This window comes from Papaver somniferum, chromosome 1, assembly GCF_003573695.1.
Source record: "Papaver somniferum cultivar HN1 chromosome 1, ASM357369v1, whole genome shotgun sequence".
Taxonomy (NCBI): domain Eukaryota; kingdom Viridiplantae; phylum Streptophyta; class Magnoliopsida; order Ranunculales; family Papaveraceae; genus Papaver; species Papaver somniferum.
Window position 1 is genome coordinate 92,992,802 of NC_039358.1, and position 72,089 is coordinate 93,064,890.

Consider the following 72,089-nt stretch of genomic DNA (forward strand, 5'->3'; position numbering starts at 1 on the left):
ATCTTACAAAAGAAGAACCAGAAGCCGCAAAATAATAATGAAAATATATAACTATCATATCCCCCAAGGAACCCACACTCTCATTTAAGCAATACAGGGTGAAATTGAAGCTTATTTCAATGAAAAGTAAATAAATACCTGGTCTTGCTTTCTCTCTCAGCTTTCTGGAGCTCCTCAACTTGTTTTAAACCCTAAAACATGAAAATCAATTAAGCACCATGACTGACCAATATGAACTGAAAGGGATAGAAAGAGAGAGAGAGGAGTAACTACCTGTTGGACTGAGACTTCCTCAGGAGCATCAAAGTCGTCGGAATCCCTTTCTGCCATTGCAGATTCAGAGAGGTTTAGGTAGGGTTTCGGGAGTTCTTCCTTCGGTAGAAACAGGGACTACTCGAAAGAATTTCGAAAAGGTAGGTCTTCCAAGATTTGTAAGAAAACGCCGGCTTACGTCTCAGAAAGTCTCATGGGCTTACAAGTTTCGAAATTAAGTAAGCCTAGGCTTTAAGCCCAGTGTATGCATTCTATCTTCTGTTGGATATTTTCAACAAACCCTTAATTTGTAGGCGCTACAGAAGAGTTTGGTGATCGAACATAAATTTTCTGTTTAGGGTTTCTAATGACAGTTAGAAAACCGAACAGAAACTTCGTTTTCCCAACAGACACCATTGTTAGAAGAGATGTCTATTCGCTCTGAAAAGATGCCTGTTGGAGATGAAGAGTCATCTTCAACAGATGTTAAACTCTCTATAAATAGCGTCCTTTTTTTCCATTCAAAATACATAAAAAAAAAATCTCTCTGTTTTCTCTCTAACAAACATCACCAGAATCAAAACTTGTGTGTTCTTAGTTGGGTCAAGGTTGTACAAGCTTTGAATCCAACATTATTGTTGGGCTTCAAGTATCTTGACGCCAATATTCATTGACCTATTTGTACTCGCCAATCTAATTGGGAAGGGTCGAATAATTGTCGAAAAGAATCTATTATTAGAACCTTGAACCCAGAGACAACATTCTTTTCTTCACCCTATTTTTAGTGTCAATTTTCTAACAATTTTCGACAATTATTTTCGACATGGAGGGTGAATCTTCAATGGATGTTGTACAATCTCTGCAAGTCATGAATCAGACTTTTAATAAGTTAGAAAATTTTGAAGGAGATGGTTTTACTCGTTGGCAAGAAACTCTGAAATTCAACCTGATGTTTCTGAAGTTATGGTACATTCTGGAAGATGGGTTGGAGGCCATTCCTGATCCTACTGACAAGGACGATGAGGAATTGAAGAAAAGGAGAAAGAAGCGTGAAGAAGATGATTTCATGTGCCGTGGTAATATTCTGAATGCTTTGGGGATGAATGTTTATAATGCTCATCGTACGTATGGAACTGCGAAGGAACTATGGACTGCACTGGAGAACAAATACAAAATTTCTGAGGCCAGTAACAAGAAGTTCCTGATTTGCAACTTTATGGATTGGAAAATGTTCGACAGTAAGTCTATCATTGCCCAGGTCAGTGATTATTGGTAATCATCTTAAAGATGCTGGTATTGACCTTGTAAGTTCATTCGTTGTTGGGGTTATCATTTCTTATCTTCCCCCTTCATGGAATAGTTACAAGAAGAAACTTAAGCATGTTGAAACTGACTATGAATTAGAAGGATTGCAGCGTCATCTTCGTATTGAAGAAGATGCTCGTAAGCGAGAGATTAAGGATAGTCAGCAAACTGAAAATCATTCTAAGATTAATACTGTGCAAGAATCGAAAACCTCGAATTCTTTGAAAGTTCAGAATGATTCTCAGTTTAAGAAGCAACATCCTAACAAGAATGAAAAGAAGAAAGGCCCTTGCTTCTTCTGTAAGAAACCCGACCATTTTGCTCGTGATTGTCGTCTAAAGAAGAAACAAATGAAAAATGAAGCAAATACGGTCGATGATAGCAAACTTGTCATTGTTGTGCAAGAGGCCAATACTGTTGCAGATCATGGAAGTTGATGGTGGTACGACACTGGTGCAACCATTCATATCTGTAAAGACCGAAACCTTTACAAGACATATGAATCTGTTAGTGGAGAAGAAGTCACTTCCGCAAATCGCCTCCCTAGTAAAGTACATGGCAAAGGCACTGTTGAACTCAAGTTTACTTCTGGAAAGATTGTTACTCTTACCAATGTATTACATGTCCCAGACATTTGTAAGAATATTGTTTCTAGAGTCCTTGTTAGCAAGGCCAGTTTCAAGGTTACGTATGAGTCTGATAAGTTTGTACTGTCCAAAAACGGAATGTTTGTTAGACAATGATACTCTTAGAACGGGATGATTAAGCTTAATTTAATAAATAATGGTTCTGCTTATATTGTTGACTCTATTGATTTATGGCATGCTAGATTAGGACATGTGAATTATGGTTCTCTTAGAAACATGAACAAAGAACGGGATGATTAAGGTTAATTTAATAAATAATGGTTCTGATTATATTCTTGACTCTATTGATTTATGGCATGCTAGATTAGGACATGTGAATTATGGTTCTCTTAGAAACATGAACAAATTAGGACTGATTTCTGATTGCAATTTTGATAATGTTTCTAAATGTGAAATATGTGTGCAAGCAAAGATAACTAGGATATCTTTTAAATCTGTAGTAAGAAATTCTTCCTTACTTGAATTAGTGCATAGTGATGTTGATGATTTGAAAAGTCATGTCACTCGTGGTGGAAACAAATATTATGTCACTTTTATTGAAGATAGCACTAGATATGCCTATACTTACTTGATGAAATCGAAGGATGAATTCTTTGACAAATTTAGAATTTACAAAGCAGAAGTAGAAACACAATTAGAACCGAAAATTAAAATATTACGTTCTGATCGTGGTGGTGAATATTATCCTTCTGAATTTACTGCATTTTGTCAAGAGCATGGTTTAATACATGAATTTACTGCACCATATACACCTCAACAAAATGGTATTGCTCAAAGAAAGAATAGGACTTTGATTGACATGGTTAATACTATGCTTATTAGTTCTGGTTTGCCTAATTCTTTATGGGGTGAAGCCATGTTGTCTGCATGCTATATTTTGAATAGAGTACCTTTGAAAAAAAAAAAGAATGTTTCCCCTTATGAACTGTGGTTTAAGATAAAACCTAATTTTAAAAGACTCAAAGCATGGGGTTGTCTAGCGTATGTTAGAAAGCCTGATCCTAAAAGACTAAAGCTAGGAAATAGGGCTTATAAATGTGTTTTTGTAGGATACTCTCTTAATAGTATTACCTACAGATGTTTAATCCTTAACACTTTTGAGATTATTGAATCTATAGGTGTGGAATTTTTTGAAAGCATGACAAGGACTAGTTCTCAGACACTACCTACTGAAAACACATTGTTACCAAGTCTAGAACCAATGGAGACTGATAACAATGATGAACCTTCCTCCTCTACATAAAAAAATGATATTTCAATTCCTACTGAAGATATTGAACCTAGAATAAGTAAGAGAGGAAGAATAGAGAAAAATCCTGACCCAGACTTCAAATATTACCTTGTAGAGGGTTATAAGAATGAAATTCTTAACATCACCATGTATAATATGCATGACGAAGGTGATCCTAAAACCTATGCTGAGGCAATGAGTTCCAGAGATGCTAATTTCTGGAAAGAGGCTATCAATGATGAAAAGCATTCACATTTGACAAATGGAACTTGGGTATACTGTGATCTACCTCCTGGTGCTAAGGCAATAGGATGTAAACGGATATTCAAGAGAAAGTTTAATGTAAATGGTACCATTGATAAGTTTAAGGCCAGATTGGTTGCTAAGGATTATAAACAAAGACATGTTATTGATTACTTTGATACATATGCTCTTGTTGCACGAATCATATCTATTCATTGCTTGATCGCACTTGCTTCTATTCATAAGCAAGTTGTGCATCAAATGGATGTCAAAACCGCTTTTCTAAATGGTGATTTAGAAGAAGAAATATATATGGAACAACCTGAAGGTTTCATATTACCATGCCAAGAGAAGAAAGTGTGTAAATTAGTGAAATCCCTCTATGGCTTGAAGCAAGCTCCCATGCAATGGCATGAGAAGTTTGACAAAGTGGCTTTGTCATATGGTTTTGTTGTGAATGATGCTGATAAATGTATCTATAGTAAACAAAATAAATCTGGATGCGTAATTCTCTGTTTGTATGTTGATGACATGCTTATTTTTTGGTCTGACTTGTCTATTATGGAAGATACTAAGAAGTTTCTTAGTTCTAATTTTGACATGAAAGATCTAGGGGAGGCTGATGTGATATTAGGAATTAAAATCCTAAGGAAGGGAGATGAGTTGGTCTTAACCCAATCTCATTACATTGAGAAATTTCCCAAGAAATATGGTCATTTTGATGACAAACCAACCCCTAGCCCTCTATATCCTAGTGTGAAATTAATGAAGAACACTGAAAGAGCTCATAAACAACTTGAGTATTCTAGTGTTGTTGGTAATCTTATGTATGTTATGCATTGCACAAGACCGGACATATCCCAAGCAGTGGGAGTGCTATGTCGTTTCTCAAGTAATCCGGGAATTGAACATTGGAAAGCAATTTCAAGAGTGTTAGCTTACTTGAAGGGAACCATAGATTATGGTTTACATTTCCAAAGTTATCCCGTTGTATTAGAAGGATACATTGATGCAAACTGGAACGATGTAGAATCCAAATCCAAGTCTACAAGTGGATGAATATTTACATTGGGATGTGCTGCTGTGTTTTGGAGTTCCAAGAAGCAGACCTGCATTTCTGATTCAACAATATTATCAGAATTGATTGCACTTACAGATGCATGTAAGGAGGCAGAGTGTCTTAGAAACTTACTAGTAGAAATCCCATTACTGAAGAAGCCAACTCCTTCAGTCATGATTAACTGTGATAATCAGGTTACGATCTATAAGGTCTCAAACAAAACTTATAATGGAAAGTCGAGACATGCTAGTCTTAGACATCAGATGTAAGAAAATTACTCAAAAGGGGAGTAGTTGCAGTGAACTATATTGAATCGAAGAAGAACTTGGCAGATCCTTTTACAAAGTGTCTACCAAAAGACGTTTTTTCAATAAAGTGTAAGGAGATGGGACTCAGGTCTGTGAAAGAAGTTCGATCACCAATAACGGAAACCCAACTTATGTTTTGAAAAGGATAAACTAAGTTCAATGTGGTACTAACAAGTTATTGAAGTGGTTATGGTACAATAAACTAAAACTTCCCATTGTCCTTCTAGTGTAGTGATTCTGCATGATCTTAGGGATGGATGAAAATCCTTAATAAGTCTAACTTTTATCACAAGGTATCTCGCATAAACACCTTCGAGACTTACCTATATAAGTATATGGAAATCGGGCCGTTTCATATGAGAATAAGACCGTTCTTAGAAAAAGACTCATGACCAAGGATAAAGCACATGGCCATTAATGTGCGGGCTACAGAACACACTATTCTATGAAATCAATATGTGTGGAGGTTCCAGTTTTATCACAAGGGGTACTTGGTTCAAGATTAAATTCACCATAGGACCTCGATAAAGCTTTGAATATCTTACACTAAGTGAAGGTTCAAATCCAAAAGGTACCTATTATTTATGTATTGGTTTCAACGATAATGCTTTCTCTCAACTTAGCTTGAACTACGTTGGCTTGATCCCACTCGGGTACATAGGCAATCACTTGAGTGATGCAACCACTCCAATTTCAAAACTTTTTATACTTTGTTTTATTTTTTGAAAATAAGGGGAGAATGTTGGATATTTTCTAGAAACCCTTAATTTGTAGGCGCTACAGAAGAGTTCGGTGATCGAACATAAATTTTCTGTTTAGGGTTTCTAATGACAGTTAGAAAACCGAACAGAAACTTCGTTTTCCCAACAGACACCATTGTCAGAAGAGATGTCTATTCGCTCTGAAAAGATGCCTGTTGGAGATGAAGAGTCATCTTCAACAGATGTTAAACTCTCTATAAATAGCGTCCTTGTTTTCCATTCAAAATACATTAAAAAAACTCTCTCTGTTTTCTCTCTAACAAGCATCATCAGAACCAAAATATGTGTGTTCTTGGTTGGGTCAAGGTTGTACAAGCTTTGGATCCAACATTGTTGTAGGGATTTAAGTATCCTGACGGCAATATTCATTGACCTATTTGTACTCGCCAATCTGATTGGAAAGGGTCGAATAATTGTCGAAAATAATCTATTATTAAAGCCTTGAATCCAGAGACAACATTCTTCTCTTCACCCTGTTTTTAGTGTCAATTTTCCAACATCTTCTTCACCACAAACGGAGTCTACAACACCACTGGCACCACACATCAGACATACGCTACTAACAGGGGTTAGTCAAATGAGATTTCCATATACTTTCGTAGATTTCTTATTTGACTGACTTCTAGAGATTCTCTGAAAATATATAGATTTCTAGTGATTTTATGAGAGCATATTAGAGAGTCTCTGTGACTTGGAAAGACAAAAAAAAATGAGATAAGTTTATGTGATTTGTATAGACAAAGAAATGTTCTAATACAAAATTCAAACCATTTACCAATTACTTTATTATGCACGTCATAATCTTAATAAAAGTATCATGAATACTTAGTAAAATGTGTGTTCATTGTCAAAATAAATTTCATTGTTGTCCTCTGCCTATGTTTTCATTCTCTTTATTCCACTCATACCATTTTTTATTTTATTTGCTATGTTATCTCACCTATGGTTTACTGCAATGGCCCGTTACTTGGTCATCAGCTCAAACAAAAAAAGAGAAAAAACAATTGGTCCTACTCTAAAAAACAAATATTTCCCAAATTTCCAAGTCTCCCAAAATATCACCTCTTGGGGTGAGATTTCTACCATGCCTATTTCCTAAAATAAGTCTCTCTAAATCTCTGAAAACAACAAATGGATGACTTTCAATTCTCATTCGAATAACAGAGGTGTTGAAGTGACTCTTATGAAATCCTAATCCAATAACATGGAGTTTCAGAGAATTTAAATGACTTGAAAAAAATCTTTAACCAATAACAAGAGACATTAAAAGACTCTCCAAACTTCTCTATGGACTAACAGTAGATTTCAAAACTCCCTGGAAGTCTTTTCGAATCTCATTTGACTAACCCCATGTAAAATTGATATATACCGGTGGTTATAAGGTTATAACCACTGGTTAGTGACTTCTGTTAGTCTTATAGGTGTTCCAAACATGGCTTGTTATCTTAAGCAGAAGTCCAGGTAGGCAAAGAAATCATGAAAATTCACTTATCATGATGTTGACCGGTTTCAAACTTAATGTGACACCTTCCAATTAGAAGTGTGTCATGAAAATTTATATCAGGGAAGGATCGACTAATAATGTTAAACTCACACGTGTCAATATTTTAGCAAAAATGCTTAACAAATCGCGAAACTCCCCCAAAAACAACACTTACATAATTTTTCGTTTTTTGCTGGGTCACATAACATTCAGCTGAAATCAGTTTTGACAGAGTTTTTTTGTTTTTTTTTTCTTTTTTGAGCTCGTCTAGGATTGTTTATATTTTAAAAGCTAAATTTTTATAGAACATTTTTTCTTTTAATTTTTCATAGAATAATATTTACATTTTGTCCTAATCAGATAAAAATTTGGTGCATTTTGGAACATATAATCTCACTATTTTTTAAATATTAATCTAACCATATCATTTTAAAGAAGTACATCAAATAACAAGAGACATGAACCAGTTATAATGAAAGTACAATAACCAAATGAATTGATAAGAAAAATCTCGAAACCGTGAAGATGGTAAACTGAAGGAACTAGTGGGCTTAAGAATTAAATCCAACCATTTTGAATGATTTTCTTGTTCAAGAAGATATGTTCTTATAAAATAAGAGTAATTTTTCTAAATAACTTGCCAATTTGAATAAAATAATCTATCATATTCTTCACAGAGTTATAACTTTTATTTTAGATAATTGATGAATGAGATAGATAGTTTATAGGGAAATCCACCATATTTATGGGAAAGCAACCTCCAAGAAAACGATACTGCATAGAATAATCACTTCCTAACCGTAGGTAACTAACCCAGTATATTTCTAGACAAATACATTAGTGTAGGCACGTAATATTACACCCCTTTTAAGAGTAACCTTGCCTTAAAGGTTGTACATACTCAGTTATTGACACAAACGTTAATCTTTGGGATTACCAATACGCCCAAGAAAGTTGTACGAGAATTATTTGCCACACCACTTCTTAGATAATAGGAATCGTATCTTAAAATTAAATAATTAACACGAACAACTTGTCTCTCTCCTAAAACATCTGTTTACGCAACCCAAAAACTAAAAATATAAATACTTAACTGTTGGAGCAACGCTCGGTTGAACTCAAAGACATTGGTATGTCAAGTCTGTTGTCGTATTTTAGATAACAATTAATATTATTTCTTGAATCGTAGTCTCTAAGAGTCATCTTGGGACTAGATTAGATTAGGTAGTAGAGTTTGAGGATTCACTCAAGTTTTCTTAAAAATTAAAGATTGAAGAACTGACGAAGACATCATTACAAAACTTCATCAATGAAGATTAGTAACAAAGACTGGTCATCCTAATTATCAACTCTTTTCATTTTATCTTTCTATCTATCGAAACATAGTAATCACTATTTGGACCAATACGTATGATGGTAAAATATACGTTTCTTGAGCTTAATACTTTAATAAGGGTGATTTTTGACCTTTGAAAGGTCTTCAGCTTATAGAGAATTAAAAGGCGATTCCAACTACTCAATTCCGTTACATAACAAAGAAGTTGCGATTGAAATACAAAAGCTGAAAAGCGTTGCTAAAAGTTGGTTCCGAGACCATGAGAGAAAATATAATGGTGTAGATACCTAAATTTGGGAAAAGGAGTCGAAATGAGATTTAGGGTTTTGAATGTGAACTACGAGAGGTTGGACAAGAATAATCTTCTCTTAAACCAAGAAAAACGACCATACAAGGGATGCTTTGGTCACAAAGAAGGATCAAGGCTGGGCATAAAGAGGCAAGCAGATACAAAAGAATGCTCGAAGAAATGTGTTTAGCTAAGTCGATGGACCTATTTAAAGCTATAACTCTCTGATCTCAAGTCAGTGAGATAAAGATTATATTCCATGAGGAGCGCGCTTTCCGTGATTAAAGGAATAACTAAAGATAAGACATGTTGAGCTTTACCCTTAAAAATAAAAGCTCATAACTCATTTTCATATATATATATATATATATATATATATATATTGATTTTTGATTTTAATATGGTAATATATTAAAATACTAATGTTATTATTTTCAGTGTTTGTGGTATGCTTACTTCTATACTGGTGAATCTTATCTTCGGAACCGAAATGATGTCTTTTCTGTCATACAAAAGCACCATTCAGATAATTGGCCGCTAGGTCAGATTGATGATGGTCAAAACACTGTCCTGGTTAAGAGGGTTCAACAAATGTTTAAAACAAGTCATAACATTATTGTCAAGTCGTATGAAACCTAGAGTACCAAAGCGTAGAAGCCCAGTGGATGCTACAGTTAAGCCTAAAAAGGATTGTATTGTGCAGTTCTACTTCTGAAAAAGGTGTTTGATACTTCGCCAAAAGACACCTTTTTAAACTACAAGGCAAAAATGTAATTTGCCATTAACCCCCTTCCAGGCGTGGATATTTTTCGTGATGATTGGTTAGATTTGTTAATAAATGGTGAACATTGAGAAGAAGCTGAACAGTTGATCCAGGTGCCTCGCTCTGAACCAATTACCTATAATATTTTCAAGTCTAACGTTGTACTGCTATGCGACCAAATTTTTTGGATGAGATGGATATGCAAGCTTTAGGTAGGCCACTTCATGATGATTATCTTCCTTCCCAACGTCCAACACCAACGCATGCCGCTTTTTCATATCCCAGTAGTCAAAGAGCCTCATTGTCATCTATGCCACTAATATCTTGGAATGTAGAAATTATATCTCTACAAAAAATAAATTTTTAAGGTTCAAACAATTTCTGAAGGTATCGACCGAATTGACCCATATTGGGTTAGGGGATACAAGTGCCCACGACTACGATGTGGTCGGGCCACATCGTAGAAGTATGTGGCCCCTCTTATCTTTTGGACACCTCATCTAAATGAGTTTGAAATTAAAAGAATTCCTAATTTTTCTCACCAAAAAAGTAAAAGTTAGTTTGCCCTAAAAAAAACCCTCTAAATCCCCGTAAAAGCAAGAAAAATAACCAACTTTCAATATGTGTCACAAAATTAAGAGGGGACACATACTTCTATGATGTGGACTGACCACATCGTAGCTACACCAGGATACAAGCTACGCTAGAGCAATATCAAGGTAGGTTGAACGAGTTTGACTATCTAGTACAAAAGTTACAGGGATTCAACTTACAAGACATGAACCAATAGAGGGATAGCGTAATGTTTGACATATCTATTCCAGTTTCTCTCATTCATGGTGGTGCAGGTTCCAATCTTGGTTGTGGTCACGGTGGTGCAGGTTCTAGTCTTAGTGGTGCATGGAGGATGGAGGTTCTCCGTTTAGTGATGAAGGTTATCCTTTTGGTAGTGAAGGTTCAACTCGTGTAAGTCAAAGAAGCCTGAGAAGTCATGGAAGTCATCAATCCATCAAAAATATTCTGCAAGCGATTCAAACACTTCCGATGTTAGAGGCTTTGACATTGCAACAACTCAGCTATATAAACTCATGGCGGTGGCTTGGACATTGAAGCAGCTCGACAATTAATATTTTATGCCCAAATTTCCTCAACTGCATCAACATTTCACCCATTTCGAGATTCATATCGTGTTTTCCTTCGCATGAATGATTCCCATCAGGTTACTTTTCAAGGTTTAGGAGATGATTCTTGATTCTAATCAACCACCAACTCATACTCAAACGAGTGAGTTCTCTGCTATCTTGAACACCACTTTCATCCTGAAAACCTGGTGGGATAGATCTTTAATGGCCAGGGAAATCAATAGTTTATCGATGTAATTAAGTTTTAAGCGTTTGATGTAATTGTTCTCTTTTCATAAATGAAAATTATCTTAGAATTAATATTCAAATCCAAACTGGTTTTATATTGCATTACATAGCATTATATGACGATTTATCAATCTGTATGGACTAACTCCAATACACTTTTAAGAGAATCAACTAGTCAGTCAGACTCAATCTTAATAAAAGTATATCAAAGATTTATATCTCACTTTCTCGATTCAATACTTACTCAAGAAAATAGAAATCTGCAACTCTAATTGAATACAAGAGAAATCACTTGAACGATACCAAAGACCAATGTTCAAGGATCAATCAATTTCAATCAACAACCAAATGTTGGATTTTCCAATTAATCGATTCAGTGCACAACCTGTGATATTTCAATTATATAACAAAATATAATGCGGAAAAGAAATAACACAGACACCCGAAGTTTTGTTAACGAGGAAAACGTAAATGCAGAAAACCCGGGACCTAGTCCAGATTGAACACACACTGTATTAAGCTGTTACAGACACTAGCCTACTACAAACTAACTTCGGTCTGGACTGTACTTGAACCCCAATCAATCTAACACTGATCCAAGGTAAAATTGCGCTCCTTACCTCTCTGATCCCAGCAGGATACTACGCACTCGATTCCCTTAGTTGATCTCACCCACAACTAAGAGTTGCTACAACCCAAAGTCGAAGACTTTAATAAAAAAATCTGTATCACACAGAAAAGTCTACGGTAATAGATAAATATGTCTCCTACAGAAATAACTACGAGCTTTTGTTCCGTCTTTTGATAAATCAAGGTGAACAGGAACCAATTGATAAACCAGACTTTTATTACCGAAGAACAACCTAGAATTATCAATCACCTCACAATAAACTTAATCGACTAGCGAAACAAGTTATTGTGGAATCACAAACGACGAGACGAAGGTGTTTGTGACTTCTTTTATATATTGCCTATCGGAGAAATTAATCTCAAGCCAATCTTACGATTGTACTCAAATACGATAGAAACAACAAGATCAGATCACGCAACTACAAAGAAAATAGTTGGGTCTGGCTTCATAATCCTAATGAAATCTTCAAGTCGTTAACCTACAGGGTCTCGAGAAGAAACCTAAGGTTAAAGAGAATCGACTCTAGCTAATTCAACTAGTATCACACAGAAGGTGTGGAGATTAGGTTTCCCAGTTGCTAGAGTTCTCCTTTATATAGACTTTCAAATCAAGGTTTGTAATCAATGTTAGCTTACTAACAAAACATTCAATATTCACCGTTATATGAAAACCTGATTAGATTCAAGCTAAAATCTTTCAACCGTTAGATCGAACTTAGCTTGTTACACACAAATGAAATGCACGTTTATTTAGGTTTTTGTAACCGTATCCAAACATGTACACTTAGTTGGTTCAACAGTAGTTAACCAAATGGTTAGCCATATGAGAACTTCCATATCAACCATATTCTTCTTTAGAAATGACTCAAATGAACTAGTTAGAGAGTTGTTCAATTGCTTAGATCTTATAGAAGTATACAAGAAACAATCGAAGCAAAAACGATTTGATTCATTGGAATCAATTCATGAACTTTATAGCCACGGTTTGCAATTATGCATTCCTTAGTTTATATAAGTTTAAGTTCACGAATAACCGTTTTTAAAAAATAACCAACTTAAGTACGCATACTGGTACGCGGACTTAAGTACCCGGAATAAGTTTGTTTTCAGTTCACAAACTCCAACAGAAATTCACGGGACGTGAACTTCCGACAGTGCGCGTAATGGTACGCGGACTTTAGTTCCGGTTTTCCTGAGCAGCAAAGTAAGCATACTTTGGTTCAAGGAATAAGGACTTACACACGTATGTGTTACCACACAATGTTTATATCCTTCCAAGGTTATATATTCTAAAGTCTTTTTTCAATCATTGAAACATTATTAGAGGACGTTATATAGTTATTCACAAACCATTTTTCGTCAAAGCAATTTTCAAGTAATTGAAACTTAACATGACTTTCGTCACTAGTAAAGATGAACTTGGCCAAAGCGAAAGCTTACCAACACATATTTCGAGAAATAGATAAGCGAGATAAACTCGGCTCGAAATAACAAATGTGTATAATCAAAGTCTATATAGCAATACGACTTTTGTTTCAAGATAGGAGATAGAGTAGATAGACTTTTGAGTGATAGATAAGTTCAAGTCTCCACATACCTTTCGTATTTGTATGATGATCGCCATGGGGTATTGAGCTCAACTACACTTTATATCCTAGTCCGAGACTTATCTAATAGTAGTCTAGAAATCAAGACTTATAGTTTTGATCACTAACATTGACAAACATGCTTGAATAGCAACGCATGCAAGTTCGACCGAGCAGTGCTCTAACAATCTCCCCCTTTGTCAATTTTGGTGACAAAATTATCAATACATATGGAACACAAAATAAATAAATAAACTTTTGTAGCTTCTCTTCCACATGCATGATCTCCTTGGTTTTTCAACATTACTCGAAATCTTCTTCACTTCCAAGTACTCCAATGATTCCAAAGGTTGTAAGTTTAGCATCATCGTTGTTGGAAATCCGTAGCTAAAACAATGAGAAAACAAGAATTCTCAATCATTGTTACACAGTGTCATGGTATTATTATACAACATCAAAGTTCAATTGTATCACAACTTCGACAACAATACTATGGTGATATGTATCACTCCCCCTTAGTCGATACTCCATCTCACATGGAAATGACTCCCCCTTACATAATGATCCGAAAACCATATGTATTTGTAGTGTGAACTACACATTAATTCTCCCCATTTTTGTCAATAAAATTGGCAAAGGTACGAAAACTAGTGAGATCCTAATGAAATTTCCATAGAGACATTTCATGACCAAAAGAAAGCACATATCGACTTTTTAGATGCCATCATATGGCCGAAGCTAAATGCATTCATCAAGGAGTTTATAAAGATACAAGATAACCCCTATAATATTCCACAGCCGCACTCCCCACAAGGATTTGGCAATTAAGCACAATATTAATTAAGAACTCTCCCCATAAAATGTCATTCCCGAAAGAACAACAAGAGCGACCTTATTTTCACAAGAAAAGAAGGATTTCTTTGGACATAACAAATCACATACGTGTAGTTGCAGGAAATCCTACAACACACCCCTTGTAATAATTTGTAGATCTAAACATAAAAATGATGATAAGAATGCTAAAATTGTAAAGAGACACAAGGTTTACGTGGTTCAATCAATTTGATCTACATCCACGGGGTTAGGTTTTACTATGATTATTTGTAATTACATATGGATTACAATTGAGACTCCATTAATGAGTATTTGGAGCTCTCTCTCTCTCTGGTTTTTGGGGAAGAATAAGAAGATAATAATAATACCAGTTACTTTTCTCTCTGCTACCTTTCTCTTTATATAGATATTTACATAGTGGATGACATCTCATATGTGGTGGGATACAACTAACATTTCCCCTAATTTCGGAATCACCGTGCGATGTTCTCGCAGGCTCACGTTGGATCTTAATTTGCACACATGCTACGTTATCTCGCAAGCTTCCCTACATTCTCGCGAGATCTTATTATTGTGCGATATTTGGATCCCACATCTTGCCTCTTTTTTCTTGAATATTGCTTGAAGAGCAATCTTTAAGGAAAAATCCGTCTTGTTGAAGTTATTGGAGTAGTCTTTAATCTTTATTGATGAAGGAACGAGCGAAAGAATATTGGACTTCAAAATTACGTACTTGCCTCTATTCTTTTGTGAAGTTCTGGAACTTTAAGAAGTAAATAAGAAGTATCATCTCTTGAAGTATGCGAAGTATGAAGTATCCTTGAAGAAGTATAAGAAGCATGAAGTATCCTCGATGAAGTATAAGAAATATTCAATTCTCGAAATATAATAAGTATCCGTCCTTGAATGAGAATAATAAGTATTGCCTCTATTCATGCGAAATTATTACTCCATTTTTGGTGATTCTTGCCGAGAAGATAAAGAACATAAAATGTTTTCTTGGTAATCCATAGTTGCCTCTGTTCTTTATCTATGAGGGTAGAATCTTTGAGAAAATGTTGAATGTGCGAATTGTTTCCTCATTCTTATCTTGCCTCTGTCTCATGTGTTGTGCTCATGCGATAGTATAATCTCTTCAAGTTGCTTATAATTGTGTGAAATAATTGAGCGAAATAATCATATCGTTCGGAATAATCACATTCTGCAAAATTCTGATACATTTGACGAAATTTTGAATCATTATGCGAAATTCTGAATCATTTTGTGAAATTCTGAATAATCCTGCGAAGTTCTGAACAATTCTGCGAAATTCTGAATAATTCTACGAAATTCTGAATAACTCTGCGAAATTCTAAACAATTCTGCGAAATTCTGAATAATTCTGCGAAATTCTGAATAACTCTACGAAATTCTGAATAATTCTGCGAAATTCTGAACAATTCTGCGAAATTCTAAATAATTCTACGAAATTCTGAATAACTCTGCGAATCTAATGCTTATGTTATGAAATGTGTATGTGATGTTTATGCCATGAAATGCTTGTGCAATGCTTTTATGATGCGAGTATGATGCTTGTATGATGAGAATGCTTATCTATTGCAATGTATAGTTAATGTTTGTGTTACTTAGCTCATTTTGCCATCTAAAATTGATGTAGCTTTAAATTGCTTCCATTCTTCATTTCTCTGGGTTTTTCTTTAGTGTATGCATTCCTCTTCGTGTAGTTATTGTTCCTCACAAGTTCTTACTTGTGTTTCATCTTTCCTCTTTCCTGCACTATTAGTATCTCACAACAGTATGATCATAATATCAAGTCTGCGGCATTTTCACTGCCTCAGTTTCATTTCCATGTACATATTCGCAAGCTTGTTTGCTTACATATAATCATTCTCGCAAGCTTATTTTCTTACTCATTTTCTTATGTGGTCTTATTTTGCCTTCCTAGTTAAAGGTCTTATTTTGCCACCTCTTGTCATTTCGACAAAATCGCAGGACGTCTTTGCACTTTCATGCAAAAACCCATTGATCTTGCCTTAACTTTTTCTTTTGTATTATTTCCTCTTCAGGATTGTTGCGACAATATGACAGGCCTAAATATTCTTGCGAAAATAAAGCCCCATGACATTGCCGTCTTGCGACGAAATCGCAGGATGTCTTCACACTTTCATGTAATGACCCATTAATCTCGTCTTATCTTTTTCTCTAGTATTATTGCCTCTTCAGAATTGTTGCACAAATATGACAAGCCTTAATACCCTTGCGAGTAAAAAGCCTCATGACATTTGCGTCTTAAGACACTTATCAGCTCCCTAATGGAGGGTGCCGCCCTTATCTCCCCCCTGGTTTCCCCTTCAAGGAGGCGTACTTCTACCATACAAGGTTAGCTCCTCCCATCCGGTCTTAACAACAACCAGTTGTTTTCGCAGCCTCTTATCCCTTTTACCTATAGGGATTATGGTTACGAGACTGCACCCTAAGTGGGGTTTTCTTCGGGCCGAGTGCAGTATAAGCCAAGACTTGTCAATAATCGCAAGGACGCTTCAAACGCTCCTGGCACTCTTGACTCAACCGTGTACCTCGGCGCCTTGATCAGATTCTGCACTCCTTGGGAGAGTCCTTATTACCTTAGTCGCCCAACCTAAGTCATATGCTTAAGCTGAGAATCCAAGATGCCTCTCCCGGATGGGCTTTATTGACCCCGAATCTCCATGACTCAGGTTCCGGGGGCGGTGTAACCTTTCCCTGAGCCATGCAACAGGTACCCCCTTATATGGCGTACTTTAGGTCTTACATTTGCCTCTTGCGAAATTTTATTCGCGAACTAGGGTGTACGCCATAAAGGTTCGCCCCTATCTGCGAAATTTTCGCGTCTCTTTGTTTCTGCAAAATGTTCGCGTTTCTTTATTCTCTCATTCATCTTTTCATTTCTGTCATCTCTTTCATTTATGTCATCTCTTTCATTCATTCTTTCATTCTCATAATATCATATCATTTGAATCAAAATAAGTATTCAAGAGAAATTCTAATACATGGTAACTCTGAAATCTTTGTAGTTGTGAAATCTTTGTAATTCTGCGATTCTATCGCGTTTTGTAAATCAAATCAAAAATCTTTGTATTCTCTGCAAAAGAAATATTCTAGAGAAATATGTAAATTGAATTTTCTCAGTTTTCTGTAATTTTGAAATCTCGCAATCTTTGTAATTTTGAAATCTTTGTAATCTTGAAATCTTAGTAATCTTTATAATCTTTGAAATTTTGAAATCTTTGAAATCTTTGTAAATAAAATCAAAAATCTTTTATTTTTTGTAAAAGAAATATTCTAGAAATATATATAAATGGAATTTTTTTTTTAAAATCTTGAAATCTTAGTAATTTTTGAAATCTTGAAATTTTTGTTATCGTGCGATTGAATCGCTTTTTGTAAATCAAATCAAAAATATTTTTATTCGTTCTTAGTATAAAGTAAAATGTTCAAGGAAGTGGTACTTATCTTTCATGTGAATCGCTGTTGTTATCAGAGAAGTGAATAAATGCCTTGAAATGTATGAATTTCGCGCAGCAAAAAGAAGTGTGAGAAGTGAGATTTGAACCCTTGATCTGCTTCTTGTATTTTCTCGCACCATACCAATTGTGCTAAGCCTCTTTTGCAAAATAATTAAAGTTCTTGCGAAGTAATCAAATTCCAACTGTGTAAGAGGAAACTCTGTATAAATTTCGCATAATAAAAATAAACATGCGAGAAGCAAGAATTGATCCCGCGACCTGCTGCTTGCATTCATGCCTCCTGACCAACTGTGCTAACCCTCTCTTGCGAAATAATCAAAGACTATGCGAAGTAATCAAATAATCAAAGACTATGCGAAGTAATCAAATATCAACTCTGCGAAATGAATATTTGCGAATCAAAAATTATTTGGTCGTAGGGAGAATTGAACCCATGTCCTCTACTTTGCATACTCCTTCTCTGACCATCTGCGCTACTTGTTGCTTGCGAAAGAAACACACAATGATGTACTTTATTCCATTTCTTCGCCTTTAGGATTTCAAAAATGTGCGAAAAATTAAGCTTGATGAGGGATTCGAACTCGAGTCTTACAACTCACTATAGCGAAGTTTGACCAACTGTGCTACCTCTTGTTTGCGAACTAATGAAACAATATTGCGAAATTATTCATTTTTTCGCTATCTGTAAAAAAGAAGAAAACTATGCTCGCAGGGAAGTTCAAACTTGCGACCACGAACGTACATATTGTTCTCTTGACCAACTGTTCAAGAATCTCTTTGCGAAATAAACGCACAATGTTTTTCTCTTATATTTTTATTCTCCCATGCAAATGAGAAGAAAATGAAAAATATGTGTCTCTGCGAAATTCGAACCCGTGACCTATCGCTTACTCGCTCCAGCTCAAACCATCTGTGCGAATTTCTGTTTGTGATAGAAATTGCAGCATCTGCCTCTTATCTTTTCTTCGTCCTTCCTTAATTTCTTTCACATTTTCCTTCTTCTCCTGAACATGGAAATCTTCCACTGAAAGTTCCATTTTCTCCTTAAATTTCACCACAACAACTAATTTTTTTCTCTCACTTTTTTCATGTCTTTGAATTGTTGATGATGTTTACTCCCCGAAAGTGTGATTTCTTCCATAAAATTTCCATTTTTGAACCTAAATTTTGTAGATCTAGAAAAATATGAACAGTAGCTAATCTTCATGAAAATTTCTTGAATCAATAAGTTACAGGAAGGATAAATCCTTTACTCGTCCCTGTTTCCAGCGCCATTATGTAGTTGCAGGAAATCCTACAACACACCCCTTGTAATAATTTGTAGATCTAAACATAAAAATGATGATAAGAATGCTAAAATTGTAAAGAGACACAAGGTTTACGTGGTTCGATCAATTTGATCTACATCCACGGGGTTAGGTTTTATTATGATTATTTGTAATTACATATGGATTACAATTGAGACTCCATTAATGAGTATTTGGAGCTCTCTCCCTCTCTGGTTTTTGGGGAAGAATAAGAAGATAATAATAATACCAGTTACTTTTCTCTCTCCTACCTTTCTCTTTATATAAATATTTACATAGTGGATGACAGCTCATATGTGGTGAGATACAACTAACATTTTCCCTAATTTCGGAATAACCGTGCGATGTTCTCGCAGGCTCACGTTGGATCTTAATTTGCACACATGCTACGTTCTCTCTCAAACTTCCATACATTCTCGCGAGATCTTATTATTGTGCGATATTTGGATCCTACAATACGAATATGTATTTGAATCCAAAAATACTCAATTAAATTAACCACAAGAAAAACCATGATTAATTTAATCGGAAATGCTCAACATAAGAAAACTTACGGAGCCGCACAATATATACATAAAAATATGGAGCATGGAAGATCACTACTGCGGAATAGAGAGGATTCATTCTATTTTCCATCACTATTTTCACAATGACATGCAATAGACACAATCCTCGTAAACAAAAGTTTTATCCTTTCTTCCATCAAAATATGACATAAAAGGCTTTAACTTTTGTAATGTCAAAAGTTCATTCATTCTTTTATCAATACATGCATATCGACATATGAACGACTTAACCTTTGACAAGTTATGGGACAATCATAGTTCACAGACGCAAACACACATATCCCATAACAAATTGCAATATATAAAACCATAAAGATTAATAATGAAAAAATCATCTTCCAAACAATTTTAGAATTTAAACAAATAAACCTAAAAAAATAAAGATGAAAACGTTGGACATAGCTATGTGCAATCACAATAATGGCTATTCCAAACTCTAGTTATTCTTCCTAAAACATAAGAAATAAATTCTCATAAGAAGATTTACTAGACGTTGAGACCTATGAAAAATTCTTTATCATCCCTAAGCTCCTTGTCGTCAACAGCCATGGGAACATATGGTTCGTGAAGAAAGGAGTCAATTCCAACAAATCTTCTAGGCTGAAGATGTCGAACCAGGGCCTTCTGAATTTCAAGAGTTCTCAAAACAAAAGACTTTATCTGCTGAATCTCCTTCCTTGTCTCCTTTAACTCTTCAAGAACATCAGAAAACTTCTGAGAATTTGAAGGAACAACTCTTGGCTTCCTCACATTCCTTATTTTTCTTTTCAAAGTTGGAGGTATCGGAGATTTTTCTTTTTCCTTCATGATTGATGGCTTAACAATCATATTAACATCTTTTCCATCAGAAGGCATGATACTTGGAGTGTCCATAAGCATACGGGTTTGTGAGAGGAAGTCACAAATAAGCTCAACAAACAATCTTTGATTGAAAAGAGTTTCAGAGAAGGAAAAGATATGTAGGGTTACGAAACCTATAAACACACAGGTTCGCGGACACATAACTCTCAACCCTTTAAAAGGCAGAATTGTCTATTTTAACCTTCTTTTTATTGATAGACATGAAACAAGATACACCAATCAACACAATCAAGTTATGTTGCGGTGAACAACAATCTGTCCACCATGTTCCTTTTGATAGGAATCCATAGACCTCTGTCTATCAAAACGATTGGACCATACTTTCTTCTCTAATGATCTTGTTTTATCCTTGGAAACTAACTTCTTAGACGAAGATAAAATCTTACATACCTCAGCGGTCTTTTGAGCAAGTTTGAGCTTGTTTTCTAATCGATTTGCTCTTCGTTGAAGTTTGTTGACATGTCTAAATTTGTGTTTGTACTTGTAACACTTTGATAGTTCGTGACCTTTGAGTGAAAAATATGAGCACATCAAACTTGAATATAATTCAGGCATCTGAGATGTGCAAGCTGCTAGACACATAGTGGTACCTGAAATGTCATACACAGATCTTCCAATAGAAAGGTCAATTTTATCTTCCAGATTGGTTGAGTTTTCTTCAAAAAGAATATCGAGATTGATGTATGTATTGCTGCAATTATCAAAATTAATATTTTCACAAAGAAGTGCAACACTTGATTTTTCGTCTTCATTAGAATCATAGTTGTCAGACATTTCATCAAGAGTTGCAGCAAGACCTTTGTTCCTAGTGTATTTCTTTCGATTTGGACACTCATTCGCAAAATGACCAAAACCTTTACACCTAAAGCACTGAGGCATATCCTCGTCATCAATTTCATCATTATCCCTATTTTTAGGAGGAACACGATTATGGGGTTTTATCTGATGACCTGGATTTATCTCTGGAGAACCGTTTACTTCTCTTCAAAAGAAGATCCCTAAACTGTCTTTTGATCAACGAGACTGACTTGTCAAGATCTGATGAATCATCCTCAGAAAGATCATCTTCAGAGATATAAACACTTTCACTTTTATCTAATTTAGTGTTCTTTAGTGCTTTGAAAGCAACATCCTTACAAGACTTGGACGTGTGCTCATGATCAAAGATCTTCAGCTTCCCAACTAGAGTATTTCTGGACAGCGTTGCGAGATTATTTTCTTCAACGATGGAATGCTTCTTAGAATCGTATCTGGATGGCAGCGATCTGAGAATTTTCATCACAATGTCCTTTTCAGGAATGGTCTTACCCAATGCAAAAGATACATTAAAAATTTAAGACACTTTGTGATAAACTCATCAAATGAATCTTCATCTGCCATACGAAGGTTTTCCTACTCAGAATTTAGGTTTTGAATCCTATCTTCTTTCTCAATGGTATTTCCTTCAAATACGGTTTCTAAGATATTCCAGGATTCTTTAGACTTAGTGCATTTAGTCACATGGTCCTGAAGATCTGGGGTAATGGCATGTATGATATCATTTAATCCATCAGAGTTTTGCTTTGCAACAAGGATTCTTCTGGAGTATATGCACCAATATCCTTAGGTCTAGACACATCGCCTTCTGTATAAACCGGAGGAGTATAGCCATTAACAACACGTACCGATGTCTGAAAATCATGAGATTGAAGAAAAGCACGCATAACAATTTTCCACCATAGGTAGTTTGAGCCATCGAAGACTGGTGATACGTTTATGGAGATATAATTTCTGTCCATAGAGTCAGATCGCTACAAACATAGACTTATAAGGTCTTTAAACATGTTTGCCTGCTCTGATACCAATTGAAAAAGTGGGGGTCTAACAACCACACCAAATTTTCGCTTAGCAATCTGTATGGACTAACTCCAATATACTTTTAAGAGAATCAATTAGTCAGTCAGACTCAATCTTAATAAAAGTATATCAAAGAGTTATATCTCACTTTCTCGATTCAATACTTACTCAAGAAAATAGAAATATGCGAGTCTAATTGAATACAAGAGAAATCACTTGAACGGTACCAAAAACCAATGTTCAAGGATCAATCAATTTCAATCAACAACCAAAGGTTGGATTTTCCAATTGATCGATTCAACGCAAAACCTGTGATATTTCAATTATATAACAAAATATAATGCGGAAAAGAAATAACACAGACACCCGAAGTTTTGTTAACGAGGAAACCGCAAATGCAGAAAAACCCGGGACCTAGTCCAGATTGAACACACACTGTATTAAGCCATTACAGACATTAGCCTACTACAAACTAACTTCGGTCTGGACTGTAGTTGAACCCCAATCAATCTCACACTGATCCAAGGTACAATTGCGCTCCTTACGTCTCTGATCCCAGCAGGATACTACACACTTGATTCCCTTAGCTGATCTCACCCACAACTAAGAGTTGCTACGACCCAAAGTCGAAGACTTTAATAAACAAATCTGTATCACACAGAAAAGTCTACGGTAATAGATAAATCTATCTCCCACAGAAATACCTACGAGTTTTTGTTCCGTCTTTTAATAAATCAAGGTGAACAGGAAAAAAATGATAAACCAGACTTTTATTACCGAAAAACAGCCTAGAATTATCAATCACCTCACAATAATCTTAATCGACTAGAGAAACAAGTTATTGAGGAATCACAAACGATGAGACGAAGGTGTTTGTGACTTCTTTTATATCTTGCCGATTGGAGAAATCAATCTCAAGCCAATCTTACGATTGTACTCAAATACGATAGAAACAACAAGATCAGATCACGCAACTACAAAGAAAATAGTTGGTCTGGCTTCACAATCCCAATGAAGTCTTCAAGTCGTTAACCTACATGGTCTCGAGAAGAAACCTAAGGTTAAAGGAGAATCGACTCTAGATAATACAACTAGTATCACACAGAAGGTATGGGGATTAGGTTTCCCAGTTGCTAGAGTTCTCCTTTATATAGACTTTCAAATCAGGGTTTGCAATCAATGTTAGCTTAGTAACAAAGCATTCAATATTCACTGATAGACGAAAACCTGATTAGATTCAAGCTATTATCTTTCAACCGTTAGATCGAACTTAGCTTGTTACACACAAATGAAATGCACGTTTATTTAGGTTTGTGTAGTCGTACCCAAACATGTACACTTAGTTGGTTCAACAGTAGTTAACCAAATAGTTAGCCATATGAGCACTTCCAGATAAACCATATTCTTCTTTACCACAACTAGTTCAAATGACGCAAATGAACTAGTTAGAGAGTTATTCAATGGCCACGCTGGTAGGAACACTGACATTCCGGCACGTGTCAAAAATGTTTCTATGTTTAAATTCATATCATACAACAATGAAATCGTTCATAACTTCAAAATTTCAGAATAACGGGGTACATACATTCAGTAGTTTGAGTGATACTCCTTTCCTATAATGAGCCTTTGGCCAGTCTGGCTTTGCCAGCACACATCATTCTGCATCTTCCAAGGCATCATCTCCTTTACTCAAATAGACATAGAACAAACTCATGTTGGATAGTACAGCTGCATCACTAGGACGAATTTCGAGAGCCTGTAAAACAATTCAAATCATTCATAATTTCAACAATCAATTCCATTTCATCGATACCCGCCCCAAGATTTTTCATATAAACTACCCTAATTTCAGAAATTAAAAATCCCCAAATAAATTGAAACCCTAATTTTCTTTTTCTAAACGCTAATTTCAGATCAACAAAACATATGATAATTCAATTACAAAACCCATTCGAAAAACACAACAATCGAAACAAATTTAAGGTTTCAATTACTTACCTAATTTCTTATATGTCGCAGAATTAGGGCTTCAAATTCTTCTGCATCTGTGACTCTCTTCTCACGATAATTAACTCGTACTCTCTCTCTACCTAACACTCTCTCTATATGTGTTTCTTTTCTCCATATCTCGGTCTCCAGCTCACTCTCTGTGAAAAATCACAGATTCAGAAACTTAATGAAAGTCCGACCACGAAGAGAAGATAAGTTTCTTCCACACGGGCAAACATGTGGCAAGGCTAAAACTGAATTTCAGATGCTCGTTGACTGGTCAAGATTCCTCAGTTGACCATTTAACTCTTTTTAATGTGTAAACTAACATATTGGGGCATTTAAACTTATTTCATAACGTCTGGGGCATTTTGCAAGGTGACACCCCATTTTAGGGCATTTTGCCTCTTTGCCTATAGTAAAATTTTGGTAATCCAATTAATCTTTTTGAATTCCTTTGTAATCTGATTACAAAGCAACCAGAACCAAACAAGACGTAATTCTTAGAGGTTCTTAAGGTGAGGACCATGGTGGTTATCATAATATTTGACCGAGTTTAGTTTTGTATCTATAAAATAGTGGATTCATGTAATGGATACTATTATGCTATCACTTGCCCTTTACCTTTTTATCAAAGGGGCCATACATATGCATGGATAACATATCCCCTTTCGTTCATAATGCAGATAAAAGGTAAGGGAATAGATCCCACTAGGAAGGGTTGGACTAATTTCTTATTTTCCATATTTTTCCGAGTGAAATAGAAATCATATTGTTGGGATGACGGTTAGATCATCAGTGGGGCTGGTCTAGCAAGTTAAGATTACCGAAGAAAACAGGCCTAGTTGTGTCGGGGGATTTTAAAATTTTAATACTCCCTCTTCCATTTTAGATGATGTTTTAGGGTTATTTTTTTGTTCCACAATACTTGAAAGTTTTCACATTTTTCCACAAAACTCCCAGTAACACCCTAACTTTTTTTCTTGGAACTATAATTTTTTTAATGCACTAATAACAATTAATGTTTGAAGACTTCTTTTAAGGGTATAGATGGAAAATCTTCGTATCTCTCTCCATTTCTTAATCTGCGTGAAAACTCCAAAAACATCATCTAAAGTGGAACGAAGGGAGTATATTTTTGAATAAACCAGTGATTTCTTCGAATGTTTGATGATAAAAAAAAATGGATTATAAACAGATGTACCCCTATATTTACACCCGACTTAACTATGTACCCCCGTTTTTTCCCATTTACAAATATGCCTCTGTTGGATGTTTTCCATCCAAAAACGTTAAAAAAGTCAATTTCTCGGTCATATGTCAATTTATCTTGACCGAGATGAGAAAATGATGCCACGTATTTGTGAAAATGAGGCCACATGTTTGTTTATAATTAAGTATTACGTGTCACAGATCTCGGACACACATCTAGGTCAAGGAGATCCCTAAGATATCTGATGGTATCGACTAAGTTACTATGGTTTCTCCGCCAACACGTGTAGTTACTTTGTTCTCTCCGCCAACACGTGTGGGCTTGCTGGACCAGAAATGCAACACGTGGATGTGTGATGACCATAGATCTAAATTTCAGCACATCTCTATCAAAATTAACGGTATTCGATGGAAGAGTTTTAGATGAAGATGGGGGAAAAGAAGAGAGAAGCGTCATAATCTCGTAAACCCTTTCTTCTTCTTCCCTCTTTTCCTCTCTCTGTTGCTCTTCCCCCTTCTCTGTTCCTCTCTCTTTTTCAGATAGAAACGTCGATTTTCCACTCTCTGTTTGTAAACGAGTAAGTAAATATGGTGAAGTTAAGACGCGGAAAGAAGAAGGAGAAGAAGAAACCAGAAAAAGAAGAAGAAGGAGAAGAAAGGTAAGTGAAAAACATCATTGGGTTCTTCTGTGTGTTCGATTGATTAAACTTTTTTCTAGGGTTTCTGTTTTTTTTTTCGATTTTGGGTTTGTTTGGTTGATTTTGGGTTGCTGTAAATGTTTGATTTTAGGGTTTTCAGTTCTTAAGGATATGGGTTTTGTTTCTGCGGTAATTGATGATTGGGTTTCGATTGTGTGGATTGATTATAGGTTTGTGAATAGATTTCAGGGTTTCTGTTTTTTTGAAGTTTCAATTGAGAATATATTGGTCATGTTAGGACTATATGGCTCTAATTGGTTGATTTGTGAGGTTAGTTTGAAGTAAATGATCCTTGTATATGTATGTTTGAGCTAATACTATGTTTATTCATTTGGTGCAGACCTGAAGTTGAAGATAAGTTTCTTAAGAGAGACATAAAGGTGAAGGTTATGAACACTGTGATGAGTTTTAAATTCAAAGGGTTAGCTAGAACAGATATGGGTCTCCTTCAACTGAAAGAAAAGATCAAGCCCCTAATTAGATTGAAACCTAATGAGGAAGTGGATTTAATATGTTATAGTGACCCCTGTTTACCAGATTCATTGCTTACTGAAGAAGAATTTTGGAGGTTTTGGGATAATGCAGAAGTACATGAGAATTGGACTACACTGCATATGCAAGTTATCATTCCACATGAGTATTCTGAAGGGTTAACAGAGGTAGATATTCCACACAAGTATTTGACACCAACAAAGTCTTCAACACCAAAGAAACCAGTGAGCAAAACCAAGCAAATTCCTATAAGAACAAGTCCTAGACTATCTAAGAAGAATAACCAATGTCAGGCAGCAAACAAGAAGTTATTCATTGACTTAGATAAAGAAGAAGTATATGTTCCTAAATTTACACAACAAACACAGTCTAGTGTAGCTGGTAACATACCTGAAGAACAATTTGAAACATTTAACCATGACTTTTGGTTTGAAGCAACACAGGCAGCAAGCATTGTTGAGGATGATCAGTATGTTGTACAACTTCCAAATGAAGAACCTGATGAGTGTCACCCTGAGCAGGATTTAGAAAACTTCAACTGTGGGTATGATAGTGAAGAACAACATGTAAAAGACTATGAGGAATTTTTGATAAAGGCTGCGGATGGTGGCTTGGCAGATAATTTTGATGATCCTAACTTTGGTGAGGTGGAGGTTGATAATGACAATGAAGGTAATGTTCTATTTTCTTGGGTATTTGATTGTTTGTGTTGTTTTTGTTTTGTGTTTGTTATAGTATCTCAAGTATCTGAAAAATGAATTTTGTATGGTTGTTTTGTGTGTTGTTTCAGAGGATCATTATGGGGATATAGTGAGTTCTGATGGAGAAGATGAAGGTAATAATATGCTTGTTTAATTTGTTTCAGTTCATTATTGTTAGTTATTGTATTTTCAAAACAAGTTAAGATGAAGGTACTGACTGGTAGGATTTGTTTGTTTGTTTGTTAGGTGGACAAGAACAAGCTAAACCAGGTGGGCCTGAATGTAATGCACCTCACCAGTTTAATGGACCTCAAGCTAATGAGCCCTGTCCCACAACAGAGTTTGAGAAAGAATATGTAGAGCACTTTAGGCAAGAAGAAGAGGAAGACTTGTTCCAAGAGGAGATAGGTGAGGAATTTAATCCTACTAAACTTGTAGTTGGTACCAAATATGTAGATAAAAATGAATTTAAGAAACATGTTAGGCATTTCTGTGTAATGAATGGACATGAATTTGTATGGAATAAATGTGATAATAAGAAACAAAGAGCAGTATGTGTTAATTGTGAGAAGACGGAATGTAAGTTCTTTATATATGGCATCAAGCGAAAAGGTGAAGGAGACACCTTTACACTCAGAGGGTATAATATAGAACACAACCACCAAGGTCGCGGAGATGGGTACAACAGAAGTGCAATTCCTCCTTATGTAGCTGATTGGTACATGGAAAAAAGAAGGGAGACAGGTTGTGATGCAGAAATACCTTGTTCATATGACTTAGCAGCACAATTTAAAAGGGACACAAAGGTCACCATTGCATACCATACTGCATGGAGGGCAAGGGTTATGGTGTTGGAGAAGCTATATGGGAGTTTTGAGAAGAGTTACCAACAAGTTCCTAAATTTTGTGAAATGGTTAAGGTAATGTTACTCTTATCTCTGACATTATTTTTTCTTGTTAGTTGTTTTTGCAAATAATATTCATTTTGTCATTCTTGTTAGTTATTAATTCTACTATGTTGTATGCATAGGAGAAACCCAGGAAGCCATTGTTCTTTCTCATATGGCACTCTAGACAATACGTTCCTTTCTTTAACCATATCATTTGCTCCTGCAATAAAGGGGTGGAAGGATGGCTGTAGAAGGGTCATTGGCTTGGATGCTTGTCACTTGAATGGAAATTTTGGTGGTGTGATGCTATGTGCAACAGGTAAATTATTCTTTTTCTTTACTTATACATTCTTGTAATTCAATTTATATGTCATTTTGGATTATAATTCACTTTTTATATGCAATCAGGTCTGGATGGTCAGAATGGCTTAGTTATGCTAGGTATAATGGTGTGTAGGAATGAAACCATAGAAAATTGGAAGATTTTCCTTGGAGATTTGAAGCCTCTGGTAGATGAAGATGGTGTGCATATCTGTTTCATCTCAGACAAGCAAAAGGGAATCTTGGAGGGTGTTGACTATCACTTTCCTTTAGATGAACACATATATTGTTTTAGGTACAATGTGTATGATTTCAGATTACTATTCCCTTTTTTCTTTCTAGATCACTTGTAATAATCCTATAATGTATTTGAATTTACATGTGACAGGCACTTGCTTGCAAACTTCAAGAAGACCTACAAGAGTTTTAGTTTGCAGAATCATCTTTGGAATGCAGCTAAATGTTACAAGAAAAAGCATTTTGAGGTAATGCATAAGCACATTTCACTTGTTTAAGTATATTTCCTCAAAATTCTTAAGTTCTGTAACCATAAGCATTGTTTTTGTGTTAGGAACATATGGCCAAGATGAAGGCTGAGAATGCTGATGCTGCTTGGTATCTCTTGAAAGAAGAAAAACCACAAACCTGGTCCAGGTCCCATTTCGAAAAAGACAGCAAATGTGAGCACCTTAATAATAACTTTTCTGAGTCCTTCAACAATATGGCAAAGAAGATGAGGGATAAGCCCATCTGCAAGTTAGGCATGATGTATGGAGATCTGGTGATGAATACTTGGTATAAGAGAAGAAATGAGTCTGCAAAATGGAGAGATGGTGACATAGTTCCTAAAGCAATGAAGTTGATAGAAAAGATGATAGCTTTGAATCCTAATTTTAAGTTGGTTCCAGCTGTGAAGTACAAAGTCTATGAAGTGATTAGTGTGCATGAAGCAGTTTTTATTGTGGATCTTGAGAAGAAAATTTGTAGCTGTTTGCAATGGGAGTTAAGGGGATTTCCATGCCAGCATGCTGTATGTGCTTTGGCTCCAATGAGACCTAACTGGGCTGAGTTAGTTTCCTAAACTTGAACCCCTTTGTACATTTTGGTTTGTATTACATTTTTTCTTGGACATTGTTTAACCAAGGCCATTTTGTTTTGTTATATATTGTAGGTATTGTAGCCCTTACTACACAGTGGACTACTACAAGAAGACATATGCTCCTGAATTCAATCCACTAGAGGGTGTAGCTGACTGGATAGAGGTACATTTAATTTTAAATATTTTTTGTTTAAAATATTATATGTTTTGTCTTTATTGTTTGTTGTGCAATAAATCAGGGTAATAAAGTAGATTCCTTTAGGGTTTCATTGTACTAGTATAACAGCCTCCACAAGTTTTCTAACTCTTATCTTCTTCTTCTTCTTCTTCTTCTTCTTTGCAGCCAGAAAAACCAGAAATGATGAAGCCACCAGTAGACATTAGAAAGCCAGGCAGGCCAAGGAAGAAGAGGATATTGTCATATGATGAACCAAAAGGTCAGAAGAAGGCTAGAAGATGTAGTAGGTGTAAAAATGAAGGTCACTACTCATCAACTTGTGTTGGTGGTCCAGTTGGAGGAAATCCTAAGGGATTCAAGCCTAGAACATGTGTTGATGGCACAAAGCAGACAACAGTTGAAGCTCCACCAAAGAGAAAGTACAAAGCTAAAGCTGCTGCAAATTCTGGAGGTGCATCTGCTGCAAATTCTCAACCTTGTGCTAGCAGATCTAAGACGCAAACAAGTGTTGCTCAATCTTCCCAACCAGCTGCAACATATTCTGCAAAATCCAAAGGTGTCATAAGAAAGGCAGGTGATGAATCTTGTTCTCAGCCCAGTTTTAGTCAGCACAACACCCATGTTGGATCTGTTAGCAACAACATAACCTTTACAGCTCCAAACCCAAAAGGAAAGAAGAGAGCAAAGAAGTATACGAAGCTTTAGATGTACCTATTTTATGTTGGTTTGTGTTTATGATGACTCTATTTTATATTTGAATGTTAAGACAATTTCTGGAATGTTATGTTAAGATAAGACAGTGGAGAGTTACTGAAATAGATAGTCTTTTATTACTACTGCAGTTACATTTGCAGATTTTTCTTGAATTCCTTGCATACTTCATATACTATTGTTTCTATAACTATTGCATCTTACACAAGTTCAATTTGAGTTTGGAATTACAATTCTCTTTGGAGCACTGTTGATTGTTAAGTGAACAATTTTGAAAATAATAAGGATTGATTGTCTTCTCCACAGGCTGAGACTTACACAAGTTCAATTTGAGTTTGGAATTACAGTTCTCTTTGAAGCACTGTTGATTGTTAAGGGACCAGCAAGGTGTACACAACTTACGTGGAAGAATAGACGAGTTGGCAAGTGAGTTGGATGATTTAATTGCTGATATGGAACTTAACTTTCCGTTAGCCGTTTTTTTCAAAAAAAAAACGGTCAAAACAGGAGTACATTTGTAAAAGTGAAAAGCACAAGGATACATCTGTATGCGCCCAAAAAAACAGGAATACATCTGTATTTCACCCAAAAAAAAATCGTTGATAGATCAAAGTTCTCATGTAATCGTCTCTTCAGATTTAGAAGTGCGTTTCTCCATCAGCAAGAGGGAATATGGTTCTTTTTTGTCTACTTGTAGTTTGTACAATTACTCCCACAAAAGAAAAAAAGAAAAAATATGTATTGCAACATCATCAAGGGGACAAACACGAAATCATTGGGTCATCATCTTTTAAACTTTTACAGACATTACAAAAACTGTTTAACCTGCCGATATACTTTCATCCTTTTGGGTTAGTCAAGAAAAAACTAAATGTTCATGCATGTTAGGTGCCCAACTCCAATACGTAGTCAAACTAAACTGCTGGGATCATGTTCCATTAATCAGTGAGAGAGTTTAACGCCATTTTATGGTTGTTGTTATTTCATCCGTAACCATCTTCTTGTCGGGTGAAAAAAACCTATTAGCTATAACATGTGACATTGCATTTCATTGGTGGACTCATATAGTTTATAAGTCTTGGTCTTTCAAAATTGACAACTATTATCAATGGTAGTTGTACGTGTAGTATCAGATCAGCAAGTCTTACCACATTTTCACAATCTCTCCTACGCGCATTACTATTTGGCGGCACTAATCGTGTTCTTAACTTTGGATTTAAGGTGTGTTTGTATTGGGATTCTCTGCATCTGTATGAGTCAATTTTCCACCACCAAATGAAATTAAAATAACATTGAGTCAGTTTCAAATTTGTTTAGCTGTTCCACCTTGGGAAGGCCTAAGCTAAAATATATTGTATTTTTGGTTCAAATAGGTTGGTTTACTGCTTAATCAATCTTTTATAATATTACGTTGGTGTTTTTCTGAAGTCAAGGATGCAGCAAAGCGAGACCGGCATTTTTACAGATTATCGTGAGTTCGGATATTTAGTCAACTCTTCAGACGCTGAGAAAAGCAATGACAATATGACATTCGGCCATCCGGGAAGGAACGGGAAAGAGACTGGATTAAAATGACCATAAAACCCATAATCAGTGAACGGAACATTCACTGTTTACAATGGCCATAATACCCTTTACGCCAAAACACCCCACCCCAGTGCATGATAATCCTCTTGAATCTTTTGAATGAGTTACTTCCTCATTTAATGTATGTTCTACCTCTTAACAGTTGAGAAGATCAGAGAAATTTACTACATCACATCCTTAAATTGTTTGTTATAGTTGGAAGTTGGGAATTGCTTGCAATCAATAAATCACAGGGTGGAAACTGTTGTTACTCCTCCCAAGGCAAGCAACTACAGTCTTAAAATAATATCCCTATGCTTGCAGTTTAGCTAGGAGCTGATTCTACATGCTTATCCAATTTGAAACAGAACAAAACAATTTTATTTTTCTTCTTTTCAACAGCTAAAGTATTTGACGCTGGCGAGTTTGGAACTCAAACACTCCCAATATGTTTACCATTATATTACAGTGATACCGCCGTTTCGACAAGTTATAAGGATGCAAATATGTCAAGTTTCTGAATCATCTACATATTTTGCATCAATTTTTTATACGATTCAGCACAACTCAGTCATGACTGATCAAAATCTCATCCTCCAAAGGCTCTTTAAATATACGATGGACACTTGGACAGGCTCACATCTATATATGTCAAAATCAATTGTGCACTAGCTAGAATTTATGAAACTTCCCATTGAATGGTACTCCTTGGATTGTATCGGTTTTCAAGTCTTTCTACTCGCTTTCTACTTTCTAGTCAAGTGATCAGTAGTCAATTATTGATGTGCAGACAAGACCAAGCCCTAGTTTCAGTTCATTAACTGCCATTTGTATTATGATCAGTTATTAATAGGCAACCTAAATTCAAAAAACTCATTAATACGGCATTGACTTTTACACTAAACCAATTATTAATAATTTTTCCTTGAAGAAAATATCTCCGGAGTAACCGATATCAAACCAATTAATATCGACGAGTCAACCTTAAATGTGAGCTAACCAATATTGTTGATCTTACTATTTCTACGACATACATGTGGAAGCAATGTACATTATAATTAGCTGTAACCAGAGCAAACACGTATCATCATGAACGTTGAAGCGATCATCTTTGATCCGGTTATACGTTTTAATAATGGAAAACACGGGACCTACAAGCTCGTGTACTTCATCAAGCTACGTTAGCTGCCTACTTGGCTCTTATAAAAAATCAAATATCAAGTATAATTGAATTTGGTCGCGAACAGCCGAGCAGTATTTTCCTACTAAAATCACCAAATTTCTTTGACTCTGTAAATTGGTGAGGAGATAGAGGCATAGAGCTACCGAAGCTGGCATGGAAATTTTAATCCATAACCAAGGACGAAAAGTCAAACATTGTAAATCTTTTCTTTGACTTCTTAATGCATGATTAGCTTTCTTTCCAAAGGATATTTTGGTAAGTAAACAATATTAGGAAGGTTTTTCCCCAGAAATAAAGAGCATATCTACCCCGCCAATATCTATAAACCTCAAGGCCATTTCAGCCATTTTTCACAGCACACCAATTCCTCGACCATATGTAAGCTGTAACAGCGAGACGCACCGAGAGAAAGTAAAAGCAAAAGAAAAACTATTGTGGGAACTTCATTCCTTTTGTAGCAAAAAGAAGAAGATGATCAGAGTTTCAATCTTTTCTCACCGCTGAAGTCTCGCAGTTCTACTACAAGAGAGAGTGATGAAAATTGCACCCAAAACCAGAGGAAGCTTTTTTCAATCGCAATTCAGTTAGTGATCAATCAATCATTCGATCGTTAAAAGAAATGATTTTTACGGAAACCCTCACCCTCTTTATTTCGATTTTCATTCTCTTCTTCATCAAATCTCAATCATCAATTCCGTGTAACAGATCATGCGGCGGCGCAGCCGAAGTTCCTTATCCATTTGGGTTTTCTAATGGTTGTGGAATTCAATTAAACTGCAATGAAATAGAAGGAATTCGAATCCATGAATTCAAAGTAGAAAGCATAACTAATGATACTATCGCTATAGAGTTACCAGAAAGCTGTGGTCGTCCTATCAGAAATGTGAAACATCTATTCAGTAAAAATTATGGATTAACATCTCAAAACGGGTTGTTACTAGGGAAATGCCGTTCAAAGCTTCTTCATAAATGTACAGAACCAGCAGCTTTCGTTGAGACCAATTTTAAATCCACCGGTTGTGGTAATTTGAGCTGTTACTCTAACGGAACAAATGGTTTTATGGATTTTGAAAATATAAGTCAGAGTGGGTGTAAGACTTTATTCTCATCGATTGCTTTGGGTCATCGGAATTCAAAGAATCTCAGTTCTTCCGTTTCTTTACAATTTCAATCTCTTCAATTAGAATGGTGGTTAGAAGGTTCTTGTTCTGATAAGTTTTGTTCTCAGAATTCTAATTGTACGGATGTAGTTACTCCTTCTGGGCCAGGATACCGGTGCCACTGCCAAGAAGGATTCTTCGGAGATGGCTATCGTTCCGGTGAGGGTTGTCGGAAAGGTAAGATCTTTAACCACCGATAAGCTTTTTAATTTAACAGCACTAAACTAACCTTTAATCATGAAATTAAACCTAATTGCTGTTAGTGTTAGGAGTGTAATGGGCATTACAAAAGTATCATGAAATCTACATGATTAGAGAAAGTGGATGAACCACTATAGAAAATGGGATAAGTTTTTGCTGTGGTTGAGAATAGTGAAAAGTCATGTATTGGAGAGTCTTGGAGAAGATTTTTTTAAACTTTAGTCAAGGTTGGGTGGGACCCATTGAGCGGATGATGAGAATTGAATGATCGCCATTAAGTTTTTGGTCTGGTCATAACTAAGAAAAAAAATGGATTGTGATGAATGATGAAAATGAAAGTTTGAAGATGAGAAATATTGTTGTATTGGGAATTGCGTTTTACTTACGCTGGAACTGAAGTTATGTCTGGTTTCTGACTTTCTTAAACTTTTGACTTTTATAATGATTCTGTTTTTTTTTAATGGACAATGTAAGTTGGGTCACACCCGTCTTACCGGTAGATTAGGCCCATGAACTTGTACATGTTTTCTTTCCTAGGGAGGGCCGAGGATAATAGTAGAGATGATATTGCTAGTTGGATTCAGTTCGATGTACAATGCAGGTCACTAATGTAGTATATGACTAAATGAGCATCACCTCGTGTATTTTTTGTCCATAGCTCGAAAACTTTCTGGAGAAGTGTTGCTTACATTGCTCACCGGGTCATTGAGTAACTTCAGATATCAGCTGAACACCCTCCTTGATGTGAAGTAGTAATAAATTAAGCTTTAGGAGTTGTTAATAGCATTTCTAGTTTGGTTGGCGAGTAAATTTTCGGATTACGGTCCCTGTCATTTTCTAGTTTTTTTTTGCTGTGGGATATTTGTTGCCTTAAATCAGTTGTGAGATGTGACAGCTAAATGTAAGCTCATAGTTGAAGTTTTATATATACCAACTTATGTCTTATCGGTACTAATCCGTTTCTCTATTTGTATGATGCAGTTTCTTCAAGTTGCAACCCTTCGAAGTACATGTCAGGCAAGTGTGGGGGAACTACCAGGGTCGGTGTTCTAATCGGAGGTAATCCTTCTTGTTCCACATACTTATTTATTTATTTATTTATTTTTTGAGAAATAGAAGCTTGAAACCATTTATCTCATAACTGTTCAAGATACTCAAGTTGGATTAATCTTTAGGTTTCATAAGAAGGATAATCAAAGGTTCTAAAGAGTGTCAACTGATTACTTAATGTGCTAAACTCTGTAACAGGGTATTTTGGTTGATTTATTAGCTAGTGATGGATGTAGAATTGAATGACATACAGATTCTTAATTACTGAAAAGCTTATACAGAAAATGCTTCACTTCTAGCACTTCTGAGATACCTGAAATACACTGTTAATTGCTTGCGAAGTAGGGCTTTAATGCTGTCCACACATACTTGCTTAAATTTAGCTATTCATGTGCGTGTATTTGTTGTTCATTGGTAAGTATTACATTAAGGAACCACACAACTTAATGTAAGAATGGGCATCTCTTTTTCTCAGGCATTGTTGCTGGAGCTATTTTTATGGCTGGCCTGGCTCTTTTATGCTACTGCTTCAGACGTCGTCGGCCCACCTTTCAGAGATCCCACAAGGACATGAAACGACTATTATCAGAAACAATGGGCAGCTGTAGCATCCCTTTTTATACCTACAGAGAAATTGAGAAAGCCACAAACTACTTCTCAGAGGACAATATGTTAGGAATAGGGGCATATGGAACAGTTTATGCAGGAATATTTCACAATGATGAATGGGTTGCCGTAAAAAAGATCCGACATCGCGATCAAGATGGGATTGAGCAAGTCATGAATGAGGTCAAGCTTCTCTCTTCTGTGAGCCATCCAAATCTTGTTCGCCTTTTAGGATACTGTATAGAAAGGAGTGAGCAGATTCTTGTTTATGAATTCATGCCAAATGGTACTTTAGCTCAACATTTACAGAGAGAAAAGGGAGCTGCCCTTCCTTGGACAGTTCGCCTTACCATTGCCTCCGAAACTGCACAAGCCATCGCACATCTCCACTCAGCCAACACACCTATATACCACAGAGACATCAAGTCTAGCAATATACTGTTGGACGCTAAATTCAACTCCAAGGTTGCAGATTTTGGTCTTTCTAGAGTGGGGGTGGGAGTTACTGAGTTATCTCACATCTCAACAGCACCACAAGGGACACCAGGATATCTTGATCCTCAATACCATCAGAATTTCCACCTTTCAGATAAAAGTGATGTCTACAGTTTTGGGGTGGTTTTGGTGGAGATAATAACTGCGCAGAAGGTGGTGGACTTCTCACGGCCTCAAAGTGAGATAAATTTAGCTGCACTTGCCGTAGATAAAATAGGTAAAGGTTGTTTGGATGACATAATAGACCCATTCATTGAGCCTAACAGGGATGCATGGACACTTTCCTCCGTACACAAGGTGGCAGAATTGGCATTTAGATGCCTTGCGTTTCATAGGGACATGAGGCCTTCTATGATGGAAGTAGCTAGTGAACTAGATTGCATCAGGCATAGTGCTTGGGCACCGGTGGAAGAGGGCATCTGTGGAGCATCATCAGTAGGCTCAACTTGTTCTTCCGTGTATGATGAAAGTGATCAGAAGTTGGATGGGTCATCGGTAATCAAGAAAGTGACGGAGAGTCATAGACTAACTGTGTCGCAGAGGGTTAAGCTTGTGACTTCCATTCACGAGGTAAAAGATAGCTCCCCTGTTTCTGTGCATGCACCATGGTTCAGTGAAGACAGCTCACCATCGTCAAACAGTTTGTTGGAGAATGTGGTTAACTGAACCAAATGTTATCAACTTCATCTCAATTTGTGAATATCAGAAAGGGTTTTCTTGTGATTCTCCGACACTTCCATTCGTCATGTTTTCTCTCTACTATAGCTATGCATTAATGCTCTAATGCTCTTTAGCTACCTTCCATTTCAAATTTATCTGAAGCATATGGAGGAATGTTGCGTATTTAGTGTAGGCTGTAGAAACATATTCAAAAACATAAACTTGAAATCAAATAGAATTATACAAAGGATATTGAATATCCACAAGGAAAACTAATTATACAGAATAAGTAATTAAACTGAACAACATTGGAAAGCAATTACATAGAAATATAAAATCTCTACTATAACTTGTGTCAGTAATGGTCCAACCGAACAGAGAACCCCCCAGGAAGTTTCCTGAAGTGCAAGATCTATTGCATTTGCTTCTCTAAACTCAGATCATAGGATTTCGTAACAGAAGTGAATGTCACTAACGGAAATAATGGTGAAGTATGTATTTTAACCTCAAATGTATCGTAGCGGAGAAATAACTCCACCAACAAAAGCCTTGCGACCAACACCACGATATCCTTTGCTGCACATTGTTTGTTTTCAACCGTTGTATTTTCAGTTTCAGGTCCGTTAGACCACACTACATACTTCAACAGCTTCTCTCCCTCAACTCCCACAAACCGGTCAGCTACAAAATCTTCAGCTCTATCAAACACTTTAGGATCCTTGGTTGCAAATGGTTGATACCCGAGCAACAGCTCCCCCTGTTTAACTTCGAACGTTGATTCATGGCTCTCTATCACCAAATCTTTCTTCGCTGTAGCATACTGGAACGGCACAGGTGGTTCTATCCTTAAAGCTTCATAGACAGCGGACTTCAACAATGGCATCTCCTCAATTGCTTTCACCGTAACATTTCCTCCATGGCATGCTACTGCTGACCTTATCTCATCTGCTAACTGCTTGTGTACCTTTACGCCTGAGCAGCCAATCCATTTTATGAGGATAGGAAAAAAGATCCTCATTGCACCGAAAGCATTAAAGCATGCAGCAAAAAGAAGGTTATGGCAAGCTTCTTCTCTTTCGATTCCCATTTTTTCTGCCTCATCAAGAATCCAACCAGAATACGTGTAGAAGAAATCATATAGCTTCTTATAGTTTTGCTTCATCAAACACGGAGGCAAAAGGCAGGTGTGGAAGAGAGGCTCCTCGAGAAAACAAGGTAAACCTGTAGAAGCAATGGGACTGATCTGGAAAAGAATCCATACAAGGATTTTGGTGGGTACTCCTCTTATACCGAGCTTCGTGTCGGCAGGGTTTGTCGAGAAAAAGGATCGACACACAAAGTTAAAACATGCCTTATCATTCAGGCCATCAAAACGAGCTTTACCTTTTGTAGCAACCTTACGTTCAAGAGTATCAAACATCTCACACAAGCTTGTTCTGAACTCTGGAATGATAAATTCGCGACGTGAATGAAAGAGGAAGAAAAGTAGCTGTTTAAGCTTGCAATGATTAGGTTCAGACGGGTCGAGATATGCAAGGACTCTGTAACCACCAGTTAGTTTTGTGGAAGGCACATAAGTACCAGTAAAAACATCTTTCTTCTCGACCTTAGTAACATCGAAAAGGATAGGGAAGCTCTTTGCATCAAGAAGGACAACCACCTTAGAGTCTGATGAAATGAAGGGACCTGGTGGCATATTGGCTCGAAAAACAGTGGATTGATATTTCTTAACACGAGACGCGAAGTATTTTTCTTTACCTTGGAAGTGGAAATACTTGAGCCTGTCCAGTAAGGGACCAAAGAAAGGTTTTCCATAACTACCCGGTATCTCTCGCAATGGGAAGTTAACAGTTGTGTTGTTTTCAACTTCAGCGTTGTTTTCAGCTTCATGAGGGCAGTTCAGCGACATGGATAACGAAAACTTTTTTGTTTTTTGAAGGTTTGTTTGACAAACAGTGTTCAGTGAAGCAACGAAGTTTTGATGATGATCTTAAGAAGTACAACTGAGGTTGCAGAGAAATTGATTAAACATATTTGGAGGCGTTTTCTATCAAGTCCTTTTTTGTTTTGTTTTACTAGACTATCATTTACCTAGAAGGACTTATCAGATCATTCGAGCTCAGTTGGTGTACCAACTCCCATGTGACAATATATATGTATGTAATTCATGTTCCCGTGTTTTTATTAACTGCTCACCGTTATCATATTATATTTTGATGAAAATGGTGCTACTTGGTCTACTTTTATGTCTGCTAGCTTGCTGATGTTTGTGTGAAGGCTGGCCAATGGCCTGAACACACAAAGATGGTTTACTTTATTACCTGTTGTCATCAAGAATATATGGCGTCCAAAAGGCATCTACTTTTTAATGTGGAGTAGATACTAATCAATTTTTGATGATTGTCAGTTTTCTCACCAGTTTCATGAACCTATATATTAGTATATAGGATTACCTGCCTGTTAAGAGTCAAAAGCGGAAAGCCGCCTTGCCTGGAGACTTCGCTGGAGAAAAGGTAATTGAAATCAAAGTTTTCACTTTCTTGTATACAATTATCTACATAACATGGATACGTAGAGAATTGTAAATAAACTCAAATCCATCATTGAAAGAACAATGTTCATTTTCAGCTGCAAAGGCGGGAATTGGGCTGATCCTTTGTGACTACACAGGTACAATCAGAGAAGCCAGAGGACTTAATGCAGAGTGCAATTTCTAGAAACAACTAAAGAGAAAGGAGCTGAGGCAGTATTCCGATGGGTAACAGAGTGGAGTGGCCATACAATCTCGTTTAGAAGCAATTATGAACCTACTCTACTGCCACTGGTAGGAAAGTATGCAACAACAAGGGAACATAGATACAACATATGCGCGGATTTTGGAAACAAGTCCAAATTTGAGATTAATTTTGTAGCCCTAGATTTCATTTTAGGATCAATGTAATATGGGCAACTAAACTCTCTGTTTTTGTAACAAATATGCAATACAACATATATGGAAAGACAATAGTCTAAACGCTTTTATTAACTTATCCAAACATTCAAAGCTGGAATGAACATGTAACCGTAATCCGTAACTCTTTTAACAGAGAACAAGAAACTCTATTATCTATGATATAAGGGAAATCTCTTTTTCAAAAAAAAAAAGAGAGTAAATAAACTCAAATTGGCACAATAATACACCAACGTGTGAGTCTGGTGAACTTTGAAGTCTGCACTGCCTTGTTCGTTTACCTTGTATGATAAGTGCATACTTTACTATACTTTTATTACATTTGCTATGTTTCTTTCACATTACCTTGTATTACTCTTGTTCTTTTTTGTTTATCTTATTCAGGTAAAATCATCCAAAAAGAGCGAAAAGAGTGCTGAAACGGACATACACGTGAGAATGGACTAAGGACCAGGAGGAACTCGACCAAATTTAGGAGTATTCAACTCCAAGTTGAAGAGAAGAGACAAAAAGAATGAAAAATTAATGAGGTCATTCCGAGTTCGTATGAAAAAGTTATGGGCAAACAATTTGGGGATCTATAGCAGAACCGATCCCTTACATGGGGATCTATAGCAGGACCGATTCCCCAATTCAAAAAGTGATGAAAAATAGTTGGAAAAATTGGAAAACTTAGACCCGAAGTATTCCGAAACCCTAATATTGTTAGGGGTACTTAAAGAGATTTCCAAAGACTTTCCAGGGAGTTCCGGACATAGTTTAATCAAGATCCGAAGTGGAGACAAGAAGATAATGAGCGAAACTAGGGTTTTGGATTTCTTCCATCGTATCTATTTCTCTTTAGTTATCTCATATGTATATCATGAGTTTCACTAAATCCATGAGTAGCTAAACCCCTATTTGATTGAGGATGAATTATAAGTTCTAAACATGAGTTAATTTAATATATGAATCTATTTTTATTCTTCATATGATTGTCGTTTGTTTCTATTAATGTTTGTGATTGATTGATTGATTTAGGAGGCCTACATATCTATTGATTGACCTATTGCTAGTAACGGGTTAGGATATCCATAATTGTTGAATAACCCTTACACACGTAGAAAACGTGAAACCTTGCAGAGGGATTCTGTGGAGCAATCACATGCAGAAATAATACTAGTATGTGGACAGTGCGTGCTGAGTTTAACTGCTAGGATCAAACCTAGATTCATAAACCCTAAAGCGTTCGACTAAATTACATCTTTTAAGCGAACCTCAAGGTTGTTCAGACGGGTAGAATCCGATAACTAAGCATACATGTTATTCGGCAATAATAAAAATCTTGGGGGTATCTATACAAGCATGCCTATTACACTACGGTTGGTGATAATCTGTGATTTATGATGAATAACTGAATATATTACTTTGATGAATGTTTACTAAGGAAAAAGGATTCATCAATCATACTTCTCATCCTTGATTACATCTTTATTATTTGTTTTATTATTTACTTTGCTTTACAACCAATTAACAAACCCCCCACATTCATGACATCTGACAATTGAAAACTCCCTACTCTTCGTGGGAACGATCCTTGCTTCCATTATATTATTAGTTAATTTTTTGTAAATAAGTGATTTAATTTGTTGCACTCATGACACGCATCAAATTTAGGCAGCCGGGGAGCAGTTGGTCACTTTTAGTTGTTATTTATTTTCCGTTTTTGGTTTTGTTTTTCGGTTTTACTGTTAGTATTCAATGTTATTTTCTAGATTTTTGATTTCAGGTGCTTAATCTATGACTCATGGTTATCGCGCTGGTTATCAAAAGTGTGGTATTACTACTCGAAGCGGAAGAATTCTACAAGATCCTATGTTAAAAGAGATATGCCCTCCTCCACCTCAAGAAAAGAAGCTACGAGAACTAACATCTTCATGCTCAAATTCGCAATTACCGCGTATCACTATGATTGACACAATTGAGATGAAGTCGAATCTGATTCACCATTTACCGAAGTTTAAGGGATTTCCAGGTGAAAATTCGAACCGACATCTTCAAGTATTTCATAATGTGGTGACAAGTCTAGGGAAGGGAGTTAAATACAAAGAAAAGGCTATGATGCAAGCCTTCCCTTTATCGTTATTATACTAAGCAGAGTCATGGTTGTATTATCTCCCTTCTGGAATTAAAAGGTAAGGGTACCCAAATATACCTCAAGTTAAAACTTTTCCTACCTATAAGTCATTTCTCCGAAAGTGATTGTCTATGGACTGAGTCGAGACAATGCAACTAATCGGTTCACACTTCGAGTGATCGTCTATGGATACGAGATCGAGACAATACAACAACAAAGTATGTTTACTTGATAAAAGGTTCGGACTTAACCAAACACAATATGATTGCTTATCAAGTAAATAAGAATTAACATTTGTGTAATTTACTTTAATTATAATAAAACAATTATACTGCGGAAATATAAAGTAAATGACACAGCAAGATTTTGTTAACGAGGAAATCGCAAATGCAGAAAAACCCCGGGACCTTGTCCAGAATTGAATACTCTCAGGATTAAGCCGCTATACAAAATCAAACCAACTTCGTATAGTTGAGACCAAGCAACTAAACCTATAGTTCACCTAGTTTCGTCTGTATTCCCACACCTCCAACTTATGAATAAGTCACGTACTTGGAACAATTCCTTTGGTTCGTATTCCAAACAGTAAAGGAACAACAAATCTGTTTGGTATCAACTCTATTCAACCAAGTTATGTGAGTCGGACAAAAGCTCTTCTGTTTATCTTAACATAAACTCCTTCCTCAGGTTCTTAGATCTATCTTATGTTCAACTACCGAAGTAATTGTTAAGATTTTGCAATCAATACTTTTAATCACAAAGAATTGTATTGATGCCGATCTACACAACTAATCAATCCAATCTACCACAAGGATAAACCAATGATGGTTGGATCCTCTTATACCGAAACAAGTATTATGCCAAAAATTATGAACCCCAAATCAGAAATCTTCAATTTCTTCTTTGTCTTTAAATATTTTTAGATCTTCAATAAACACCTGCACACAACAACTTGGATCTCTTGTGATCAATCACGCACAAAACGGAGTCTGTTAACAATGGATTATCACAAGATCGTCTTTAGAACTAACAACATTCTAAAGATCCCTGTCGAAACTTCAATCTAGTTTGATTGAATCTTATATCAGAAGATAAGATTCTCAAGCATAAACAAACTAGGTGCAATCAAAGTTCAACCACCGTTAGTCAATCAAATCAATTGAAAACACAAGATAAACCGTAATTATCTAGTTTCCCACCAACGGTACTCTTAGAGCTTCTCAATCCCAAAGAAGACTTTAAACTAAGTGGCCGTAAGAGATTTCTCCTAATTAGGTTACTCTTCTCTCCGAATAGGCGGCTACACCAGTAACAACACAACCGAGGAAGTTTGCTGTCACGAAGGATTAGTTTGATAGAAATGCAAACTTCAAGTACTTATAGACAAGGAAGTTTGGGCACCAAGGAATTTCCAAAATCGAAAATATTCTCAAAGATATTCAATATATTCCAAATTCGGTTTCCATAATTTCTGGAAATGCTCTGTCCAAAATAATGACCGCTCTTTGGAAAATCTGAACTAGTAAATGCACATTATTAATTCTCATTTTCTTAAAATAAAATTAACAACCTTAATTAAAAGATTCTTAACTTATTTATATTTTGATCCTGGGATTTTCTTCCTGTAGCTATTAAGGAATAAATTTGAACAATAAAAGATAAACATTACTGTACGTGTTCAAAGTATGTCGACATCCTTGCTTTGTAAGTCCTCTTTCATACTTACAACCTTGAAACCGATTTTCCGCACTCCCAAACAAGTTTAAAATTTGTTCATTTGACTTTCAAGAACTATGTGATTGATCAAGAACACTCAATCACAAATCATGGGTTTAACGGTTCTACCAAAACAAGTTTCGGTTCTACGTCCATGCGAGTATTGTGCATAGTCACACTAGCTTTCCAAAATTCTGTTGACTAGGTACTAGGATCAGTTCCCCACATATATATGGTATCTAAGTTATATGTGTTGCACATGTCCATAGGATCGGTTCCTCTTTCTGCTACAAACTTGCTGCACCTCATACAAGGATCGATTCCCCCTTGTGATGTATTGCACCTCTTCATAGGATCGGTTCCCCTTTACCCAAATTCGGTTCAACAAATCAAAAACTCGATCATACCATCTCAGGTGATTACTTAAGATCTGTTTCACTAATAAAAGTCATACCAATACATAAGTCAGGCCTTTGTGAATAGTTTTACCAAGAACACAAACAAGTCGTGAGCGGTTATACTAATCACACATATTGGATGTTCACAAGATATGCAATGAATAACAATCCCAATAACGCCTGGCGATTTCCTTTTCGATTCATAAACAAGTTTATGAACTTACTTCCTTAAAACACATGTAAAACATTGTTTTCTAGGATGAAATCTTCACCTCATACCCATACATAATCACGATAGCATTTAAACGATTATGTCGATGTCTTATCTACAAAGTTTAATGATTAAGCAATAAACTTCATATTGTATTCCTTAATACTATGTCTATCTAGAGTGTTCATGCTTCACAGTTTCGTTTTCAATATGCACGACTTGAAAGATACGTTAGGGAATGAAACAGTTCAAGTCAAATATCACTAACCTCAAGTGGAAGGATGATGTTGCCGTTGTAGCTTCTTATTTCTTCACTCCTTCAAGTCTTCGCAATACTTGTAATGTCTCATATCCTAATACTTTCAATCTAATTATACGAAGTTGACTCTAGTACATCATCAAGCGACTCTTAAAATGAGTTTTGATTCACTAAAATATGACAACCAAACTTTACATACCAACGCTTGGTGGGTTCAACCGAGCTATGCCCTAACAATCTCCCCCTTTGTCAATTTTAGTGACAAAACTTTTACAATCATATGGATAAACAAATTACAAGAATTCATTACACATACGCTTGATTCTCGAATTCAACAACACAATAACCTGCATTAATTCAATCCTTAAATGCCGCTGTTGACATTATAATAACAAAGTTAATACTCCCCCTAAAGTTGAGATATGATGATTTCAACAATCTGCACGTCTTTGTTATACCAATTAATATGATATGCTACTCCCCCTTAGTCTATGCTTTCACTCTTTCGTTAGATAAACGTTTAAGCACAAATGTTCTTTTCCTTAGTGATACCAATCAATAAATCAATACCAGTATCACTTGTTTACTCCATATATTTCTCCCCCTTTTTGTCACAAAATGACAAAGAAACGAAAAAATAAAGGACAACACGAAAAGAATCTTACAAGTCTCAAAATAGACTTGCAAACCTATAGAGTTAAGCACGAGGGTTCCACACACCATTTTTGATAACCAATATCAAAACCGAAACTATAAAGTAATTTTTTTTGATATGTAATCAAGGAAATAATTGCCCAAAGAAATTTTTCCAATTTAGTTTAGCAAACCAAAAATCAACTAAGCAACTTAGTCCCTTTGCTAAACCGATTGTACAAATACAACTGCTTCATTCGATAAGACCAAAATAAAGATAACTCTATTTTTCTCACCAGGTTCTAATTATCCATATAACTTAGACCTTTAAGTTTTAAACAAGACAAGTACTAGGTTAGTTAACTAGCATTTCTTGTTAAGGCATTCGATTAGACCTGAATAACCGAAACCTCCACTTTGATAAGTTTAACTAAGATAAACTTAGCTTCTCTTATCCGGAATCGAATTGGACTAAACAATCCATCTCGTAAACCTTTTCTTTCGTTAAGCCATAATTCATACAAACCAAATAAATCAACTTGCAAAATTATTCACCTCAACCGGAAGCAATTGAATCAACATAAGCATTAAAACACTGCAATTGCACCGAAATTTTGTAAGCCTAAACAATTGATACCACACAATAAAGCAAGATAACAATAGTTTTTCTTAACCGGAACCAATTGAATCACACACACATCCATACACACATAATGGAATAAAACATCAATTGTACTGAAATTTTGTTAAGCAAAAACACAATATATATGAAATAAAAATCAGGCTTTTCTTAAACAGGAAAGGTTGAAAATGCGAGGGTACCCAAATATACCTCAAGCTAAAACTTTTCCTACCTATAAGTCCTTTCTCCGAAAGTGATTGTCTATGGAATGAGCCGAGACAATGCAACTAATCGGTTCACACTTCGTGTGATCGTCTATGGATATGAGATCGAGAAAATACAACAACGAAGTATGTTTACTTGGTAAAAAGGTTCGGACTTAACCAAACACAATAGGATTGCTTATCAAGTAAATAGGAATTAACGTTTGTGTAATTTACTTTAATTATAATAAAACAATTATAATGCGGAAATATAAAGTAAATGACACAGCAAGATTTTGTTAACGAGGAAACTGCAAATGCAGAAAAACCCCAGGACCTTGTCCAGAATTGAATACTCTCAAGATTAATCCGCTAAAAAAAATTAAACCAACTTCGTATAGTTGAGACCAAGCAACTAAACCTATAGTTCACCTAGTTCCGTATGTATTCCCACACCTCCAACTTATGAATAAGTCACATACTTGGAACAATTCCTTTGGTTCGTATTCGAAACAGTAAAGGAACAACAAATCTGTTTGGTATCAACTCTATTCAACCAAGTGATGTGAGTCGGACAAAGTCTCTTCTGTTTATCTTAACATAAACTCCTTCGTCAGGTTGTTAGATCTATCTTACGTTCAACTACTGAAGTAATTGTTAAGATTTTGCAATCAATACTTTTAATCACAAAGAATTGTATTGATGCCGATCTACACAACTAATCAATCCAATCTACCAAAAGGATAAACTGATTATAGTTGGATCCTCTTATACCGAAACAAATATTGTGCACACCAAAGATTATGAACCCGAAATCAGAAATCTTCAATATCTTCTTTGTCTTCAAATCTTCTTAGATCTTCGATAAACGCCTTTCACACGAAAACTTGAATCTCTTGTGATCAATTACGTACATAACAGAGTCTGTTAACAATGGATTATCACAAGATCGTCTTTAGAACTAACAACAGTCTAAAGATCCTTGTCAAAACTTCGATCTAGTTTGAGTGAATCTTATATCAGAAGAGAAGATTCTCAAGGATAAACAGACTAGGTGCAATCAAATTTCAACCACCGTTAGTCAATCTAATCAATCGAAAACACAAGATAAACTGCAGTTATCTAGTTTCCCGCCAACGGTACTCGTAGAGCTTCTCAATCCCAAAGAAGACTTTTAACTGAGCGGCCGTAAGAGATTTCGCCTAATTAGGTTACTCTCCTATCCGAATAGGCAGCTATATCAGTAACAACACAACCGAGGAAGTTTGCTGCCACGAAGGATTAGTTTGCTAGAAATGCAAACTTCAAGTATTTATAGACAAAGAAGTTTGGACACCAAGGAATTTCCAAAACCGAAAATATTCTCAAAGATATTCAATATATTCCAAATTCGGTTTCCATAATTCCTGGAAATGCTCTGTCCAAAATAATGACCGAAAATTCGGTTTCCATAATTTACTAGTTGACCGAAAATCTCAACTAGTAAATGCACATTACTAATTCTCATTTTCCTAAAATAAAATTAACAACCTTAATTAAAAGATTCTTAACTTATTTATATTTTGATCCTGGGATTTTCTTCCTGTAGCTATTAAGGAATAACTTTGAACAATAAAATATAAACATTATTGTACGTGTTCAAAGTATGTTGAAATCCTTACTTTGTCAGTCCTCTTTCATACTTACAACCTTGAAACCGATTTGCCGCACTTCCAAACAAGTTTAGAATTGGTTCATCCGACTTTCAAGAACTATGTGATTGATCAAGAAAACTCAATCACAAATCATGGGTTTAACGGTTCTACCCAAATAAGTTTCGGTTCTACCTCCACGTGAGTACTGTGCATCGTCACACTAGCTTTCCAAAATTCGGTTGACTAGGTACTAGGATCGGTTCCCCACATATATATGGTATCTAACTTATATGTGTTGCACATGTCCATAGGATCGGTTCCCCTTTGCCTAAAAACGTGTTGCACATGTCCATAGGATCGGTTCCTCTTTCTGCTACAAACTTGCTGCACCTCATACAAGGATCGATTCCCCTTTGTGATGTGTTGCACCTCTTCATAGGATCGGTTCCTCTTTACCCAGATTCGGTTCAACAAATCACAAACTCGATCATACCATCTCAGGTGATTACTTAAGATCGGTTTCACTAATAAAAGTCATACCAATACATAAGTCAGGCCTTTGTGAATAGTTTTACCAAGAACACAAACAAGTCGTGAGTGGTTATACTAAATCACACATATTGGATGTTCACAAGATATGCAATGAATAACAATCCCAATAAAGCCTGGCGATTTCCTTTTCGATTCATAAACAAGTTTATGAACTTACTTCCTAAAACACATGTAAAACATTATTTCGTAGGATGAAATCCTCACCTCATACCCATACATAATCACGATAGCATTTAAATGATTATGTATATGTCTTATCTACAAAGTTTAATGGTTAAGTAATAAACTTCATATTGTATTCCTTAATACTATGTCTATCTAGAGTGTTCATGCTTCGCAGTTTCGTTTTCAATATGCACGACTTGAAAGATACGTTAGGGAATGAAACAGTTCAAGTCAAATATCACTAACCTCAAGTGGAAGGATGATGTTGTCGTTGTAACTTCTTACTTCTTCACTTCTTCAAGTCTTCGCAATACTTGTAATGTCTCATATCCTAATACTTTCAAGCTAACCTATACGATGTTGACTCTAGTACATAATCAAGCGACTCTTAAAATGAGTTTTGATTCACTAAAATATGACAACCAAACTTGACATACCAACACTTGGTGGGTTCAACTGAGCTATGCACTAACATGGAAGTATTATAACATGGTCGGACATGAAGAAACTGTTTCTGGATAAGTATTTCCCTGCTTCTAAGGATGCAACTATTTGTAAAGAGATCAGTGGTTTTGTGAAGATTACTGGAGAAACTCTTTACGAGTACCAGGAGAGTATAAGAGATTTTTTTCTAGATCTCCATATCATCAGATTCCACGACAACTCGTTATCACGCACTTCTATGAAGGATTACTTTTATTGATAAGAACATGATCGATGTAACTGCCGAAGGTGCACTGACTGACAAAACGATTACACGGGCGACTAGTTTGATTAAGAACATGGCTGCAAATTCACATCAAATTTATACTAGAGATTCGGATTCACGAGTCATAAAAGTCAATGAGATAAGAGATTCTTTACATACAGAGCAGTGGTTGTCTACTATGGAGAAGATGATTCAAAGTATAACATCTGCAGTTGTTCCTTCATACGAAGAGGACTCTGAGGTTAACACTTTGTTTCCCAATCAGATGCCAAGGTACAATCCTTAATCTTCTACTTATAATGAAGGTTGGAAGGATCATCCAAATTTCAGCTACACAAACAAGCAAGTTTCGGTATCTATACCAACTTATGGGAGATATAATGGTTTTCAGCAACTACGACAATCCAGGTTTCATCCATCGATGAGAAGTTAAACACCGTTATGAAGAATATGCAAGGTATAACTTCTATGTTTCAGCAAAGCCATCAACAAAACCAACAATATTAACAAAGTATCGATTCTGCAATTAAGGATTTCATAACTCAGATAGGGAAGTTGACAATTGATATTAATACAATAAAGTTTCAGGGATCACCGAAACTTCTATCACAAACCTTTGTTAATCCAAAAGAGTAGGTTAATGCACTAATGTTGAGAAGTGGGAAGCAATTAATAGATCCAAATCAACAAAATCAGGTTTGTGATGATTTAGATCAGGATTCGAATCAAGGATCGTCCCTAGGATCGATCCCAAACCAATTATGGATTCGAATTTTGGTAGGGAAGAAGAGGTGCGAACCGAACCTAAGGAAAAGCCATCTTCAACTGACCCACCTAAGGTTTTGGTTCCTACACATGTTACACCCCTTCCATTTCTTAGACGTATTTCCAAGTCTAAAAAACAAGCTCAAGATAAAGACATAATGGAGATCTTCAACAAGTTGAAAATCAACATCCCATTTATTGAGGTCATCGAAACAGTACCCAGGTGAGCCAAATTTCTGAATAAATTGTATATAAAAAAAGGATAGGTTGATTGCTAATGAGGTTGCCCATGTAGGAGAAAGCGCTTCTTCTATGTTACATGCCTGCAATGTGCAAAGACCCTGGAGGTTTCACGGTGCCAAGTATTGTTAGTGACAAGAGTTTTGAGCGTGATTTATTAGTCTTAGGTGCATCCATAAGTGTTATGTCAACTGATATTTATGATTCTTTGAATCTTGGACCTTTACAGGAGACATTGATAATCATTCAATTGATAAACAAGTCTAATATTTATCCTAGGGGACTACTGGAAGACGTGTTAGTTTAAGTGAATGAATTAATATTTACAGTTAATTTTTGCATTGTGGATATGCAGAATGGATAGTCTCATTCATCTACTTCTTTACTTTTAAGAGACCATTTATGAAAACTGTAAAGACGAATATTTGTTGATAGTGGGACACTTACTACGAAGTTTGATAAAGAGATCATAATCTTTAATATCTTTGAAGCTATGCGTTATCCTAGTGATAAACATGTTGTTTTTCTATTGATGTTATAGATTCGTTAGCTCAGTAGATGTCTTAATTAAATAGAGAAGATAAACTTGATGTTGTGTTAGAGCATTGCTCGGTTGAACCCACCAAGCGTTGGTATGTCAAGTTTGGTTGTCATATTTTAGTGAACCAAAACTCATTTAAAGAGTCGCTTGATTATGTACTAGAGTCAACTTCGTATAGGTTAGCTTGAAAGTATTAGGATATGAGACATTACAAGTATTGCGAAGACTTGAAGAAGTGAAGAAGTAAGGAGATACAACGACAACATCATCCTTCCACTTGAGGTTAGTGATATTTGACTTGAACTGTTTCATTCCCTAACGTATATTTCAAGTCGTGCATATTAAAAACATAATTGCGAAGCATGAATTATTAAATTCTAGTTAGACATAGTATTAAGGAATACAATACGAAGTATAATGCTTATCTTTTGAACCTCGTATATAAGACATCGACATAATCGTTTGAATGGTATTGTGATTATGTATGGGTATGAGGTGAAGATTTCATCATAGGAAACAATGTTTTACATTAGTTTAAAGGAAGTAAATTCATGAACTTGTTTCGTGAATCGAAAGGGAAATTGCTAGGCTTATTGGTATTGTTATTCATTGCATATCTTTTGAACTACCAATATGTGCGATTAGTATAACCGCTTATGACTTGTTTTTGTTCTTGGTAAAACTATTCACAAGGCATGACTTTTGTATTGGTATGACTTTTATTCGTGAAACCGATCTTAAGTAATCACCTGAGATGGTATGATCGATTTAGTGTTATTGGTATGACCAACTCTAGGCAAAAGGGAACTGATCCTATGAAGAGGTGCAACCGATCACAAAAGGGGAATCGATCCTTGTAAGAGGTGCAACACGTTTTTAGTAGATGGGGGAATCGATCGTATGAACATGTGCAACAAGTTTTTAGTGAAAGGGGAACTGATCCTCTGGACATGTGCAGCAAATACAAGTAGTTACCATAAGTATGTGGGGAACCGATCCTAGTACTTAGTCAACCGAATTTTTGGAAAACTAGTGTGACTATGCAAAATACTCACATGGAGGTAGAACCGAAACTTGTTTTGGTAGAACCATGAAACCCATGATTTGTGATTGAGTGTTCTTAATCAATCACATAGTTCTTGAAAGTCAGATGAACCAATTCTAAACTCGTTTAGAAGTGTGGCTAATCGGTTTCAAGATTGTAAGTATGAAAGAGGACTTACAAAGTGATCACAGTCGTAGGCGTCAAAAATAATTACACTTTCTCACTACTCAAAATATATAATATAACAAGGGTAAGAAAGGATCGTTCCCACAGAGAGGTCTAGGTTTTCGTTTGTTTCGATTTCTTATATAAACAATTGGGGGATTTTTCTGATTTTATGTAAAGGAAATTAAATTAAAAGCAAACAAAGCAAAGCAAGCACGCAAATATGTGAAGATATTGGTTAAGGATTTCGTCTTCAATCACAAACATGTATTCGACACAATAACTATAATTGATATTTTAATCTCAACTTTTATCAAAGGCCCTATGATACCTTGATCGTGAGTTTATCCCGCAAATCTCCTCTTGTCATCAACAAACACATTAAAAGATGCGAATATGAATTCTATCTTAGAGAACAACCTAACGTGTAAAAGCACTAATCAAGTTTAATTCCCTGATGCACTAAGTTATATGAAGTCAGGACAATTAAAGCAATCGAACGTGTAAAAGCACTAATCCGATTTAATAAAGGTTATGGTTCACATATGATTACAAGGATGCATCACTACAAGCTATAACCATATTTATGCTACTTGTAATCAGGAATTTATCACTTTTGGGTATAACAAATCCTAATCTAGCAATAGAGATGAAAACAAACTCAACTGATTCGCGACTCGATCAAACAAGCATTCAAATCATGTAGCAATACAAAAAGTGAATCATAATCGATAACATGAAGACAAAACTAATTTATCACATCAAGAAACATATTTTGTGAAATCCAATTATTCCATAACCAATTATAATAATCTATCTCATGTTCATGGAGTTCATCCAAAGAAGAAATAAATCTATCATGTTCACAAATCCTAGAACAAAAGTAAAAGCAAAGATATTATCCTACTCCCGGTTGTGGTATGAATAGACTTATATATACTTTTCGCCTGTGTGAATAGGTTTTCCAAAATATTAGAATTCCAAATCCCATCCAAGGCCTGACCAGCTCCACCAAATTCACGTTTCAGCCCAAAACAGGCCCATAATTAGGGCTGAACATGGTTTCGGTTTTCTGCCGGAACCGGACCAAACCAGACCGATTAGGAAGAAACCGAACCAAACCATTTACTAATGGATTGGTTATGGTAACAAAAGTTAAAAACCAACATTATTGGTTCGGTTTTGGTTTGACCTGGAAACCGAACCAGAAACCATTGGTATAACCGATTATTCTCATAACTTGTTTCCACCGTAGATTTAGAAGGATTAGATCTATCCATTGATTTAGAGTATAAAAATAACAACCTTAATCATTTATTTCATTCTCTCCTTTCCCTTTCTCTTTCTCCCCTCTCTCTGTCTCAACGCCTCCCCTCCCCACCCCAACTGTGAAGAACTGAAGATAAAGGATATGATCGGCAGAGATGTTTAGGGATTTTTTTTTTTGGTTACATAAATCAATAATATACGGATTTCAAAAAGATTGATTCCCATGTTCATCAACTCATGAGCAGCAGTTATAGATAATAGATCTACCCCTTTTGGATTTAGATTATGAAATTAAATCTTAAGGTGTTTGATGGGTTGAATTTTGTTCCTTGGAAAATAATACTTCAGTCACGGTAGGTCCTCATGGATTAAGATTTATGTAATATTCTTTCGTATCTATAGATTTGTAATCATCTTTTAGTGATATTTTTATATAACGCAGTCAAGAACAAAGCTTAGAGAACCCAAAGATGAAACTGTTACACTAGGACCATCAGTTGAAAGCTGCTGCCAAAGCTGTAGGACAGGTGGATCTAGATTGAAGAAATATTGGATGAAATTTTGTACCATGTTGATTGTTTCTCTATCAATTTGTATGTTGTTGCAGAAGACTAACAAAAGAGTTTTATGAGCTTGATTTGCGCAGATTTTCCTAACAATGAAATTGATTTATCTACAAACTACAACATTCTTTATGTTTTTGAGTCAAATCTGTCCATTTGAAAGTAATGATGCTGAAATCCTTATTTTATGTAATTATGATTTATTTTCTTTTGTGAAATTTTGTTTTCCGTGTAATTTGTTCTTTGAACTGTCCGCTGTCTTAAACTTGCAAACTAATCGGTTATCTAGAACCGAGTGGTTAAAATCGGAACCAGTGGTTAAAAGTAAAACCGAAACCATTGGTTAATGGCGTTGTTTTGGTTTGAAAAGTTATAAACCGATACTAATGGTTTCGGTTTTGGTTTCGCTGAAAACCGAGCCGAAACCGACCATGAACAACCCTACCCATAATGTCATTTAGAAGATTACTAAGCCCGTCAGTCTCAAGGAACTGACAAGCTAATTCAGTTTTAACACCGCAAACCAACAACTCCAGATTCTGTAGCTGCTTCACTTGCACAACTCACTGCAATCTCTGCAAATTCAATTCATAACCCAACTGATCCTTCTCAACTGCACTGTGACCGCGCTTCTCCGTTAGGCGCTTACCAACAACAAGCTCAAACCCATTCAACTGCAGCAGATATGCAACTCAAATCAACACATTCCCTACAATTTCATTCTGCTTTTGTATTAGCTCCAAACTCCAGCCACACGACTTTCAAACCAACAACATCAGATGCTCTTAATGCTCCAATTCTTCCATCTCAGGCACTTGCCAGCAACAGAACCACATCAATTAGCATCCTCAGCTTTGTCACTTGCAATTCCAGCTCTTCCCCTGCAATTTCATTCACACTTTGATGCAGTAACTAGTAAAACTTGTACCACCACCTTGAGCCACTTCTGCTGCTCTGCAACTGCAGTATCATCTTAACCACCAACTTCAATTGCAGTCACCAGCAACAACTGCATTGCAACCACCATTTGTATCTCAGCTGCCATCTCAGACCAGCCAACATCATTCCCATTTCATTATAGCCGATGCTTGCTTACCAAATCAACTTTCTATGCAGCTTGTACTCATACCACCAACTGGTGCCATTCCAGATTCATAGCTTCTCAATCTTCCCTGTACAATAATTCACAACCATCACTAGTATTCTCCTTCCCTTGTAAGAGTTTCATACACAAAAAATTCATGCATTCACAGACCATTCAACTCCCCCACTCTTTCCACCAGTTCTATATTCAACTACAATTCTCAATAGCAGCAACTACAGCCTCATTTATTGCTGAACTGCGCTACCATTACCTGCTCAAGCTCTACACGGCCACCACTAATGCAAACCCATGTAACTGCAACCTCGGGTTTCAATTTCTTCTCAGCTTCTCAATTACCAGCACAAGGTCTTACTTGGAACTTCCATTTCACCAAATCGGTAACAGTGGCCTCATTTCTTTCCTCTGAGCTTCACAGAACCTAAGTCTGCGAGTTACTTCATGAATTTTGAAACATCTTCTAGCCATCATTAATCTCCTTCGTTAGTTACCATCAAATCAACCACAGCACCAACATCTCCCTTCTCATCCACAGCAAACTCATCTTCTCCATATTCTCATCAAATTCAGATGCTAACCCAAGCTTTGCCGTGTTCTCACACCTGATCTATTGCTTCCAACATAACCCATCTCTCCAATTCCTTGTAAACTTCGAATCTCAGTTACATATCTTCAATAGCAGAATCTGATTCAATTATCTTCTTGAACTCAAAACCGTGTTTTAATCCAAACCCCATGTCTAACATGTTGTGCTGTTCTCAAACTCAACCCTGTAATAACCCCATCTGCCTCCTTCATGGATCTGTAATAACAGCAGAGAGACAGGGATAAGAAGATAAAGAATTGGGGAAGAAATGGATCCCTTCTTCTCGAGTCTCGACCTAACCATGTCTAAATGAGTGAGATAGCTATTTGCACCCCAACTGTACTTGGGTACGGCCACCGAGTGGCATCCCCTTAACCTGTGATGACTCCAGATAACATCCTCCTGTGAAATAATCTTCATGCGTTTATTTCGCTCCTAATGGCTAATTTATCCTTCTTTTGCTTCAAACGACTCCATTGCACCTAATAAGCTTAAAAGCAAACATAAGATACATAATTTACAAGAAAAGTAACAAAGAAAGCATAAACAATAGATATAAATCTAGGTGTTATAGACACCTATCACAAAGTAAATATGTCGACATACTTTGAACATGTGCAATAACGCTTATCTTTTATTGTTCAAGGATATTCCTTAATAGGTAAAGGAAAATCCCGGGTCGAAAAATAAGTTGAGAATCTTTTAATTAAGGTTTTTAATTTTATTTTTGGAAAATGAAAATTGGTAATGTGCATTTACTAATTGGAGATTTTCTAAGAGATTTTCAGTCAATGTTTGGACAAAGCATTTCCAGGAATTATGGAAACTGAATCTGAAATATATTGCACATCTTGAGAATATTTTTGGTTTTGGAAATTCCTTGGTGTCCAAACTTCCTTGGTCTATAAATATCAAAGTTTGCATTTCTAGCAAACTAATCCTCAGAGCCAGCAAAACTACCTAGTTGTGTTGTTACTGGTGGAGCCGCCTATTCGGAGAGGAAAGTAACCTAATTAGGCGAAATCTCTTACGACCGCTGGGTTTAAAGACTTCTTTGGGATTGAGAAGCTCTATTAGTAATGTTGGTGGGAGACTAGATAATTACGGTTTATTATTAGTTTTCGATTGATTTGATTGACTAACGGTTGTTGAACTTTGATTGCACCTAGTTTGTTTATGCTTGAGAATCTTCTATTTTGATATAAGATTCACTCAAACTAGATCGAATTTTCAACGGAGATCTTTAGACTGTTTGTAGATCTAAAGACGGCTTGTGATAATCCATTGTTAACAGACTCCGTTCTGTGCGTGATTGATCACAAGAGATTCAAGTTGATTGTGTGCAGGTGTTTATTGAAGATCTAAGAAGATTTGAAGACAAAGAAGACTTTGAATATTTCTGATTTGGGTTCATAATCTTTGGTGTGCACAATACTTGTTTCGGTTAAAGAGGATCCAACTATAATCAGTTTATCCTTGTGGTAAATTGATTGATTAGTTGAGTAGATCATCATCAATACGTTTCTTTGTGATTCAAAGTACTGATTGCAAAATCTAGACGATTACTTCGGTAATTGTTAGTAGATAGATCTAAAGACCTGATGACAAAGGAGTTTATTGAGATAAACGGAAGAGCCTTTTGTCGAAGTCACATCACTTGGTTGAAAATAGTTGATACCAAACAGATTTGTTGTTCCTTTACTATCTGGAATACGAACCAAAGGAATTGTTCCAAGTACGTGACTTATTACAAGTTGGAGGCGTGGGAATACAAACGGAACTAGGTGAACTATAGGTTTAGTTGCTTGGTCTCAACTATACGAAGTTGGTTTGATTTTGTATAGCGGCTTAATCCTGAGAGTATTCAATTCTGGACAAGGTCCCGGGGTTTTTCTGCATTTGCGGTTTCCTCGTTAACAAAATCTTGTTGTGTCTTTTACTTTTCTATTTCCTCAATTATAATTGTTTTTATTATAATTAGAAGTAAAATAGACAAATGTTAATTCCTATTTACTTGATAACCTATTGTGTTTGGTCAAGTCTGAACCTCTTATCAAGTAAACATACTTCGTTGTTGATCTTGTATCCATAGTCAATCACACAAGTTATCTTGTTGTCGTATTGTCTCGATCTCGTATCCATAGACGATCACAAGAAGTTTGAACTGGTTAGTTGTATTGTCTCGACTCAGTCCATAGACAATCACTTTCGGAGAAAAGACTTATAGCTGGAAAAGTTTTAGATTGAGGTATATTTGGGTACCCTCGTCTTTTCATGTTGCATTAAAACACGGTATCGATACAGATATTTATGGTACTCCATAGCTGGACGTCCATTTATCTGATAATATTAAGGAGGCTTGTGGTTCCTTAACAACACTTCAAAATGCCCACTCGGGTAATATTTCTTATATTTCTTTACCCGTTACTAATGAAATTACTTTACCTTCTATTGTGCGGGGACCTAAACTTGAACAAAAGCCTCTTTCAGATCACTTAAAGTATGTTTACTTGGGTGATAAGGAAGAGTTAACCTCGCAAAAACACAAAAAGAACGACTAATTAGGGTTTTGAGAGAACACAAAATAATCATTAGTTGCACTATTGTTGATATCAAAGGTATTAGTCCATTAATGTGTATGCACTGAATTCTAATGGAAGACAATACTAAGCCAGTACGTGATGCTCAATGTAGGCTTAAGCCTCCTGTGATGGAGGTTGTGAAAAAATAAATCCTCAAACTACTAAGTATGGGGTGATTTACATAATTTGTGACAAAAAATGGGTTAGTTTATTACAAGTAGTGTTGAAGAAATCAGGTGTCACTGTTGTCAGAAATCAGGATGAAGAACTTGTTCCTACATGAGTTCAAACAAGATGGAGAGTGTGCATCGACTACAAAAAGCTTAATTCTGCTACCCGCAAGGATAACTTTCCTTTGCCTTTGATTGATCATATGTTAGAGAGGTTAGCTGGGCATTCACATTATTGTTTTTTTGGATGGTTATTCAGCTTATAATCAGATTTTGATTGCACTATAAGATAAGGAGAAGACTACTTTCACTTTCTAGTTTAGTAAGTATGTCGTTTGGTCTTTGCAATGCACCTACCACTTTTCAGGTATGTATGGTTAGTATATGTTCTGATTACGTGGAACACATCATTGAGGAATTTATGGATGATTTTAGTGTTTATGGTGATACTTTTGATATCTTCTTGGAAAATCTTGAACTTGTTTTAAAAATATGCATATACACTAATCTTATTCTTAACTGGGAGAAATGTCACTTTATGGTAAACATGGTATAGTGCTAGGCCACATCGTATCCTCTCGAGGATTAGAGGTGAAAGAAGCAAAGATAGACTTGATTAGAAACTTACAATACCCAACTTTGGTGAGGGAGATTCGCTCGTTTTTTTGTCATGCAGGTTTTTACAGGAAGTTTGTCAAGGATTTCTCCAAAATCTCAACGCCGATGTGCAAATTATTGCAAAAAGATGTCCTTTTAACTTCGATCAAGAGTGTAAGGATTCCTAATGACAGATTAAAAGAATTATTGACTACTGCACCGATTATTAGGTCACAAGATTGGAGTTTGCCATTCAAATTGATGTGTGATGCAAGGGATTATACAGTGGGGGATGTCTTGGGTCAGAAAGAAGATAAGTTATCACATGTGATTTACTATGATTTCCGGACCCTTAATGAGGCACAAGTAAATTATTCTACTACCAAAAAAGAATTGCTGGCTATAGTGTTTATATTAGAAAAATTCATATCTTATTTGGTGGGTACACAAGTGATTGTATACTCTGATCACACAACACTTAGATACCTACTAAAGAAGAAAGAAACTAAGCCAAGACTAATTCGGTGGATCCTTTTTTTTAGAGCATTTCTCGGTCGAACTCGCATGCGTTGCTATCTCAAGCATGTTTGTCAATATTAGTGATCAAAACTATATGTCTTGATTTCTAGTATACTTATGACTAAGTCTCGGTCTAGGATAGTTAGGAATAGTTGAGCTCCAGAATCCATGGTGATTATCTTGCAAAGACGAAGAACTACTCAAGGAACCAGTGGAACTTCATCCGACCAAAAGGTATGTGGAGACTTGAACTCATATTGTCACTCAAAAGTCTATCTACTCTATCTCCTACTCTTGAGACAAAAGTCGTATAAGTGTGATAGTTTTCATACATACACACTTGCTATTTCGAGCCGAGTTTACTCGCCTATCTTTTTCTCGAAATACGTGTTGGTAAGCTTTTGCTTTAACCATCTTCATCTTTACCCGTGACAAAAGTCATGATGACGTTTCAATTTTGAAAATAGCTTTGATGACGATAGTCGATTCTTTATGTCTAACGACTGTTATAACATTATAGAAGAATGTTTCAACGATTGGAATGTAGAGTTGAGAATATGTAACCACCTATGGATGTAAGCATATAGTGTATTCGCACATTAGTGTATAAATCCATGTGCCAGAATCCAAGTGCGTGCATATGTGTGCATGCGGTATTGGTGAAGGAGACAAGTTGGGTACGCGTACCCGTACACGTACTGGCGGAAATTCACGTCCGTGAAATTCTGCTGACTTTGAAGTTTACGAACTCAAAAACCAGTCACCTTAGGTACGCGTACCCGTACGCGTACTGGAGAAACATTTTCACCCGAAAAAGTCTGCTGAGTTTGGAAACTAAAACCAACTCAAAATCCGGTAGCTAAGGTACGCATACCCGTACGCGTACCCAAGCTAGTTATTTCTCAAATCGGTTGTTCATCAACTTAAAATAATAAATTATAAGGAATGTAATCTTTGCAAACTGTGGCTATATTGTTCATGAATTAGTTCAAGTGAATCAAACCGATTTTGTTTCAATTGTGTCTATGAATAAAGACCTAAGCAATTGAACAACTCTTGAACTAGTTCTTATGAGTCATTTGAACTAGTTATGAGAAAGATGAATACGGTTAATATGAAAGTGCTCATATGGATAACCATTGGTTAAATATTTGTGAACCAACTAAGTGTTCATGTTTAGGTACGGTTACTCAAACCTAAATGAATACATTTCATTTTTGTGTGACAAGCTAAGTTTCGATCTAACGGTTGAAAGATATTAGCTTGGATAAATCAGGTTTTTCATCTAACAGTGATTATTAAATGCTTTGTTACCAAGGTAACTTAGATTGCAAACCCTGATTTGAAAACTATATAAGGAGACGTCTAACAACTCTGCAAAACTAATCCCCATACCTCCTGTGTGATACTAGTTGGTTTTGCTAGAGTCGATTCTCCTTTAACCTTGGGTTTCTTCTGGAGACCCTGTAGATTAACGACTAAAAGACTTCATTGGGGTTGTGAAGCCAGACGAAACTACTTATCTTGTAGTAAAGCGATCTGATCTTGCCATTTTCTATCGTACGAGTTCAATTGAATAATTGACTTGAGATTATATCTCCGATAGGGCAAGATAAAAATAAATCACAAACATCTTCGTCTCATCGTTTGTGATTCCAAAATATCTAGTTTCGCTACCATACGATTTGGATTATTGTGAGGTGATTGATAATACTAGGCTGTTCTTCGGGAATGTAAGTCTGGTTTATCAACTGGTTCTTGTTCACCTTGTTTTTTATCAAAAGACAGAACAAAACTTTTAGGTTTATCTTTTGGAGACAATTTATCAATCCTTGTAGACTTTTCTGTGTGATACAAATTTGTTTACTGAAGTCTTCGACTTTGGGTCGTAGCAACTCTTGGTTGTGGGTGAGATCAACTAAGGGAATTAAGTGTGTAGTATCTTGCTGGGATCAGAGACGTAAGGAGCGCAACTGTAACTTGAATCAGTGTGAGATTGATTAGGGTTCAACTACAGTCCAGACCGAAGTTAGTTTGTAGTAGGCTAGTGTCTGTAGTGGCTTAATACAGTATGGTGTTCAATCTGGACTAGGTCCCGGGGTTTTTCTGCATTTGCGGTTTCCTCGTTAACAAAATTTCTGGTGTCTGTCTTATTTCTATTCCGCATTATATTTTGTTATATAATTGAAATATCACAGGTTGTGCGTTTGTATCGATCAATTGTGAAATCCAACCTTTGGTTGTTGATTGGAAATTGATTAATCCTTGGATATTGGTCTTTGGTACCATCCAAGTTTATTATCCTTGTATTTGATAAAGACTCGCAGATTTCTATTTGCTTGAGTAAAATCAAAACAAGAGAGAGATATTAACTTCTCGATATACTTTTATCTAGATTGAGTCTGACTGTCTAGTTGATTCTCTAGAAAGTATACTGGAGTTAGTCCATACAGATTGCTAATCGAAATATTGGGTGAGGTTGTTAGACCCCCACATTTTCACTTTTGTCACAAGAATTTAAAGTTAAAATTAGAGACAAGAAAGGTGTTGATATACAATGACATATAATCTTAGTAGAATTAGTGTTTCGGAAGAAGAACTTCCTTTGCAAGATCTTTTTCTGGACGAGCAACTCTTTTTTGCAAATGTTTCAACACCTTGGTACGCAGATATTGTCAACTACTTGGTTACTGGATGGGTACCTAGTACGATGTCCAATTTTCAAAAGCTAAAGCTTAAAAAAAAATATCCAAGCAGTATGTGTGGAAATATTGTTCTGATCAACTTATCTGCAGGTGCGTACTTTACTCTGGATTTCAATCCATTCTTAGTTTCTGTCATTCATATGCTTGTAGTGGGCACTTTGGTGATCAAAGTTCTTGAGAGTGGATTTTATTGGCCCACGTTGTTTGAGGATACATATTTGTTTTTTTGTAAATCTTATGGTAGATGTCAATGAACAGGCAATCTAGATGTCCGAAATCAAATGCTACTCATACCAATTCTTTCTGTAAAATTATTCGATGTGTGGGCAATTGATTTTATAGGTCCTTTTGTCAATTCATTTGAAAAATTTTATATACTTCTTTCTGAGGATTATGTGTCGAAATTGGTGGAGGATAAAGCCACTTCTACTAATGATTCTCAAGTTATCATGTCATTTGCTGAAAATAAACATACGTTTAGATTCAAAAGATCTAACCATGATTGTAGATAAGTGGGTGGCGGTTTCAATTATTGCGCTATATATAAATAATTCTTTAAAAATTCATACAAATATTTTGGGTAACATCGTTCACCTTAATCAACATTTACACACTTCATTATTCCATCCATTCTCTTATTTATCCATGTGACTCAAGTTTCATTTACATTTTATTGTTGATACGCGAGTATTGTGCATAATGTTGAAAAATATTGCATCAAGTAGATTTCAATGACTACATGATTGGAGTTTTATTATCTATAAGAATGTCATATGCAAAAAATTCTTATGTGTGATGATTGGAATTCATGTGGGATATTGATTCTTGTAGCTAAAGAACATTGTAGGCTAATTATTTAGCTTGCTCGATGTCTCTGCTTAAGCGTTCTTTCATGAATAGAAATTGGAGTATATTTTGGGGGTATACCTCTTGTAAACCCTCATGATATATAACTCGTCCACTAGATATACCTAGCGGTTTAAAGGCTTATTACACATGCTAAGTGTAACTGCGATTCCAAGGATTTTGCTCGAGGACTAGCAAAAGCTAAGTGTGGGAGAATTTGATAAATGCATAATTTATTATACTTTTTTTAATCAATTCCATGCTTGTATCTTCTATGTTTTTTTTTTTCATATTACCTTGTATTACTTTTTTTTCCTAAGTCTTATTTAGGTAGAATCATCCAAAATGAGCGAAAATAGTACTGAAACAAACATAAACGTGAGCGTCAACTAAGAACCATGAGGAACTCGACCAAATTAATTAGTATTCAGTTCTAAGTTGAATATAATGAAGAGACAAAAATAACGCAAAAATAATGAGGTCATGCCGAGTTCGTCTGACAAAGTTATGGGAAAACAGTTTGAGGATCTATGGCAGAATTGATCCCTTACCTGGGAATCTATAGCAAGGACTGATCCTATACTCCAAAAAGTGACGAAAATACTTGCAAAAATTGGAAAACTTAGTTCCTAAAGTATTCTCAAATTTTGACATTGTTAGGGGTATTTAAGGAGCCTTCCTAAGACTTTCCAAGGAGTTCCAAACATAGTTTGATCAAGATTAGAAGTAGAGACAAGAAAAAAAGGAGCGAAATCTTGGGTTTGGATTTCTTCTATCACCGTGTCTATTTCTCTTTGATTATATGATATGTATATATCATGGGTTTCACTAAATCCATGAGTATCTAAACTCCAAGTTGATTGAGGAAGAATTCTAAGTTCTAACATGATTTGATTTGATATATGAATTTGTTTTGATTTTTTTTTCATATAATTATCATTTTTTCTATTATAATGAATGTTTATGATTGATTGATTTATTGATTTAGGAGGCCTACCAAACTGATATTTTGATTGAACTATTGCTAGTAACAGGTTATGATATCTGTAATTGTTGAATAATCTTAACACAAGTAGAAAACGTGAAACCTTACAAAGGGATGTTGTGGAGCAATCAAGTGTATAAACAATACTAATAAGTGGACCTAGCTTACTGAGTTTAACTGCTAGGATCAAACCTAGATTCATAAACCCTAAATCATTCGACTGAGTTACATCTTGTAAGTGAACCTCAAAGTGGTTTAGACGGATAGAATCCGATAACAAAATGTACCTTTTATACGGTGATATTAGGAAATTTTGGGGGTAGCTAGCGTACATGTTACCTACAGTTGGTGATAATATGTGATTTATGGGGAATAGATGAACATATTACTTTAATGAATGTTTAGTAATGAAGAAGGATTCCTCGATCATACTTCTCATCCTTGATTACATCTTTATTATTTGCTTTGTTATTTAGTTTGCTTTATAACCAATGAACAACTCCCCTCCCCATTCATGATATTTGACAACTATATTTTGATTATACTTGTCTTCGGAGACTGACCTTATTATATTATAAATCAAAATATATTTTGATCAACTAAATTTAATAACAAGCTTGACATACCAAAAATTGTAAGTTTGGCCGAGCAATGCTCTAACGAATACTAAATCGTGATTCCAAGTAAAAAACTCAATGAACGGATACCTAAAAAATAAAGGATCATAAAGGATTTTTGTTAAAGTGAAAGCTGATTTGTTCAGGGGGAAATTTTTTAAAGGGAAAGTTAATATTATTGAGATGTGTATATGGGAAAACATTTACTGAAATTAACTTGCATTATTTTGTATTACCAGAATTTTTTTTTTGCTTAACAATGAATTTTATTAATCAACCAAAGGGGTTATACGAAACACAACCAAACAGTTTTCCATGGAACATTTCAAAAACAAAAAGCAAAAAACAGATGACTTTTTCTTTTAACATTTTTTAACAAAACCTGTAATATGGTTGATCTGGATTCTCCAAACTCTCCAAGAAATTTGGTCTTGTATAAAAATGCATCTTTCTCCTCTTGCCAAACCAGTCCCTTTCTTTGCTAATTTATCAGCAGAGAAATTTACTTCTCTGTAACCGTGGACAAAACTCCAGGACAGTAATCTTGCACATATTTGGTTCCATCTGTTAAATGCAAACCAAGGAATCTTATTGCTCTAAAAAGTTGTAATTTCAAAGGCAGAATCATCTCTAAAACAGAGCTCTTGAAAACCTTTACCGATTGCCTCTCCTGCATTCAATATTGCTAATACTTCTGCAAAAAAAATTGTAGAAACCCCCAAGCCACCTGATACTGCAATCAAGTAATCTCCAGAGCTTTTTCTTCCAAAAAATCCATATCCTGAAATTCCTGGATTCCCTTTGGAGGCTCCATCACAACACAATAATATCTGGTTTGCACAAGGAAGCTGAAAGAAGATTTCCTGAATCCTAGCAGTTTTCACTTTTCTACTTTTAAGACCAAATGATTTCAGCACTTGCAGATCATAAGTGTTATTCCACATATGTGATTTCATGCTGACTTCACTTTCTGCTGTTAGTTGCATTATCTTTGACTTGAGTCTTTCCAAAAAGCACTTTTCATCTTCATATATGCACTTATTTCTCATGAACCACAATTCTCTCATAGTGAGAAAAGAAGTTATTTTCCATATTTCCTTAATGGATGGGCTTTTATTTTTTTTTTTCCAATGATAGCATTTCTTCAAATGATCTGGGATAATGAAATTAAAAATATCTCCTAACCATTTCCATATAATTTCACTGAAGTTGTAATACCACAGTATATGCTCTTTATTTTCTTCCTCTTTTTTTTATTTTTTTGCAAAAACAACATCTTGAAGCCATACTAACTTTTCGTCTTTTCAAGTTTTTATCAGTAGCACATATATTTCTAGATAATTTCCAAACATTGCTTGATATACTAGGGTGCACAGAGGAATGCCATACCTTTTTGGTCCATTGTATTTTTAGAATTTTCTCTCTTACTGCTTCAACTGCTGATGCAACTGTAAACTATCCTGAGATGGTTCCAGTCCATATTCTTCTATTATCACCTCCACTGATAGCTGGAAGTTCATTTATTTCTATCATTTCCAAGATCTCACTTGGAATCAGACATTCACCTTCTAACAATATATCAGATACCTTCAGTTCTGGAAATTGAGCCATAAATGCATTTTCAGGGAATTTGTCTTGTAATGTTGTATCATGTACCCATTTATCATTCCATAGTGATATACTTTCACCATTTCCTACCAGCCACCTTGTACCTTCATTTACATCTTCAATCACCCATTTTAATCCTGGCCATATGGATGACTTCTTGTAATAAGATATCCATTCAACCTTTTATTTTGGAACTTAGCTTGGAAAAATTTAGACCATTCATCAGTCCCATTTTGTATCTTCCAAAATAACTTCATTAAAAAAACTTTATTGATTACTTCTTAATTCCTTATTCCCAGGCCACCTTCATTTATTAGTGAACACACCTTATTCTATTTTAAAGTAACTTGTTTTTTATGAGCTGGATCTCCTGTCCATAAGAAATTTCTAATTATCCTCTCACATTCATTAAACACCCTTTTAGGCCACTTATAGACTGGCATGTTGTAGATTGGTAGACTGCTTAGGACAAATTTAACTAAGATTAGTCTTTCCTGAAACGAAAGCAGTTTCCCCTTCCATCCTGCAAGTCTATCCTGTAACATCTCCACACAGTTCCATACATTAAAGGATTTCACACTTCCTGGAAATAAAAGTACTCCTAAATACTTGTATGGAAATTCATCCAATGGAATGCAACATTGTTCTGAGATCTGTATTCTTCTGTTCTCACTTGTGCCACCTATGAAGCATTTGCTTTTGTCCAAACTCACCATTTGTCCAGAAGCAGCTTGATATTCATAAGTATTGCCATTAGCTTTCTTATATTTTTCTTCTCTCCATTGCAGAAAAGGAAAATATCATCTTCAAAGTGTTAGAGCACTGCTCGGTCGAACTCGCATGCGTTGCTATCTCAAGCATGTTTGTCAATGTTATTGATCAAAACTATAAGTCTTGATTTCTAGTCTATTTATAGATGTCTCGGACTAGTACATAATTTTTGTAGTTGAGCTTAGATTTCACGACGCTTATCACTTGAAGAAGAAGAACTACTAAGAAGAGCTTGTGGAACTTCATCGACAAAAGGTATGTGGAGACTTAAACTCATCTATCACTTGGAAAGTATATTTCTACTCTATCTCCTATATTGAGTCATAAGTCGTGTTACGATATAGTTTTCTCTATACACATTTGAGATTTCGAGCTAAGTATATCTCGCTTACATATTTCTCGAAATATGTGTTGGTAAGCTTTCGCATCGACCAAGTTCATCTTATATCATGAGAAAATTGCTGAGTAACATCTTACATGGTTTATGTGATACAATAATTTGGTGTAAGACTTGGAATGTTTCGATAATGATTATTTCAATATCTTTAAAATTGCTTTGATGCTAATAGTGTGTAAAAACGGCTATTGTCATTATAGAAGAATATTTCAATGATTAAAATAAAGAGTTGAGATTATGTAACCATCTTTTGATATAAGCATATATATTGTGTTCGCATATTAATGTATAATCCATAAACCAGGAACCAAGAGTATGCATATGTGTGTATACGAAATTGGTGAAGGAGACAGGTTAAATATGCGTACTCGTACGCATACTGGCGGAAGTTTTCCAACCGAAAAATTCTGCTGAGTTTGGGAATTAACAAGCTCTTAACTAGTCACCTTAAGTATGCGTACCCGTAGCATACTGGCGGAAGTTTTCGAACCGAAAATTTCCGCTGACTTTGGAAACTAAACCAACTCAAATCCAGTTGCTTAAGTACGCATACCCGTACGCATAATTTAGATGGTTACTTTATCAAATCGGTCAGTTCATAAACTTAAGCATTTATCAATAAGGAATGCAATCTTTGCAAACCGTGGCTATAATGTTCATGTATCGATTCGAGTAAATCAAATCGATTTTGCTTCAATTATGTTCTTGTATAAATCCATGAGAATATAGCAATTGAACAACTCTTTAACTAGTTTCATTTGAGTCATTTGAACTAGTTATGGTTAAGATGAATAAGGTTGATATGAGAGTAATCATATGGCTAACCTCGGTTAAATATTTGTGAACCAACATGGTGTACACGTTTAGGTATGGTTACATAAACCTAAATAAGGGTACATTTCATTTGTGTGTAACAAGCTAAGTTCGATCTAACAGTTGAAAGATATTAGCTTGGTTGAATCAGGTTTTTCATCTAACAATGATTATTGAATGCTTTGTTACCAAGGTAACTTGGATTGCAAACCCTGATTTGAAAACTATATAAAGGAGAACTCTAACAACTGGGAAACCTAATCCCCACACCTCTTGTGTGTTACTAATTGCATAACTAGAGTCGATTCTCCTTTAACCTTAGGTTTTTTCTCGAGACCCTGTAGGTTAACGACTTGAAGACTTCATTGGGATTGTGAAGCCAGACCCAACTATTCTCTTTGTAGTTGCGTGATCTGATCTTGCTGTTTCTATCGTGATTGAGTGCAATTGTAAAATTGGCTTGAGATTTATATCTCCGATAGGCAAGATAGAAAAGTAATCACAAACACCTTCGTCTCATCGTTTGTGATTCCACAATAACTTTTTTCGCTAGTCGATTAAGTTTATTGTGAGGTGATTGATAATACTAGGATGTTCTTCGGGAATATAATTCTGGTTTATCAATTAGTTCCTATTCACCTTGATTTATCAAAAGACGGAACGAAAAACTCTTGGCTATTTCTGTAAGAGACAGATTTATTCAATCCTATAGACTTTTCTGTGTGAGACAGATTTGTTTATCAGGTCTTCGACTTTGGGTCTTAGCAACTCTTAGTTGTGGGTGAGATCAGCTAAGGGAATCAAGTGCGTAGTATCCTGCTGGGATCAGAGACGTAAGGAGCGCAATTGTACCTTGAATCAGTGTGAGATTGATTAGGGTTCAACTACAGTCCAGTCCGAAGTTAATTGGTTGTAGGCTAGTGTCTGTAATACCCTGTATTTTTAGCTACTGTTTCGGTTCGGGTTATACCCGGATTAGTTAACCTTGTGACTTAGGTTGTTGTTCCTTAACCTTAGCCTAGGTGGGTGGATTGAAATAGAAAAGCTAAAAGTTAGGGTGGACATAGAATAATTAATAATAAATAAAATTAAGGGAAAATGAAAAGATAAAGAAAATAGTAAAATGTTAATTATTTATTATTAGTATTATTATGAGCATAGTATAAGTTTATATTAGAATTTTGGGGAGAGAATTTAGAGATTAGAAAACCAAAAGGCTAGAGATTTTTAGAGGAGAAAGCTATGGAGATGAAGAAGATGATTTGGAGCTAGGAAAATCAGTGGAGAATCAATGGAATTGAGGTAGAATGTGAAACCCCTTTCTCTTTTGGTGTTTTCTTTGGGTGTTCATTTTTTACGATTTTGTATTGTTGGGTTTTAGTAATTTAATCACACAAATATATATCTCCTAATGATGATCAGGCTTCGCAATTGTTAGATAACATAATTAGGTAACTATGGTTAAATTTTGAGAATAATACACCACAAATTCACCGTTGAATATGTGTTTGAATTTGGATGATAGTTTCTGAAATTCTGGACAGTTCGCTTTTCTATGTTTTTGACATCCTTAGGGAATCTTAATGATGTTAAAACGATTTGAGTCCTTAACAAAAGTTGTATATTTGTGATTTATCTATCAGTGTGCTTTGGATTGAGTCAGTTTGATATTTCTCTGAACTTATCATAAATTTTTTGGTAATGACATGTAATCTGCCCAGTTTTTAGGATGTCCTTGTAAATTCGATAACTTTTGTTTGAACCGTTGGTTTTCTGTGAAATTTGGATACGTGGTTGCTTATGGAGTTATGTATGTTCTGTAACAGTTTCAAGAAGATCATATGTATAAATCACCCAAATATGTATGATGTAAAATGGATGCAGTTAGCTTGTTTGTAGAAATGCTTGAAAGAAAATTATGTTCTTATGCCATGGTTTCTTGTGTTGTGTGTAAAAACGATTTATAAAAGGAAATGAGTTCATGTTTTTCCGTTAGATGGAATATCGTTTCATGCTAACGGCAGGTAATGATCCCCGAGAGTTAAATGGGTAATGATCCCCATGGGAACTTGTGTTTCCCGACCATCGATGACGGCTGTCCGTGCCGGTAAACGATAGGTGGTGTACGAACCAAGGTTTTCGTACTTTGACTGAAACGGGTAATGATCCCCGAGAGAAAATGGGTATGATCCCCATAGGAACTTTTTTTCCTGATTATCGATGGAGGCTGTCCGTGCCGATAAACGATAGGTGGGTGTACGAACGAAGGTTTTCGTACCGTGAACTCATGGCTTGTTGGTGACAATATTAATTTGTGAATCGCGCGTTGGAATCTCTATTGAATGATTAGTGGAAACCTTATTTGTTTTATGAACTCAAGCATTGAAATACGAATTGAAGTATTTGTAGGAAACATTAATACTGTTGTGAACTCACATGCGAAATCTATTTCAATGAATTGTTGAACTCAGGTGTGAACTTGAATGGATGAATTGTGAGTTGATGTAATAAATACAAAATGGATGATTAGTTGACAATAATAATGGTATTATGAACTCATGTTTGGTTGGTGACAATGTTAATATGTGAATGATGTGTTGAAATTTAAATTGGGGATTTGTTGATAATAATATTAATGTTATGAACTCATAGACTGAATTCTAGATTGGATAATTTATCGAAAAAATATTGTTGGTATTGTGATTCTTGAATATATCATGGATTCGTTGAAGTTGTACCATGTTCTTGTCATATGTTTTCCTTGATAAAAATGATTATGTTTGCGCATCTTTAGAGAATTGGTAATCCATTCTACTGAGCTGTCATCTCACCCCAATTGACATCTTTGCAGATTTATTAGAATCGTGCAGCAGAAGCTAGGATTGAGTAGCTTAGTGATTTGAATTTTTCCAATGTATTGACTGAAATGCAATTTGAAATAATAAGTTTGCTGGAAAAGTTGTTACAAATGATTAGCAAATTCATATGTTTAAATTCATATTAGAAAGGCTAAATTATATTTGTTGTAATTAAAAAAAATTAACTAAGAGAAATACATATTCGAACCCGTAACACTTCGAGTTCGGATCTCCATATGGGTTTGACCCTGGTCCGAAACTCGGGGTGTTACAGTATCTGTAGAGGATTAATACAGTGTGGTGATCAATCTGGACTAAGTCCCGGGGTTTCTCTGCATTTGCGGTTTCCTCGTTAACAAAATTCTGGTGTTTGTGTTATTTCTTTTCCGCATTATATTTTGTTATATAATTGAAATATCACAGGTTGTGCGTTAAGATCAATCAATTAGAAAATCCAACCTTTGGTTGTTGATTTACATTGATTGACACTTGAACATTGGTCTTTGGTACCGTTCAATTAATTCCTCTTATATTCAATCGGGCTCGCAGATTTCTATTTGCTGATTGCGGATTGAATTAAGAGTTAGAGATATTAAACTCTATGATATACTTTATTCTAGATTGATTCTAATTGTCTAGTTGATTCTCTAGAAAGTGTACTGGAGTAAGTCTTCTCAGATTATCAAACGAATTATTGGGTGTGGTTGTTAGACCCCCCGCATTTTCACAAAGAAAATATGTGAAGGTTGAATACCATTTATATTTATCATATCCTTCAAACTGCCATCTTG

The 72,089-nt window shown here is 35.6% G+C and overlaps 3 protein-coding genes and 4 long non-coding RNA genes across 7 annotated transcripts in view; 4 read left to right on the forward strand and 3 right to left on the reverse strand.

The window, feature by feature from the left end:
* Nucleotides 1–408, reverse strand: part of LOC113331325 — a 1,776-nt gene extending 1,368 nt beyond the window's left edge. The window contains exons 1-2 of the mRNA XM_026578046.1: nt 274–408; nt 139–191 (exon numbers count right to left, since the gene is read on the reverse strand). Of these exons, the coding sequence (XP_026433831.1) occupies nt 139–191; nt 274–330 (110 nt within the window). The 5' untranslated portion in view covers nt 331–408. The remainder of the gene's footprint in view (nt 1–138; nt 192–273) is intronic.
* Nucleotides 409–23,630: 23,222 nt separating this feature from the next.
* Nucleotides 23,631–24,383, reverse strand: LOC113331333. Its single transcript, XR_003350860.1, has 2 exons — nt 24,173–24,383; nt 23,631–23,930 (listed from the first exon to the last, which is right to left on the reverse strand). It is a non-coding gene; the product is annotated as an uncharacterized LOC113331333 (long non-coding RNA).
* Nucleotides 24,384–27,162: 2,779 nt separating this feature from the next.
* LOC113331338 lies at nt 27,163–27,555 on the forward strand. The gene is made up of 3 exons (XR_003350861.1): nt 27,163–27,237; nt 27,356–27,400; nt 27,513–27,555. It is a non-coding gene; the product is annotated as an uncharacterized LOC113331338 (long non-coding RNA).
* A 6,005-nt stretch (nt 27,556–33,560) lies between these two features.
* LOC113294587 (wall-associated receptor kinase-like 14) lies at nt 33,561–37,645 on the forward strand. Its single transcript, XM_026542976.1, has 3 exons — nt 33,561–34,551; nt 35,557–35,634; nt 36,101–37,645. The coding sequence occupies exons 1-3, from the start codon at nt 33,834–33,836 to the stop codon at nt 37,390–37,392; spliced, it is 2,088 nt and encodes a 695-aa protein (XP_026398761.1). The 5' UTR covers nt 33,561–33,833; the 3' UTR covers nt 37,393–37,645.
* On the reverse strand, nt 37,592–39,521 carry LOC113294593 (allene oxide synthase-like). Its single transcript, XM_026542982.1, has one exon. The coding sequence runs from the start codon at nt 39,293–39,295 to the stop codon at nt 37,799–37,801; it is 1,497 nt and encodes a 498-aa protein (XP_026398767.1). The 5' UTR covers nt 39,296–39,521; the 3' UTR covers nt 37,592–37,798.
* Nucleotides 39,522–39,860: 339 nt separating this feature from the next.
* On the forward strand, nt 39,861–40,390 carry LOC113331343. The gene is made up of 2 exons (XR_003350862.1): nt 39,861–39,899; nt 40,015–40,390. It is a non-coding gene; the product is annotated as an uncharacterized LOC113331343 (long non-coding RNA).
* A 13,261-nt stretch (nt 40,391–53,651) lies between these two features.
* LOC113294599 lies at nt 53,652–54,335 on the forward strand. Its single transcript, XR_003332665.1, has 2 exons — nt 53,652–53,932; nt 54,022–54,335. It is a non-coding gene; the product is annotated as an uncharacterized LOC113294599 (long non-coding RNA).
* The last annotated feature ends 17,754 nt before the right edge of the window (nt 54,336–72,089 follow it).

Coding starts and splice junctions, on each gene's coding strand:
- LOC113294587 (XM_026542976.1), top strand. CDS start 33,834: ATGATTTTTACGGAAACCCTCACCCTCTTTATTTCGATTTTCATTCTC. Junction 34,552..35,556: donor CGGTGAGGGTTGTCGGAAAG/GTAAGATCTTTA, acceptor TGTATGATGCAG/TTTCTTCAAGTTGCAACCCT. Junction 35,635..36,100: donor GGTCGGTGTTCTAATCGGAG/GTAATCCTTCTT, acceptor TCTTTTTCTCAG/GCATTGTTGCTGGAGCTATT.
- LOC113294593 (XM_026542982.1), bottom strand. CDS start 39,295: ATGTCGCTGAACTGCCCTCATGAAGCTGAAAACAACGCTGAAGTTGAA.